At 39.2% G+C, this 72,089-nt stretch overlaps 5 protein-coding genes and 1 pseudogene across 5 annotated transcripts; 5 read left to right on the top strand and 1 right to left on the bottom strand.

Annotated features, from left to right (window-relative positions):
* Positions 1-407: 407 nt before the first annotated feature.
* On the top strand, positions 408-1,355 carry LOC145514988 (olfactory receptor 8J3-like). The gene has a single exon (XM_081514219.1). The coding sequence runs from the start codon at positions 408-410 to the stop codon at positions 1,353-1,355; it is 948 nt and encodes a 315-aa protein (XP_081370345.1).
* A 16,785-nt stretch (positions 1,356-18,140) lies between these two features.
* Positions 18,141-19,091, top strand: LOC145513759 (olfactory receptor 8U1-like). The gene is given in 1 exon segment (XM_081510737.1): positions 18,141-19,091. A coding segment is annotated over 1 exon segment (951 nt).
* Positions 19,092-30,361: 11,270 nt separating this feature from the next.
* On the top strand, positions 30,362-31,311 carry LOC145512149 (olfactory receptor 8U9-like). The gene is given in 2 exon segments (XM_081505759.1): positions 30,362-31,052; positions 31,055-31,311. Coding segments are annotated over 2 exon segments (948 nt in total).
* A 3,149-nt stretch (positions 31,312-34,460) lies between these two features.
* On the top strand, positions 34,461-35,061 carry LOC145513760 (olfactory receptor 5AL1-like). The gene is given in 2 exon segments (XM_081510738.1): positions 34,461-34,688; positions 34,690-35,061. Coding segments are annotated over 2 exon segments (600 nt in total).
* A 4,109-nt stretch (positions 35,062-39,170) lies between these two features.
* Positions 39,171-45,528, top strand: LOC145513761 (olfactory receptor 5AL1-like; annotated as a pseudogene).
* Positions 45,529-59,731: 14,203 nt separating this feature from the next.
* Positions 59,732-60,719, bottom strand: LOC145512099 (olfactory receptor 8U3-like). Its single transcript, XM_081505673.1, is given in 2 exon segments — positions 59,732-60,140; positions 60,142-60,719. Coding segments are annotated over 2 exon segments (987 nt in total).
* Positions 60,720-72,089: the final 11,370 nt, after the last annotated feature.

Consider the following 72,089-nt stretch of genomic DNA (forward strand, 5'->3'; position numbering starts at 1 on the left):
GCACCCCCTGGGAAGTTATAAACCATCAGCACGCTTGATTTCAGCAGAAGTAAGGGAACTGATGGGCTTCCTTGGTGGCTCAAATGGTAAAGAATCTGTCTGCAATGTGGGAGACTTGAACTTTATCCTTGGGTTAGGAAGATCCCCTGGAGAAGGGAACAGCTACCCACTCCAGTATCCTCACCTGGAGAATTCCATGGACTATAAAGTCCATGCGGTCCCAAAGAGTAGGACACGACTGAGTGACTTTCACTTTCTCAAGGGAACTGATATATTTTCAAAGTATGATTTTAGGAAATCTTACCTCAGAAATTGTCCTTGCCATATAACAACAGTCATAGAAAATACAATTTTTAAAAACTGTAACCACTTCTCCTTTCTTGCCAGATGACTTTCCAAAATCTTACATGGCTAATGGAAATATCACCCGAGTCACTGAGTTTATTCTCACAGGAGTCTCGGAACGTACAGAGCTCCAGATCCCACTCTTCTTTGTCTTCCTGGTCATCTATGGACTGACTGTGACAGGGAACCTAAGCATCATCACTCTCACCAGTGTAGACTCTCGGCTTCACACCCCCATGTATTTCTTCCTCAGGCACTTGGCCGTCATCAATCTTGGCAATTCAACTGTCATTGCTCCTAAAATGCTGATCAACTTTTTAGTAAAGAAACACACTACCTCCTACTATGAATGTGCCACCCAACTGGGAGGGTTCTTGGTTTTCATTGTAGCTGAGGTGCTCATGTTAGCTGTGATGGCCTATGACCGCTATGTGGCCATTTGTCACCCCCTGCTCTACATGGTGGTGGTGTCTCAGCGGGTCTGTCTTCTGCTAGTTTCTCTCACATACCTCTATAGCTTTTCCACAGCTATTGTGGCCTCAGCTTCTGTATTCTCTGTGACTTATTGCTCGTGCAATATCATCAATCATTTTTATTGTGATATCGCCCCTCTGCTAGCATTGTCCTGCTCTGATACTTCCTTTCCAGAAACATTTGTGTTTATATCTGCAGCTACAAATCTGGTGTTTTCCATAATCATAGTTCTTGTATCTTATTTCAACATTGTTTTGTCCATTCTCAAAATACGTTCATCAGAAGGAAGGAAAAAAGCCTTTTCCACCTGTGCGTCACATATGATAGCGGTATCTGTCTTCTATGGCACAATGATATTCATGTATGCACAGCCTCAAACTAACCATTCTATGGATACCGATAAAATGGCCTCTGTGTTTTATACGCTGGTGATTCCCATGCTGAACCCCATGATCTACAGCCTGAGGAACAAGGATGTGAAGGCTGCCTTAAAGAGATTTCTGACAAATTCATGCTGTTCTTTTAAGCTGATGTAATTTTAGAAATCTATAAATAAATAAAGAGTTAAAATAGACTGCCACTGTATCAGAAAGAGCAACAATTAGATGACTGATTAATAGGTATGCAGGATACTCTGGGAATCAAAAGGTGCTAGAATTTAGGATGTACTGATTTAAAAAATAATGTGAAGTTCTTGGATGTATCAATTTAATACAGAAACAAAGCATTATTCACTTACTTTCTGAAGGATTATGCAGATGTCTACATTGAAATAAATATTTTCAGGAGTCAGGAGAGATATGAGTTTGCAAGTTTTAGGTAAGTTAAAACAGAAACGGGAAAATTATGGCTGACAGAAGTAAGTGGATTTTTCTCGTTCTTTGGCTTTCTTTTACTTTCTGTGCATGTTTGCATGTAGTGGATCACTGCCTCTGGGATTGCAGATGGCCTAAATCCTTTTCATCACTAAGTAGCAAAATCAAACTGACAAATTTATTTGAAACAATCCTTAACTCTTTCTTAGTATCGTATGTAGGAAAAGCTACACATTCCTGATACATTTGTATTTTGAATGCTAACCAAAATGCAGTTGAACTTATTTTTATAGTAACGAATATAACTCATACAAACTTTTAATGAAGAACACAAGGCACCATCACTTATTACTTTCACTCTGAGTACTACTGTATAATAATCATCAGTTCAGTTCAGTCGCTCAGTTGTGTTGGACTCTTTGCGACCCCATGAATTGCAGCACGCCAGGCCTCCCTGTCCATCACCAACTCCCGGAGTCTACCCAAACCCATGTCCATCGAGTCAGTGATGCCATCCAACCATCTCATCCTCTGTCGTCCCCTTCTCCTCCTGCCCCCAATCCTACCCAGCATTAGGGCCTATAAGAGTTTTCTCTTCTCTTTACTCTAAGCACCAGTCTTCTGTAGTATGTGTAATAAATGTACTGTATTTTGATATTAGTGAGCATTCAATGAACCATATTTTTGAAAGTTCTTTACATCATTAAAGGAAAAATTTAATTGCTTTTGTATTTTTTTATTTCTGTTAGTTTTTGAGTGTACATCAAAATTTATGATACAACTTGCATATACGCAGGTGACCAGACTATATCTCAGATTTATCAAATGAGAATGGAGTTAACCAATATGATGGTAAACTAATGGAGTATTATTTATATAGTGCATGTAACCAAGCTGAGCATTTCCAGTAAAGAAGAGCAGTAAGCATTCTTTGAAACTAATTTACTAAAAATGTCTGTATTTCTAGACTAGCCATGTACCTGGTAAACAAATAGTATTCTTGAAAATATTTAGTTTCATTTGGATCCTGAAATAGTGAATATTAAAATGCTCAGTGTTTCAAGATAAAATATATCAGGTTTATTTTATTTTTTTAAAATTTCATGCTGTACAAACTAACAGTGCTATGAGTATAACTTCATTTGGAATGCAATCTTTCAATATATCTCTTTAATTTCAGAAGTTTCTTCATAACACCATTGGGTAAATATTTCCCAATTGTGTCTCTTTTATACCTCTCCTCTGTGGACTAGAATAAATTGGTTTTGTCAGATACTTTCATTTATCATTTGCCTTTAAAAAGATGTCTCACACACACACAAAAAAGAAATTGCACAGTGAATTTATTATATCTGTAAATGTGTGATACTACTATTAATATGATCATTGTAAACAAAAAAGTGTGATCTTATAAGAAAAGGCCATTTGCTATGGAAAATGAAAGAGAGTAGCTCCTAACTGGGCAATCAAAATTGATATTTTGGGATTTCCGCGGCAGACCCAGCTTCCCCCTCAGTCAGTCTCTCCCATCAGGAAGCTTCCATAAGCCTCTTATCCTTCTCCATCAGAGGGCAGACACACTGAAAACCACAACCATAGAAAACTAACCAATCTTATCACATGGACCACAGCCTTGTCTAAATCAATGAAACTATGAGCCAGGCCATGTAGGGCCACCCAAGATGGACAGGTTATTGTGGAGAGTTCTGACAAAATGTGGTCCACTGGAGAAGGGAATGGTGAACAACTTCAATATCCTTGCCTTGAAAACCTCATGAACAGTATGAAAAAGCAAAAATATAGGACACTGAAAGATGAGCTCCCCAGGTCAGTAGGTATCCAATATACTACTGGAGATCAGTGGAGAAATAACTCCAGAAAAATGAAGACGCGGAGCCAAAGCAAAAACGATATCCAGTTGTGGACATGACAGGTGATGGAAGCAAAGCATGATGCTGTAAAAAGCAATATTACATAGGAACCTAGAATGTTAGGTCCATTAATAAACGCAAATTGGAAGTGGTCAAACAGGAGATGGCAAGGGTGAATGTCTACATTTTAGGAATGAGTGAAGTAAAATGGACTGGAATGGGGGAATTTAACTCAGATGCCATTATATCTACTACTGTGGGCAAGAATCCCTTAGAAGAAATAGAGTAACCATCATAGTCAACAAAAGAGTCTAAAACGCAGTACCTAGATCCAATCTCAAAAACAACAGAACGATTTCTGTTCATTTCTAAGGCAAACCATTCAATACCACAGTGATGCAAGTCTATACCCTGACCAGTAATGCTGAAGAAGCTGAAGTTAAATGGTTCTATGAAGAGCTACAACACCTTTCAGAACAAACACCCAAAAAAGATATCCTTCTCATTATAGGGGATTGGAATGCAAAAGTAGGAAGTCAAGAAACACCTGGAATAACAGCAAATTTGGCCTTGGAGTACAGAATGAAGCAGAGTAAAAGGTAATAGAGTTTTTCCAAGAGAATGCACTGGTCATAGCAAACATCTTATTCCAGCAACAAAAGAGGATATTCTACACATGGACATCATCAGATGGCCACCACCAAAATCAGATTGATTATATTCTTTGCAGCCAAAGATGGGGAAGCTCTATACTGTCAGCAAAAACAAGACAGGGAGCTGACTGTGGCTCAGATCATGAACTGTTTATTGCCAAATTCAGATTTAAATTGAAAAAAATAAGGAAAACCAATATACCATTTAGGTATGACCTAAATCAAATCCCTTACAATTATACAGTGGAAGTGAGAAATAGATTTAAGGGACTAGATCTAATACAGAGTGTGCCTGATGAACTATGGATGGAGGTTGGTGACGTTGTAGACAGGGATCAAGATCATCCCCCCAAAAAGAAAAACAAACAAGCAAAATGGCTGTCTGAGGAGGCCTTACAAATAGCTGTGAAAAAAAGAGAAGCAAAAATCAAAGGAAAAAAGGAAAGATATACCCATTTGAATGCAGAGTTCCAAAGAATAGCAAGGAGAGATAAGAAAGCCGTCCTCAGTGATCAGTACAAAGACAAAGAGGAAAACAATAGAATGGGAAAGACTAGAGATCTCTTCAAGAAAATTAGAGATACCGAGGGAATTTTTCATGAAAAGATGGGCTCAATAAAGGACAGAAATGGTGTGAACCTAACAGAGAAAGAAGAAATTAAGAAGAGTTGGCAAGAATACACAGAAGAACTGTACCAAAAAGATGTTCACAACCCAGATTCATGATGGTGTGATCACTCACCTAGAGTCAGACATCCTGGAATGTGAAGTCAAATGGACCTTGGGAAGAATCACTATGAACAAAGCTAGTGGAGTTGATGGAATTCCAGTTGAGCTACTTCAAATCCTAAAAGATGATTTTAGGAAAGTGCTGCACTCAATATGCCAACAAATTTGGAAAACCCAGCAGTGGCCACAGGACTAGAAAACGTCAGTTTTCATTCCAGTCCCAAGGAAAGGCAATGCCAAAGAATGCTCAAACTCCTGCACAATAGCACTCATCTCACACAGTAGTGAAGTAATGCTCAAAATTCTCCAAGACAGGTTTCAGCATCCATGAACTTCCAGATGTGCAAACTGGTTTTAGAAAAGGCAGAGGAACCAGAGATCAAATTGCCAACATCCACTGAGTCAGCAAAAAAGCAAGATTTCCAGAAAAACATCACTTTCTGCTTTATTGACTGTGCCAAAGCCTTTGACTGTAATCACAATAAACTATGGAAAATTCTGAAAGAAATGGGAATACCAGACCACCTGACCTGTTTCTTGAGAAATCTGTTTGCAAGTCAGGTAGCAACAGTTAGAACTGGACATGGAATAGCAGGCTGATTCCAAATAGGAAAAGGAGTATGTCAAGGCTGTATGTTGTCACCCTGCTTATTTAACTTACATGCAGAGTACATCATGAGAAACGCTGGGCTAGATGAAGCATAAGCTAGAATCAAGATTGCCGGGAGAAATATCAATAACCTCAGATATGCAGATGACACCACCCTTATGGCAGAAAGTGAAGAAGAACTACAGAACCTCTTGATGAAAGTGAAAGAGGAGAATGAAAATGTTGGCTTAAAGCTCAACATTCAGAAAACTAAGATCACGGCATCTGGTCCCATCACTTCATGTCAAATAGATGGGAAAACAGTGTTAACAGTGACAGACTTTATCTTTTGGGGCTCCAAATCACTGCAGATGGTGACTGCAGTCATGAAATTAAAAGATGCTTGGAAGGAAAATTATGGCCAATCTAGACAACATATTGAAAAGCAGAGTCATTACTTTGCCAATGAAAGTCTATGTAGTTAAGGCTATGGTTTTCCCAGTAGTCATGTATGGATGTGAGATTTGGACTATAAATAAAGCTGAGCACCAAAGAACTGATGCTTCTGAACTCTGGTGTTGGAGAAGACCCTTGAGAGTCCCTTGGACTGCAAGGAGATCCAAACAGTCCATCCTAAAGGAGATCAGTCCTGGGTGTTCATTGCAAGGACTGATGCTGAAGCTGAAACTCCAATACTTTGGCCACCTGATGCGAAGAGCTGACTCATTTGAGAGGACCCTGATGTTGGGAAAGATTGAAGGGGGGAGGAGAAGGTGATGACAGAGGATGAGATGGTTGTATGGCATCACCGACTCAGTGGACGTGAGTTTTGGCAAACTGCGGGAGTTGGTGATGGACAATGAGGCCTGGTATGCTGCCATCCATGGAGTCACAAAAAGTCGGACACAACTGAGCGACTGAAGTGAACTGAACTGGCTGTCCAGTGGTTGAGACACTACACTTCCAATTCAGGGGATGCAAGTTCAATCCCTGGTTTGAGAATTAAATTCCTTGTTACACAGCACAGCCCCCCAGCACAGTACCCCCCCCCAAAAAAATTACTGATATTGTTTCAGGTGAAACAGTGTGATTTGAGAGGCAAAATTAGAAACAATGATAAAAAGGTCAGGTACCAATGTGACTACTGTAAGACAAAAGATCAAAAGAGAATGAAGTAGAGAGCACAGGTGGAGTGTATGAAGACGTTATGGTATAATATGCACTATATTATATACATCCACAACCTACAGAAGAAACATTGTATATATTCAGAGCCTAAACATTCTTAGGAGAAGGAAATGGCAACCTACTCCAGTATCCGTGTCTGGAGAAGCCCATGAGCAGAGGAGCCTGGTGGACCACAGCCCATGGCATCACGGGTTTGGACACGACTGAGCAAGTAGCACACACAAATATTTTTAAAGACTGTATGTAATTACAAAGATGCTGAGAGAAGAATAGAAGATGGCTGAGAAATAGGATGGGGAGACCACTCTCTCCTCTACAAATTTATCGAAAGAACATCTGAACGCTGAGCAAACTTCACAAAACTACTTCTGAACACTGGCAGAGGACGTCAGGCATCCACAAAGACAGCACATTATCTTCAAAAGGAGGTAGGAGAAATTATAAAAGATAAAAAGAGAGACAAAAGAGTTAGGGACGGAGACCTGTCCCAGGGAGGGAGTCGTAAAAGAGGAGAAATTTCCAAGCATCTGGAAACCCTCTCACCGGCGGGTTTGGGGGAAGATTTCGAGTCTCAGAGGGCAACATAACTGGGAGAAAAAATAAATAAAACCCACAGATTACGTGCCTAAGACAACTCCCAGCAAAGAACCCCAGACGCTCGCAGCCACCACCAGCAAGTGGAGGCTGAATGGGGAGGAACAGTCGGCACTGCTTAGGGTAAGGCCCTGAGGGCAATCTGAGGGAGCTAACGTGAGATAGTAACCTAAACTGTGGGACAGCCAGAGAGAGAGAACTATCCCACGAAAAGCTCAAATCTAAGGCACTGCCGGCCCGCTCACAGAACAAAGGACTGAGCGATACCAGAGGAAAGCTAGCCGGCTGCGGACCGCCCCATCCCCCGCCGGACACAGCAGGCAGGCGGGGCCAGCCAGAGCCGGAAAGGGGCAAACTCGGCCCCAGAGAGGGCACCCCTACCAATCTGCAAACAGGCTCCCAGTTTCTAAGCAAAGACTGCCTGAGATCCCGGAGGGTCGACAGCCCCCGGGAGGGTCGCAGCCAGAGACCAGCTCCCCAGAACCGACACAAAGCACACCGGAGCCGGGCGCACCCGTAAACTGAGACGGGGACCAGGGAGGTGATAAGCCGCACGGCCCCAACAGGGGAGAGTGCGCTCGCCGAACTCCTGGCTGCCTGAGATGCTCCGACCAGGAACGGCACAAACCATGGGCCCAACCGAGTCTGCGCCTTTGTGGAGTAACCGGGAGCCTGAACCTGAGCGGCTTAGACCTGGGAAGTGCACGCATCTCAGGGCCCACTCCCTGGCGGAGTAACCTGAAGCCTGAGCAGGGTAGACGGGGAAAGCACACATGCCGTGAGCGGGGCGAACCCAGTGCGGCCGAGACACTGCGAGCTCGCCACACACACGCCAGTGATATAGGTTTTCAGTGTTCCTCCCTCCCCACAGCACGACTGAACAAGTGAACCTAAAGAGACCACCTCCGCCCCTTTGTTGCAGGGCGGAAATTATATACTGAAGCGACCTCCAAACAGAAGCCAAATAAACAGAAGGAAGCACGTTGGAAGTGACAGGCCAACAGATTAAAATCCCTGTAGTTAACCCTGACTGCACTGAAAGGGGCCTATAGATCTTGAAAAGTATAAGCAGGAACAAAGATCTATCTGAAACTGAACAGACCCCACACTGCTCACAACAGCTCCAGAGAAAGTCCGGGATATATATTTTTACTATTATCATTTTTTTTTTAATTTTTTTCTTTTTCTTTCTTTTTTCTTTAAGTCCCCTATTACACCTTTAACTTTCATTTTCATAACCCACTATTACCTTGCCAAAAAAAAAACCAACCCTATTTTTAAAGCAAACTGCATACATATATCTTATACCTTTTGCGGTTTCTTTTTTTTTTTTTTTTTACTGTTTTTTTCCTGTTTTACTTTTTTTACTGTTTCTTTTTTTTTAATGTTTTTTTCTTTTTACACTGTTTCCTTTTTTCTTTTTTTATATTGTATGTTTTATAAGAGTCTAACCTCTACTCTAGATTTTTAATCTTTGTTTTACATATTTGATATCAATTTTGTACATTTAAGAACCCAATCTTTAGGACCCATTTTTACTCAGAAGTGTGATTACTGGCTTGATTACTCTCTCCCCCTATTGACGCTCTTTCTTCTCCCCCAGGGAACCTCTATCTCCCACCCTCCTCCTTCTCTTCTCAACCCAATTCTGTGAATCTCTGAGGGTGTTCTGGGTACCAGAGAACACTTTGGGAACAGAATACTGCCCAGATCTCTCTCTACCCTCCTGATTCCTCCCTTTCTACTCATGCTCACCTCTATTACCTTCCTCCCCCCTCTCTATGTATCTCTGTGAACCACTCTGAGGGTTCAAGACTGTGGAGAGCACAGAGGGAAGTGCTTACTGGCTAGACTGCTCTCTCCACATTTGAGTCCCCCTCTTCCCCTCCTGGTCACCTCAACCCCCCTCCCCCCCACTTCACCTCTCCATGTAACTCAGTGAACCTCTCTGGGTATCCCTCACAGTGGAAAATCTTTTCACCATTAACCTAAAAGTTTTATTATTGATGCTGTATGGATGGAAAAGTCTTGAGACTACTGCAAGAATAAGACTGATAGCCAGGGGAAACATTAATTAATAAGAGATCATCCAATTGCCTCCACATATACACTGAAACCAGCTCCACCCAGGAGCCAATAACTTCCAGAGCAAGACATACCACGCATATTCTCCAGCAACGCAGGAACATAGCCCTGAGCATCAATATACAGGCTGCCCAGAGGCACACCAAATCCATAAACATCTCAAAACTCAATACGGGACACTCCATTGCACTCTAGAGAGAAGAAATCCAGCTCCACCCACCAGAACACCGACACAAGCTCCCCCAACCAGGAAGCCTTGACAAGCCACCCGTCTAACCCCACCCACAGTGAGGAACCTCCACAATTAAGAGGAACCTCAGACTACCAGAATACAGAAAGGACACGCCTAACACAGCAATCTAAACAAGATGAAAAGGCAGATAAATACTCAGCAAGTAAAGGAAAATGAGAAATGCCCACCAAACCAAACAAAAGAGGAGGAGATAGGGAATCTATCTGAAAAAGAATTCAGAATAATGATAATAAAAATGATCCAAAATCTTGAAAGCAAAATGGAGTTACAAAGTTGCTGCTGATGGTGATTGCAGCCATGAAATTAAAAGGTGCTTACTCCTTGGAAGGAAGATTATGACCAACCTAGATAGCATATTTAAAAGTAGAGACATTACTTTGCCAACAAAAGTCCATCTAGTCAAGGCTATGGTTTTTCCAGTGGTCATGTATGGATGTGAGAATTGGACGGTGAAGAAAGCTGAGCGCCGCAGAATTGATGCTTTTGAACTGTGGTGTTGGGGAAGACTCTTGAGAGTCCCTTGGACTGCAAGGAGATCCAACCAATCCATCCTAAAGGAGATCAATCCTGAGTGTTCATTGGAAGACTGATGCTGAAGCTGAAACTCCAATACTTTGGCCACCTCATGCAAAGAGTTGACTCATTGGAAAAGACCCTAATGCCTGGAAGGATTGGGGGCGGGAGGAGAAGGGGACGACAGAGGATGAGATGGTTGGATGGCATCACTGACTCGATGGACATGGGTTTGGGTAGATTCCGGGAGTTGGTGATGGACAGAGAGGCCTGGCGTGCTGCAATTCATGGTGTCGCAAAGAGTCGGACATGAATGAGCGACTGAACTGAACTGAATTTACTTGTAAGAGCAACATACTACAAGGACATGTAGTATGGCACAAGAAGACTGTGTGGTGTTTCTGAATGGTGACTTGAGCATATTAGCCATTTGTCATACAGTAGCCAAGTCATTCCCAACTCTGCAACCCCATGGACTGAAGCATGCCAGGTTTTCCTGTCCTTCACAATCTCCCAGATTTTGCTCAAACTCATGTCCATCGAGTTGGTGATGCTTATCCAACCATCTCATCCTCTGTCATCCCATTCTCCTACTGCCTTCAGTCTTTCCCAGGATCAGAATCTTTATTACATTAACCATAGATGTAAGCAAAAAGTCAAAAACCAACATATCCCGACTTAGAAATCTTCCCTACAGCCTGGTAGCTTCTGTTATTCACTGGAGACTGATACCGTTCATCATGACTTATTTGTGACAATAGAGACAAACCACAAAGACCTTTAGCATACAAGAATAAGATTACCATCCATGAAAAAGCAAAGTTGAATCAATTCCTAGATGAAGAACAAATGTCATCACAATCCCTAAAATAGAAAGATATAAGAAAAGATAATTAAACATTTTATGTCATCTATTATGACCACATTTTGAGACAAAAAATCCATTTCTGTTTGTGAATTAATTTATGTGAATATAATTAAAAGAATTAACAAAAATGAGAATATTAATTTATGCTTGCTATAATTTTTGTGAAGTACACTGATAGTGTGTTAAGCAATCTATAGACACTGTGGTGGTGATTTAGTCACTAAGTCGTGTCCTACTGTTGTGACCCCATGGACTGTAGCCTGCCAGGCTCCTCTGTCCATGGGAATTCTCCAGGCAAGAATACTGGAGTGGGTTGCCATTTCTTTCTCCATCTATAGACATTATTTACTGCTAAATAGTTACATTAAATCCATTTTTTAAACTCAAAACAAATAGCATTTAATTTGAAAAATATTTTCAGATAAGATGACTATGACTTTGAGAAAAATATTTGTCAAAATATTCCAGCTAATAAATGATTAAAGTTGGGATTCAAAACAAAAATTTGATCAAAAGCTCACACTCCCAAGAACTAAACAAAATTGCATAGCATCAAGTCATGTTTAGTTTGTATTTTCATTACACAAAATTCAACTGCATTTAAATATTTATAGTAGATACAAAATTGATCATACAGGTTGTATAATGACTGGATAAACTGGGACTTAGCCACAAGATAAAAAAAAAAATCCCCTGCATTGAATTTGATGATGTTTTAACAGCTTAATTAAAGTATACAAATACAACATAAAATGCACCTATTGTGAGGAAATAAATAGTAAGTGAATTAGTAGCTTATTTTAGTAAATTTATAGTAATTGTGCAACCATATCATTATCTAGGCCCAGTTTCAAAGTTGCAAGTTTATAAAGTATATGTTTATAAAGAGTTGTGCATATACAGTCATGTTCTAGTTGTAAATATTTATTTTGTCACCTAATAAAGCTCCTTTGTGCCCATTTCCAGGTAATTTTCACTTTCATCCATATCCTCAGGCAGCTTGTGATCTATATTCTGTCTCATATATTTGCCATTTTAGGAATTTGCATTTAAATGTAGTCATACAATGTACAGACTTCTATGTCTGACTTCTTACACTAATAAAAGATTGTATGTTTTGTTCATGTTGTAGCATCTATTAGATATATTATTACTTTGTTTCTGAATAGCATAGTTGCTTACATGAATATGACATATTTTGTTTATTCATTTATCGATTGATAGACATTTGGATTATTCTATTTTTTGCTTATTATGAATATTGTTGCTATATATACTTATGTAACAGTCTCATGTTCATATTTTTATTTTTGTTGGATTGCTACTTTGGAGCAGAATTGCTAGGGTGATTGGAGAGTCTATGTTAAAGATTTTATAAAATACCAAAAAGTTTTCCAAGGTTTTTATTCTTACAGAAATATGAGGGTTCAGCTTCTTTGTACCTTAACACTTGCTATTGACAGTAATTTTGATTAGAGTCATTCTAGAAGGCTCATAGTGACACCGTGCTGGGGTTTTAATTTGATTTTCCTTAATGGCTGATGATTTTGAGCTTGATCTCACTGTTAAATCTGCAACGGACAGGCTAGTCTATCGGTTTTACCTACCAGTACTGTGACCACACATTATCTATAATTTTAGTGTTTCTAAGAAAAGTCATTGAGATCACATTTGCTTTGAAATTCATCTCTAGAAATGGATTTTTTCAAACTACACATCAAGTCAAATCAGCCCATATCCAGCAGCAAAGCTGTAGATTTTCATGATGCTTTCAAAGTGACATTTCTAAATAGCCAATAGATTTGATTTATTCAAAATATAATTTTATTTATTGTAGCCATATTTATAATTGATAGTGAAAACAACCAAGTATCCTTTAATAGGTGAATAGATAAACAAATTGTAATACATCCATACAATGGAATACTATTCAGAAATAAAGGGGATTGAGATATCAAGGTACAAGCAGAGACGGGACATTTGTTTAATTGTAGATCCACCTGTAAATTTAATTATTGAAATAAAACAGGCATTGTATATTCCTAGAATACTTCATATATCCAATATACAGTTTCTGCCTATACAATTCCTATCCTGATCATTACCTATAGAATATAATCAATCTGCTATTTTTAAGTATTTAATGCCTTCATTGGAAGGACCGATGCTGAAGCTGAAGCTCTAACACTTTGGCCACCTGGTGCGAAGAGCCAGCTCATTGGAAAAGTCCTGAATGCTGGGAAGATTGAAGGCAAGAGGAGCAGGGGACGACAGGGGATGAGATGGTTGGATGGCATCACTGACTCAACGGGCACGAGTTTGAGCAAACTCCGGGAGATGGTGAAGGACAGGGAAGACTAACATGAGGCAGTTCATGGAGTCACAAAGAGTTGAATACGATTGAGTGAATGTACAACACCTTAGATATTTCAGTGAAATTTTTAGCTGTAGATATGCAGTTCTTCAAAAACAGGGACTCGTGTTAATAAATCTTCAGTTAGCCTTAGCATGCCAGTAGAGCACAGACTGTAATTTTTCTGATTATCTCACTTACATTATGCTCTGAGGTAAATTCCTTTGGGACAGAGATACTGACAAAAGCATGCAGTTATCTGTTACCCAAACCATTAGGAGGAGAAATTGGCATGGCCTCTACTCAGGTAGTTTAGAAGAATGCATTTCAAAATGTTGAGCTATGACTCATAGATGTGTAATAGTTCACATGTCAAGATAAGAATCTTAAAAATTAAAGAGTATAATATAAACACACTAGGCTATAATAAAACAATTTGAAATACATTTTGTAACCTAACGATAATGCTTTATCTGTATTTACATTAGTTTTGGTGAAAGTATCAATAACATCCAGTTTTCAAGTGAACAATTAAAGAACTAGAAGGAAGTGAAGAGATAACTTAGTTTAGTGCCTTTTTAAATATATATTGTGGTTGTTAGTTGTTTGCTCACTAAGTGGTGAATGACTCTTTGTGACCTCATGGACTGCAGCATGCCACACACCCCTATCCTTCACTATCTCCTGGAGTTGGAGCAAATTCATGTCCACTGAGTTGGTGATGCTATCTAAACATCTCATCCTCTGTCATCCTCTTCTACTCCTGCTTTCAATCTTTCCCAGCATCAGAGTTTTTTTCCAACAAGTCAGTTCTTTACATCACATGGCCAAAATATCAGAGCTTTAGCTTCAGCATCAGTCCTTCTGATGAATATTCAGGGTTGATTTCCTTTAAGATTGACTGGTTCAACATATATATATGAATAAATTGAACTTCAAAATTTTCAAGTGAGTTTCCCAAGCTCATGTAGCTAATTAAAGACAGAACCAAGTCTAGAAGGTAAGGTTGAATAAGCATGATGTATGCATATGTCTAGAATTTGTAGAAATTATGCATGGACTTAACTAGTTGCTGAGTGCCTAAGCTTAACTAGAAGCTGAGCACTGAAGAATTGATGCTTTTGAACTGTGTTGTTAGAAAAGACTCTTGTTCCTTAGACTGCAAGAGGATCCAACCAGTCCATCCTAAAGGAAATAAGTCCTGAATATTCATTGGAAGGACTGATGTTGAAGCTGAAACTCCAATACTCTGGCTACCTGATGCAAAGAAATGACTCATTTGAAAAGACCCTGATGCTGGGAAAGATTGAAGGCGGGAGGAGAAGGGGACGACAGAGGATGAGATGGCTGGATGGTATCACCGACTCAATGGACATGAGTCTGAGTAAACTCTGAGAGTTGGGGGTGGACAGGGAGACCTGATGTGCTGCAGTCCATGGGGTCACAAAGAGTTGGACATGACTAAGCAACTGAACTGAACTGAACTAACTAGTTGCTTTTTTACATATTCTCTGCTTGAAACTTCCCTTGTCTTAAATCTTTCCATGTTAATTTTGACATGCATATCCAGGGAAATCTTCCCTTAACCTTCCCCTCCTCAAAGTCTTCTAGTTTTCAGGTCTCCTCTCATATATGTTGCTAGCGTACAGCACTGCACTCCACTAGGTTATTATACAGTAACTCACTATTCTGAATAGGCTTGATTGCTCTCTTCCTGTCTTTACTCCCTGATATCTGAACTCTGACTTATATTTGATGTCACCTCAAAACACAGAAAGATATTTAATAATATTGAGTCAGTAAAGATGTTTTAATGCATTCAAATTGCATGTTACTCTTATATATGTGTATATGTTTATTATTAAAAAATAAAAATTACAGCTTAGACTCTATGAGGAGATTTGCAAAAAGCAGGCATATGATTGACCACATTGCAATCTATATCAAAACTATGCTTTCTACTTTGGGAGGATTATATCAGATAAATGTCATCATTATGTGCTTAGAGATATCCTCCAAAATGAAGAATATAATTTAAGAGTAAGAGGAAGAAATGGTTAAATACAATTAGCATGATATGAGTCTCTATTTAATCCAGATAAGATTTAATTCCCCTTTACCCTGGTGGCTCAGTGGTAAAAGAATCGGCCTGCCAATGCAGGAGACCTGCATTTGATTGATCCCTTGTCAGGAAGTTCTTCTGGAGGAGGAAATGGCAATCCACTCCAGGATTCTTGCCTGGGAAATTCCATGAACAGAGGAGTCTGGCAGGCTACAGTCCATAGGGTTGCAAAGAGTCTGACACAACTGAGAGACTAACAATTCACCTAATATTTAGAAGAGATTTCACTGAAAAATAATTTTAAAAAAGTAACAAAACAAAAGCACAGAAAACAAGGCTGTCAAACATAAAGTATTGAAACTCTATCAATGAAAGAGTTATGGAAACACTTGGTTTTATAAATGGGAGAGAAATATGTCTGAACTGATTTTGCAACACAGATACGAAATATGTTAACTAAACTTGGTAAGCAACTTCAAAGAAGAGGTGATAATTAAACAGTCCTTAAAAGTAAATAGTTTTCCCTTTATATATTTTTCTTGTGGGGAAGTTTACTAGGAATGGCAAAGACAATGGAAGAGAAGCATGACAAGTCATGTTTTTATTGACAAAGAGACCAGGGGTCATCCCTTATTTGTTGGGAGAGTTGAATGGAATCAGAACAATTAAGACTATTCTGGGACAAGATTATGAAAGGTCACATGTGTTTTAAAATATAATTCACACCTTATTTTTGATATACAGCAAAATGATATCTATGTATAAATGTCAAAGTTTTGTGTTCTGGAAGTGGAGAAAGATGACTGAGAAGAAAAGAGATCAGAAAAATAAACAACATGTGAATAAAGCTTTTTTTTTTTCTTCTGGTCTAGTCTACTGTCTTTTCTTTCAGACTCTAAGTAGTATTTGGAAATTAATAATTCTCAACATATATTCTTGAATGAGGGAATTAGTGAACTGAAATAGGCTCCTAAAGAAGCAGCATTTAGACATAATCAAGACAAATGTTAAGGATAGGATGTGCACAGTCTTGGCTATAGATCAGAGTGGGAGGTGTAGCCTAGACCTGTTTATCGATAAGTTGCTTATCTGTGTTTGTGAAAATGGTGATGGTAGGGGATGGGCTAGATTATAGTTTTTGATATTGTGCTTTTAATGGCCTCTATATAATGAACTCAATTTTTAGAATCTTGGCTTGTATAATTTGGACAAAATAAAACAGAACAGATTACAGTACAACACAAAGGACCATGCAAGGTAAGCGACACTAGGCAATCAGAGTATTATTCTAGATGTATTTATTAGCTTTATGCCATCATATAAAAGGTAATTATTTCTGTGATTTGTAGTCAAAAAGTTTGAGTCTGAAAGCTAGTAGTCTAGAGAAGTGGCTTGTTCTGGGCAGTTTTATGAACAAAAACATTATTTTGTCTCTTTTTCTCTTTCTTTTTTTTAAAATTTACTCAAAAATTACATTTGCTTTTTAAAATGCAAATTACTTTCATTTCTTTTGATCATGTAAATTCCTGCCTTAGAGATAAAAATGTGCAATATTATAACAAAAAAAATCTGGAAATAGTTTGCTTCTTACAATAGAACTAATAAGATATACTATAGTGATAGCATAATAATAAGGTGTGGACTGAAGTCAGAAACACACAGATTTGAAACACTACTAATCATATTCAGAGCAGCTTGCTGATTTTGTTTGGGATGCTTGTTTTGATCTCCTCTTCCTCATATGCAGAGTGAGCATAATGATATGATTTTAGGTTTAAAGTTTTGGTAAAACAAATGAAGTAAATAAACTCCTCATTGTAGCTTCCATAGTTACCTATTTTCAGTATTTGCATTATTAACATAACTAAGAAGATAGCCTGTAATTGATAGTGACCTTTTAGTGATAAATTATTAAAGGAAAACAAAATGCAGAACTATGTTTCTGCCAGCCTTGGAATAATATGGAGTTCTGTCTGCACAGGTACAATGACAGATACATCAAAGACAAGTGCCACTGCAGAATATTTCCTTTATGCTATTAATGCTAACAGTTTCTCAATTAGAAAAAAAATGGCTATGGACTTCCAGTGGTTAAGACTTTGCCTTTCAGTGCAGGGGTATGGGTTCCCAGATGGCACTAGTGCCTGCCAATGCAGGAGACTCAAGAGAAGTAGGTTCTGTCCCTGGGTTGGGAAGATCCCCTGGAGGAGGAAATAGCAATCCCCTCCAGTGTTCTCACTGTTAGAATCACATGCATAGAGGAGACTGGCAGGCTACATACAGTCCACTGGATCACAAAGATTCGGACATGACTGAGAGTCTGAGCAATAACTGGATAAAATAAAATAGAACAGATTAATTAAGTAAGATATCACTTGACTCGAGGCCAGAAAAGATAAAAAATAAAAAAACATAAAGCAGAAGCAATACTGTAATGAATTCACCAAAGACTTTAAAGAATGGCTGAACATTTTAATAAGTCAGATTAAAGTTGCAGAGAGCTTAATGTTCAGAAACTTTCAACAGAAACCAGACTGTTCCACAGCTCCCTTCTTTGTATAAACAATGAATCCGGGACAAGAGAGCTATGCCTTTCCCACATTTATCTGTTTCTACTCTCCATCACATTCCCAGAATCCCTGTATGCTAACTATATGTTAGCATTAAATCTCCTTACAAGATATCAAAGCATAAAAATATCACTTATATAACGGCAACTTGAATTTAACTCTTTTTTTCTACTTCCTCATGCAGAAGTCTGGAAGAGATAAGGCACAGATCAACTGCACTCAGGTTAAGGAGTTTATTCTCGTGGGCCTCACAGATCAAGAGGAGTTGAAGATGCCCGTCTTTGTCCTGTTCTTATCCATCTACCTCTTCACAGTAGCAGGCAACCTGGGTCTGGGCCTAGTCATCAGAACAGATTCAAGACTCCACATGCCAATGTACTTCTTCCTTAGTAACCTGGCCTTTGCTAATTTCTGTTATGCTTCTATTGTTACAGCCCAAATGCTTGGAAATTTTTTGTACAAGCAAAATGTTATCTCTTTCAACTCATGTGCTACCCAGTTAGGCTGTTTCCTCACCTTCATGGTATCCAAGTGCTTACTACTGGCTTACATGGCCTATGATCAATACGTAGTCATTTGTAACCCTCTCCTCTATATGGCCTCAATGTCCTGAGGAATCTGTATTCAGCTCGTAGCTGTCCCCTACAGCTATGGCTTTTTGATGGGGCTGTTTCATACAATCTTCACTTTTCGTCTCTCCTATTGCCACTCGAATACCATCAACCATTTCTACTGCGATGACCTGCCTCTTCTCAGGCTCACTTGCTCAGATACATGTTCCAAACAGCTATGGATTTTGGCCCGTGCAGGTGTTACTTTCATCTCCTCTGTTCTGATTGTCTTTACCTCCTACATGTTTATTATTTCTACTATCCTGAGAATGCATTCAGCTGAGGGAAGATGCAAAGGCTTCTCCACATGTAGCTCCCACGTGCTTGCAGTCACCATATTCTATGGGACCCTCATCTTTATGTACTTACAGACAAGTTCTCAGCATTCTCTTGACACAGATAAGATGGCTTCTGTCTTCTATACAGTGATTATTCCTATGTTGAACCCTTTAATATACAGCCTCAGAAATAAAGATGTAAAAAATGCCCTGAAAAGAGTCATCACAGATAGAAACTAGGCTTCCGTGTTCATAAAAATTTTTTTTTTCAAATCTGGTTTTCTTTTATTATTTATTGATACTCTTATACATTTTTAAGGGGGGTGTGCCATGTGGCATATGGGATCTTAGTTCCCCACCAGGGATCAATCTCACCCCCTGCATTGGAAGCATGGAGTCTTTTTTTTTTTTTTTTTATAAATTTATTTATTTTAGTTGGGGGCTAATTACTTAAAAAATGTTCGAATAAATGAAAGTGGAATTTCTCTCATGATACCTTTTTTTTTAGTTGACTATGAAAAATTAGTCAAGTGACTTGAATTTATTTGGTGTTCAATAAAGATTTCTTCAAACTAAAATAAATTCATTCTCTGAATTCTTTATAATCAAACTTGACTTAAAAGTATAATTTATAGGTAGAAAGTACCATAGGAACTGATATGCCATTTCTCAAATTTTATATATATATATATATATACATATATATACACACATAAAAGTATATATAAATATATTTATATAGTTATAAAAATTCATTTCTTCTGATAGCAACATGGCTAGATACTGGCCAAAGGCAGACAAAACTAAGTTACCCTGAATATCTGGTTTAAAATTATCTGAATGCTTTAATAATGTATTTTAGAATACCCAGTTCAAAATTATTAGAATGCTTTAATAATCTATTTTAGAGTGATTTTGTAATATATTCCCAATTAAATGCCAAGAGACATCTGTAAATCAGTTATTTCAATCTGAATTTATTTTTCCCTCAGGGGCTATTTGACAATGTCTGGAAATATTATTGATTTTCACCATGACAAGGTGGTGTAAATGAGTAGCATTGCTATGTAGACAGTCAAGGGTGTGGATGTGTTAGTCGCTCAGTCATATCTGACTCTTTGTGACCCTATGGACCCCATGGAAGCCCTGCCAGGCTTCTCTGTCCATGGAATTCTCCAGGCAAGAATACTGAAGTGGATTGCCATATCCTTCTTCAAGGGTGTGGATGCTGCTACATAAACTGTAGTGTACATGTAAAGTTCCTCACACACACAAAAATAGTCCAGTCCAAAATGCTTAGTTTCACCGCTGAGAAAGCTTGCCCTCAACTGTTTCCAAAGAATTGTAGATTTCATCCTAGTCCGACTGATGGATAGTGTTACTAAAGCCTCCTACGTGTTTGGCCACTCAGTCGTGTCTAACCATCTATGGCTGCATGGACTTCTATTTCATAAATCTTGGGGTGACTGTGTCAGTTGTTCATGAATTTATAATTGCTAAATTTACTGTGTTTAATAATAACAATTATTATCACTAAAAGCCCCTGTTTGCTTACTGCAGCACTTCTTTTATTAAGGTCCTATTTTTCTATGGCTTTAATATAAAATTTCAGCTCTCTTGTGGTTACTATTTGAATGTAATCATTTTCAATTATTTTACCTTAAAATATTTATTTATTATTTTAATTTTGGCTGCACTGGGTCTTCATTGCTGCAAGCTGGTTTTCTCCAGTTGTGGGGAGTGGGGGCTACTCTCTAGTTACAGTGTACAGGCCTCTCACTGTGGTGGGTTCTCTTGTTACAGACTTTTGCTCTAGCATGCAGCATCAGTAGCTGTACTGCACAGATTTTGTTGCCTTGAGGCATATGGAATCTTCCTGGACCAGCGATTGACCCCATATCCCCTGCATTGGCAGGGGCAAAAACTGAGTAAAAATTGTGTCTCTTTTAGACAGCCAATGGTTGGATTTTGTCTTCTTTAAGTTACTGAATATATATGCCTTTTGATTGGTATATAATTAATACCTTTATGTTTAATGACATCTGGAGGGGTTGTTAGAACACATATTGCTGGATCAAACTCACAGTTTATGATTCAGTAGGTCTGATGCAGAGTTAAAAAAAATTTGAACTTTCAACAGTTACTTACAGTTACCAAGTGTTGAATGAGGTCACTTGGAGGATGTGACCTTTGGTTGACTCTTGAGCTGGACCTGGACACTCGGAGGGTCCTCACTATCAATCCCTGCCTCCATGCCTTTGGAGTGCACTTTTTCTGCCTGTTGCTTCCACAGCAGGAGCCATTGTCAAGGATGCAGCTTGGAGAGCCTAAGGTGCTGAAACCGGCTAGATGGTATGCATGAGTGAACCCATAAGTCTTTTTATATGAACTTTTAAAAGTCCAGGGGGCCTTTGAGGAGATTTACTCATTTTATAGCCACCCAAGCCAAGACTCATAGGTATATTCCCTTGCTATTTAAAATTGCCATTGACCAATATCGGATGATCTGCTTCTTTCTTTTGTTTCTCCCCGACCTCCATGTGTGCTTGTCTAGTTTCATATTTCACCGGGGAAACTCGCATGTTTGCAAACCAATACCAAGTTGTCTTGATGTTGCTTTTACAGGGCTCCACTTTGATAGCCATTACCTCAAGTGATCCCTTTACCGTATCTGTATTCAGCTTCTGGTGGATTTTCTCTCTTAAGAGTAAGTGCCTACATTTCTTTATTGGAGAACTGCATCAGGTTTCCTGAAGCTGTTATGCCTGTGGGCCAGGTAAGACAGAAGCAACTGGAAATTTACATCCCACAGGGCATAGCCCTTAGCCGATGATTGATATCAGAGAAGGCAATGGCACCCCACTCCGGTACTCTTGCCTGGGAAACCCCATGGACGGAGGAACCTGGTAGGCTGCAGCCCATGGGGTCGCGAAGAGTCGGACACGACTGAGCGACTTCACTTTCACTTTTCACTTTCATGCACTGGAGGAGGAAATGGCAACCCACTCCAGTGTTCTTGCCTGGAGAATCCCAGGGATGGAGGAGCCTGGTGGGCTGCCGTCTATGGGGTTGCACAGAGTCGGACACGACTGAAGCGACTTAGCAGTAGCAGCCGCAATGATTGATATGAGCACAGGAGTATACAGGTGGCCCTTGGACAATGCAGGTTTGAACTGCACAGGTCTACCTACACATGAATAATTTTCCATTAGTAAATATTACAGTATTACAAGGTCTGTGATTGTTTTAATCCAGTGAAGGGGAGGATCACTGATACAGAAGGCCAATTCTAAGTTATACACAGATTAATCCACACATTTATGGGTTACAGGTTGGTCAAGGGTTATCTGTATATATTCAAGCTCCTTTGTCCACTCAGAGCAACTTGAGCTACCTCTCTCCAGAACTCTTTCATGGAATCTAACCAAAATTTCTATCATGGAACTTTGATACTATATCCTTGTTTGGCTTACTTTCTTACCAGGTGCCACTTCCCATTCAATCCAATAGCTATTCTTGGGGGAAAAAAAAAAATCTTAAAAATCACATTTACAGCAATCATTGACTCAGTATCTCATTTTTGTGGAACCCAAATTAAGATGGTATTATAATTTTTTACAATATATTATTTGTGTAATTTTCCAGAAAGCAATGTCCTCTTGATAATAAATATATGTTGAAACACTAAAATTGTTTAACATTCATCAACTTTTCTCAGCCTGCTTAATATGAAGTACTTCTAGCACCTCTTCTTATCACAAAAAGGGCTCAGAAGTTTAAAAATAAAACTTTGAAAAAGTAAAAGTCTGAAGAATTATTTAGGCTATGTTGTCAAACCTAGTTTGCTGTTAGCCTTGAAATTCTGGGTCCTTTTACTTCTGGGCCTTCCCTGTTAACTAAGATGGTAAAGAATTTTTATGCAATGCAGGAGACACAGTTTTGATCCCTGGGTCAGGAAGATCCCCTGGAGTGGGAAACGGCCACCCACTCCAGTACTCTTGTCTGGAGAATCCCATGGATATTAGGAGCTTGGCAGGCTACAGTCCATAGGGTCTCAAAGAGTCAGACATGACTGAACGACTTCATTTTCTTTCTTTTCTTCTGGAAAAAGAAAGACAACTGAATGGATATGGATGTCAGGAGGCATGGATTTGACTTCTGTTGGAACCACTAACTTTATTTCCCCTTTAAAATGTGAGCTTTCTCATTGGTAAATGATGGGGTTATGTTAGATACATTTTTTTTTATAGAATTATTTTGGTCAGAGTTTTTATGCTAATAATAATAATAATAATATCAATGTGTGCGTGGGTGCTAAGTTGTGTCTGGTTTTTTGTGACCCCTTGGACTGTAGCCCACCAGGTTCCTCTGTCCTTGAGGTTCTCCAGGCAAGAATACGGGAGCGGGTTGCCATGCACTCCTCAAAGCGATCTTTCACACCCAGAGATCAAATCCTCATCTTTACATTCCCTTCATTGGCAGGTGGGTTCTTTATCACTAACACGACCTGGGAAGCCCCAGTAAACAATCAGTTCAGATCAGTCAGTCAGTCATGTCCAACTCTTTGCAACCCCGTGGACTGCAGCACGCCAGGCCTCCCTGTCCATCACCAACTCCCAGAGTTTACTCAAACTCATGTCCATTGAGTCGGTGATGCCATCCAACCATCTCATCCTCTGTCCCCTCTGTCCCCTTCACCTCCTGCCTTCAATCTTTCCCATCATCAGGGTCTTTTCCAATGAGTCAGTTCTTCACATCAGGTGACCAAAATATTGGAGTTTCACCTTCAGCATCAGTCCTACTAATGAATATTCAGGACTGATTTTCTTTAGGATTGACTGGCTGGATCTCCTTGCAGTCCAAGGGACTCTCAAGAGTCTTCTCCAACAGCACAGAATCATAATAAACAACAACAACAATAATAAAATAACAATAATATAACAATATATTATAAAATATAATACAACAATAATAACTAAAATTATTCTGTTAAAATGGGGTGGTAAAACCAAAGCTCTGACCATCTGTTTCTCTTAACATATTTTCCATAGATCTTCCTTCAGGTCACTCAGAAACAACTTGAGTCATTGCCAGAAGAGCAAGTTACTTTCATAGCACTCTCTGAAAGCTGTGACTAAATATGATCTATGACCCCATGTTCCTTGGTAGTTCTCTGATTTTCAATGTTTTATAAGCATCATAGAAATTCTATTTTGACAGGGGAATCTCACCAGTGCTAATTCTGACCTGTTCTTAAATCTTCTCCAATCCTTACAATATTAATGTCCAGTTGTTCTTCCAATTATAAATTTTCTTAAACGTTGTATCATCCATGAGGATGTAAATTCTACCAGGGCTTTTACTAGATTGAAAATTGCAAAATCTCAAATTTAAAAATAAACTTTATTTATTTATTTTTTTAAATTTTCCCCACAAGGCTTGTGGGATTTTAGTTTTATGAACAAGGACTGAACCCAGGTGCTCAGCAGTGAGAAGCCAGAGCCCTAACCACTGGGAAACCAGGGAATATCCCAGAGACCTTATTTCTTGAAAACTTTGAGACCAGGTGAGCAACACTGCTTGGAAAACAGTTGTGACTTTCAAACTGTTAAGTATAACTTTTCTTTAATAATCCTGTTAGGGAAAACAGGAAATTGTGAAAATTGCTGTGTGGGTCTGATTTAAAACGTGTTATTGAAATGAGGTTAACTTTATTGATGTGTTTGGGGATTCAAGATTTCCATGATCATTTGTCATAATTTTTGTCACAATCTATTCCACAAAGAAGTTTCCAAATAACTGTAGTAACACATTTATTTTATTATAGAGGCTCAATTCCCAAGTTTTAACAGATCAGTCTCTTGTGACAACTAAGAAAGGGATGTGAGATAAATGAGTCCCAGTGCTTTCTCAGGAAGATGGCATGAAATATTTTTTTCAGGTTCTCCTGGGCTTTCAAATGAAGATCTGGGGAGCAAAAAAAAAAAAAAAATCACAAATCTCCCAAACTGTCTCGTTTATATTCAGTTCCTTTTGTCCGTAATTTTACAGTGTCTAATCAAAGTGCTATTTTCTATAGTTACTCATGACAATAAATCCCCTGTCGTGAGAGTGACTATGTCATGCATTCATAATACAGCTAAATACATTTGTGTGCATTTCTAAATATACAGTTCTATGAATTTATGATAATTGTATACAGTCAAGTAACAACCCTCTAGGTAACATGCAAAACAGTTCCTTCACCTTAAAAATTCCCTTAATGTATCTCTTAGTCAAATACTCCCCCCTCCCCAAAACTTTGATCAACTGAACTGAACTCTTTCTCCTAAAGTTTAAGAAATGGAAAGATAAACCTTCCCCTGGGAAGAGTCTTTGATGACATATATATAAAACTAATATTGAAATAGCATTATAAAAACTCAGTCCTAACAAGCTGTGGTTAATAACTCCTCTTTATTGTCATTTGAATTCAATCTAATGTATTTGCATGCAGGGATTTATACAGAAGATTTCTACTTAGCTAATTTTCCAACATCCCTGTACCAAGTAGAAGTCAAGCCATTTTACAGTAAAACAGAAATGAAACCAGAACATTTTTTTCAACTGTATTATGTTTGTCATTTAAAGTAAAATTAAGTATGGCATAGCTACAGAATAATTATGTAATTTACTAAGGATAATTCATGCTAATTCATATAATCCTGATTGATGCTGACAAATCGTGATCATGTCAAGCTGTGAAATGCAAGGATTTGCTGCTTTTCCTGTTCACTGAATGACATATGTTAATGCATCATATACAAACAATGTTAGATACTAACACTGCCACTCCCCTGCAGCCATTATATTAAAACCCATAGTTATTGCTGGAAATTTATTTCATAGAAAACTACATGGTAAATTTTATATTCAGAAGCACTATACAAAGTAGACTAATCCCTCACTGTGTCCTCACAAATCATATGCAGGATAATCTGATTATCCATCATTAATCCAGAATCTTTAGGAATGCAAACTTTTCCTTGCTTTGGACATCACGGTTTGCATCATATATCTTACTGATCCTCTCATTTATGTCTTTTAGGTTCACTATGTGTAACTGAAGTTTTGTTTTTCACCTCCTTTCTATTCAAAATCTCTGGAATATATAATTAAAGTATCTGGTGCATCCTCAGTTAAATGCTGGACACCATAAATTACTGAGAAGGCAACAGAAATTGCACTATATTGGAAAAATAGAGATAATTCCATAATTCCTTTCTCCCTCATCACCCACTCCCACCAACCCAACAAAAACTTCTCCAGTGTAGAGAATTATTGTTTCCATAAACTTGCTGTCTTTGTCCATTCAAGCTACCATAGCAAAATACTATAAAAATCAGTGTTTTTTTAATAATAGAAAGTTATTTTCTCATAATTTTGGAAGCTGGTAAGTCAAAGATCAAGGTCCTGACCAATTTGGTTCTTTGTAGGAACTCTCTTCCTGGATTGTGTGTGGCTGCTATCTGACTGTGCTCACGTGGCCTCTCCTGTGTGTGTATGAGAGAGTGTGATGTTTGTGTGTGTTTATGTGTAAAGAGAGAGAAAGCAAGCTAGTGTCTCTCCTTATAAAGCCACTGATTCTATCATGAGGATTCCATTCTCAGTATTGCATGCAATGTTACCTCCCTAAGGACCATCCACAAATATCATCACACTGGGTTTGGGGCCTCGATGAATTTGGGGATGATACAATTCAGTTTATAGCAGACACATTGTTTCCAAACATATTTTAAAACCATCATCTATCTGTACACCCTTGTTGTAGACACAAAAGAGTAAAGAAAGCTCTCTGGGAGAGTGCTCTTTAAACTAGGTCACCAAGGAAATCAAGTAATGATGGACAGAGACAACCTAAAAAGTAAATTAACTCTTCACGAACGTTTCAAAGAATAGGACAATGATGTTCAGAAATAGATTCTTGGGGGAGTTATATATTTATTTCTTTGAAAGTGATGTAGTTAGAAAGTTCACAAGATAATTTTTTAATCTTTCTTCCAAGGATAGATTTAAATCCTTTTGTTGAACAACAACAACCACGTTAACAATTAAAACAACAAATGAATAAAAGCAATTCAAAAACTAAAAAAATCTTAGGGCAATAATATCATAGGCAGAACTGTAGGTCTGAAGTTCTTCAAAACGGATAATAATGCTAATTGATCTCCAGCCTGCCTTGGGATCCCTCTGGGGTGTGGTCTCTAAGCTTTCTGATTATTTTACTTGCATCATACTCTAAGTAAGAAAGATCCCTTGGGATATATCAGTGACAAAACCTTTCAGTTTGCTGTTGCCTAGACCTATTTGGAGAAGAAATAGGAGCACAATCTGCCCAGGTATAGTTTAGAAGAGTATATTTAAAAATGGTGATATAGATGAACAGTTTTAAAATGAATTAGAATAGAATACATTTTAGAATAAAATATTTTGGATGACATTTTGGAAACAAGAGAAAATAATATTCCCTCTAATCTTATTTCAGTTATGTAGACGTGGTATTATATAAAATGCACTTTTATTAGTTTGGAATGAAAAAAAAAATTGAAATCTCTGAGATAGAATCTATTCAAACATTTAGACAAGTTAGGCATTTAACTGATTAGATTGTAAACTATGTCAAAAGTCTCTTTTCCATTTTAGCAAATCTGGTCATTTTACCCAGAATTAGAGATGAGCACATTAAAATTAAATCATCATTGTGAACCTTAATATATTTGATACAAATAAAAGTATGAATTATGAATAGGGACATAAATTGAAATAGTATGACAAAAATTAATATTTAATTCATTATCACCAAGCACGTAGAAGGAGCTATATTAAGAAATGAATTAAAAATTCATGGCTCCCACCCATGCAGTTGACAATCTATCAAAAGAAGAAATATGGAAACAGATGGAAATCATAAATGATATGTAAATAAATGATGAATAAAACGTTTCCAGAACACAAAAATGAAAACTGGTAAGTAACAGAGGAACTGGAATTTAAAAGAAGTCTCTTTTTAGGAAAGATTGTGTTTTGATAGGCTTTGAAGAAAAAATAGGAGCTTTTCTTCCAACTGTTTAATTACCATTCACCTGGTAGAGATAAGCATTGGATAAAACACATATGAAGTAGGGAAAAATGGAAAGTCATACTGTAATTAAGGGTTGAAAAATAATTATTCTGTGTGTTGCCTGCAGCATAAGAGATGTGAGTGGAATATGAATATAAAATATCATGGGATAGATCATAAATGATAATATATAATATAAAATCAAATAAATTGTCAAATATATGTATGTGCTACATTTAAGATAAAATACAGTGGCATACTGAAGCACTTCTAACTGCTAAACAGTGAAGTCTTAGCTTTTGTCTTGGAAATAGTAAACCAAACTTCCAATCAAATACTAGCTTAATTATTTCAAAGTGGAATTCATCTATTTGTGGGACCACTAACTAGGCTTTTAAACACTCTGATGACTTACTTCATGCAATGATCAATACCATCAAAAATTATCTTCTTCCCATAGAAAGTTGTAGAAACATCCACGCATGCACACTTTAAAAATATTTTTGATTTTGATAAAATAGGCACCACTTTATTTTTTTTTTTTTTTTATTTTATTTTATTTATTTTTTTTTTTTATAAATTTATTTATTTTACTTGGGGGCTAATTACTTTACAATATTGTAATAGTTTTTGCCATACATTGACAAGAATCAGCCATGGGTTTACATGTGCACCACTTTAAATTAGGAAAATGAGGAACAAATTGAATTTTTGACCTGCTAAAGTTAATGTATTTTGAGGGTGACACAGCATTCAAATAAAGATCTCCCAGTTTCATTCAGGGTTCTTTCTGCTGTGCCGTGCTTGGCATAAATCTCAATGAAATGGCATTTTTCAACAGTTATCTCTTATTAGAAAATCAACTGTTCATTACTGAGACTCCATTGCACTTTTTTCTCATAGGTATAATAGAATAAGTGAAATCAAAGAGGAATTTTGCATTTACTCTATTTTTATTGGAGCATAATTTTTATTGATTTACAATATTGCAATTTCTGCCGTTATACATATACATATATTCAATCTTTTGTAGATTCTTTTCCATATAGGCCATTTTGGAGTATTGGGTAGACTACCCTGCATTATAAGGTAGGTCCTTGTTAGTTATCTAATAGTGAGTGAGCTCCTGCATCAGAAAAACGTAAGTTTGAAATGCCCTGTGCTATAGACCGGAGAAGGCAATGGCACACCACTCCAGTACTCTTGCCTGGAAAATCCCATGGACGGAGGAGCCTGGTAGGCTGCAGCCCATGGGGTCGCTGAGTCGGACATGACTGAGCGACTTCACTTTCACTTTTCCCTTTCATGCACTGGAGAAGGAAATGGCAACCCACTCCAGTATTCTTGCCTGGAGAATCCCAGGGACGGCGGAACCTGGTGGGCTGCCGTCTATGGGGTCGCACAGAGTCGGACACGACTGAAGCGACTTAGCAGCAGCAGCAGTGCTATAGACAGGCTATCTGAGCTTACTTCAGTTGCTTTGTCTCTCAGTGTCTCTTCCCTGTACATAAAATGGGCATATAAGAAGCAAAGTAGGACTTCCCTCATGGTCCAGTGGTTAAGAATCCACCTGCCAATGCAGGGGACATGGGTTTGATACCTGGTCCAGGAAGATCCCACGTGCCATGGGACAACTAAGCCCGTATGACACAACTACTGAGACTGTGCTCTGCAACAAGGAAAGCCAGCAGAATGAGAAGCCTGGGCACCACACAGCGGAGTTGCCCTGGTCACTGCAAGCTGAGGATGCCTGAGTGCACTGAGGAAGACCAGGACAGCCAAAAAAATATATATTATATATAAAAAAATAACAAACAGCCCATGAGGTAGCTATAGTCTTTCATAAAGTTGCCCATTTTCAGCATTTGCATTATTAACACATTTGTGAAGATTATGGAGAAATCCAAGGTGGCCTCCCTGCAATAAGTAGTGAGTATAGAATAGATGGCTAGAGAATGATGTTCATTGCTCTGTCAGCATTGCAGCAATGTGGAGTTTGTATCATATATGCAAGTCTGTCAGAGTGATGTCACTGCATGGGGTTCATTTTCTTTTATATTATTAATGTTAGAATATTTTTGATAAAAGCAATAGCTTTAATGTTTTCAAAAAATAATGTTAAATTTTAAATAACGTAAGAGCTTTGAGCAAAGAGCAATGTGGGCTGAATCCTATCTACAGCTGTTAATTTCATAAAATGCACTGGATTTGGGGGAGAGAAATAGGCCTGGCCTATAAAACATCTCCATTTGCTCTTTGTCCCATCGCCAGACTCAAGGATGCTAGCACTTTTACTGTTAGCATTTTCATGTTGATAATACCAATTGCTTTAAAGGATAATAAGACTTGAATTTAATTAAGTTGGATTTCATTATCCTCCCTTCATCCAGACATACTATACTGAAGACACATGATCCAGATAAATTGCACCCAGGTGACAGAATTTGTTCTTGTGGGCCTCACAGATCGTCAGGAGTTGAAGATGCCCCTCTTTGTCCTGTTCTTATCCATCTACTTCTTCACAGTAGCAGGCAACCTAGGTCTGATCCTAGTCATCAGAACAGATTCAAGACTCAACACAACAATGTACTTCTTTCTTAGTAACTTGGCTTTTGTTGATTTCTGTTATTCTTCTATCATTACACCCAAGATGCTGGGGAATTTCTTGTACAATACCTCTTTCAATGGGTGTGCTGCCCAGCTGGGCTGTTTCCTGGCCTTCATGACTGCTGAGTGTTTGCTACTGTCTTCCATGGCCTATGACCAGTATGTGGCCATTTGTAACTCTCTCCTCTATATGGTTGTAATATCCCCAGGCATCCGCATTCACCTTGTAGCTGCCCCCTATAGCTACAGCTTTCTGGTTGCCCTATTTCATACCATCCTCACCTTTCGCCTCTACTACTGCCATTCCAATATCATCAGTCATTTCTATTGTGATGATATGCCTTTTCTCAGGCTTACTTGCTCAGACACTCACCCCAGGCAGCTATGGAGTTTTGACCACTCTGGTCTCATGCTCATTTCCTCCTTTCTGGTTGTCTTTGTCTCCTACATGTACATTATTTCTGCCATCCTGAAGATGCGCTCTGCTGAAGGCAGATGCAAGCTTTTTCCACCTGTGGCTCCCACGTGCTGGTAGTCACCATGTTCTGTGGGACCCTCATCTTTATGAACTTACATCCAAGTTCTAATCATTCCCTTGACACAGATAAGTTAGCCTCTGTCTTCTATACAGTGTTCATTCCCATGCTGAATTCTTTAATCTACAACCTTAGGAATAAGGAGGTGAAAGATGCCCTGAAAAAAGTCATCATGAATAGAAATCAGGCTTCTATGTTCATGAAATTAAGAAAGTGACTTGAATGAATAAAAATGGAATTTTCTTCACAGTCTGATTTTTTTCTCTTAAGCTACAAAAATGTCTGTTCTTACTTCTGGGTTTCTACATGTCTGTTCATTGTATAAGTTTTCTGAAGATTTTCACTTAGAATGAGATTTCAGATATAAAAGTGTCCATTTGAATTTTTTGCCAATTGTCTCATTTTCAGATGAAATTATATTAAAAATAATTATTTGTTCCATAAGAATTCATACCAATTTTTTTTATTTCTCAAATGAATAATTGCATAACAAACCATTATCTGGATATGTAACTAGTTATAGGACAAAGGTTTCACCTTTCCACCACTTCAAAATCCCTGGTTCAGGATTCTCCAGTTCCATTAATCATATCCCATATGAAGAGCAAAGATGTACATTGTACTTCTTTCCCTGATTTGCTAGTATCTCGGAAAAATATAACATTATAAAACTGTTCCATAAATCAAGTGTACTTAATCAAAATAATTTTAAATTAATGAATGAATTAATAAAACTGCTCCATATTTATACATTTAACAAATTGTCTTTACTTATTTTTTTTCAGATTGTCTTTATTGAGAAGAAGAATAATACATCCTAAGTTTACCTGAGTCACTGATTTAACATGGCCTGGCATTTGGTCTGATCTCTGAAGACTAATTTTTAAGTGAACTGTTTTTTTTTAAGCCTATGAGACCTTGTTATATTTTTTCAGGGTATCTAAAAAAGGTATAACTCAATAATAGAATACCAGAGGTATCATATATTCTAAATGAATATACATAGAATAACTGAAACATCATAGATCATTTTCCAGTAGCAAGGATCCTATGCAGTTATACTGGGAAAATCTTAGGTAAGTTGGTCATTACTGGATAAGATATAGTTTATAATATGATGAACACACTAGGCAATGCAGCCTAGTTTGGAAAAGAACACATTCCTTGTAGTCAAAGGATGGAATTGAACTGTTTGTGGGCTTCCTGTAGCTTATCTGTCAATTAAATAAGGATAACATTACAAAATTTGGAGTCTTCTAAAATATTGAACACACAGAAATAATAAAATCATAAGCATTTGCATATCATCTCTCTTGCTAAAGACCTGAGTTCTAGTCACAACTATACTAAACTTGAGAGGCCAATTTATAAATGAAGATTAACATACACAACAGATAACTGTCATATAGATAGATAGACAGATATAGATATACAGGTATGGATATATAATTTCAGAAAAGTGTAATGATAATTTTAGTTTTCAATTTCACAGAAAATGGTTTTGAGCTTGTAATTTGTATATAATTTTAATATACATTAATGTATGTGTGTGTGTGTGTGCACTCAGGCACTCAGTTGTGTCTGACTCTTTGTGACCCAATGGACAGTAGCCCACCAGGCTGCTCTGTCCACGGAACTGTCCTGGCAAGAGTACTAGCGTGGGTTGTCATTTCCTACTCCAGTGAATCTTCCTGACCAAATAATCAAATCTGTATTTCCTGCATCTCCTGAATTGGCAGGCAGATTCTTTACCACTAGTGCCACCTGTAAAGTACATATATGTGTGTGTGTGTGTGTATGCCATTTGAATGTTTAATGAAACATAACTAGAGAAAGGAAACACAATATATATATTGGTGAATCATAGAGATACAGGGTTGACTTAATCCACAGTTCTCAAAAGTTTCTTTTTTTGTCTTTTCTTTAAACATATTTACCTACTATTTGAACATTTCATTGTTACATATCCTCAAAGCCTGTCATTAATGTCTTTGAATTCACACTGTCCTGTCTCGGCAAGATGGAGCTTTTACAATTACACAGCCCTTCAGTTAAAGAGCATAGATTCCTTGGTGTCTGAAAGCCCTAATCTGAATGCTAGGTCTGAACTTTGAGGAGTCAAAACATCTCAGACACTTAAGTATGCCTCCATCTCTTCAACAGTGTGAAGGTGAAACTAATAACAAATACTACATCTATTGTCATGAGATCAAGACTATAGATAAATTTCTTTTCTAAATGTCATTGTACCAAAAATAAAGTGATACTATGAATTTATTTGACTTAAACATAAATAACATGAGTATATAAGATGAATATAGCAATTTAATATTGCTAAGCTCAACATTAAATTAAGCTTTATGTTTAAATGTTTTGTTTATCATATGAACTGGAATTCTGAAAACTATGTTTTCACATTTCTTTGAAGTTTCTCATTTTTTTGTGAAAATTATGCTATAATTTTCTTTACATAACACTACAATAGAAAACATTGTCACAATCATAAAAAAAATCCAATATTTCTTTTCACTAAACATATTGGTTTAGATACACTTTCATACTTTTACATAACTATGTTTCACCCTTTCCTTCATTGCATTGACTAGCACATTAAGAATATTTAGTAAGAGTCATGATTGTCTTAATTCTAGTTGAAATGAAATCTTAATATATTACTCAATATATTCATGGCCATCTCTTTAACTATTGAAATATTTATCCTTCTATACTACTTACTATGTTGGATTTTTGTATGCATGATATCCTATATTTTAATTCAAAACATTCCATCTTCCTTAACAAACATCCTGACTACTGAGTGTGTTGGAATTTCTGCCTGCAGCAAATCCCTTCAAATCCAAAGCAAGCAGCACTGAAATCTGAGAATGGCCCACTGAACAGTGAGGATTTATCTTTCCAATATGGTCACCATAACATAAGCATGAGTGAAGTCCTTAATCCACAAAGTGAAAGATTATCTGCAATGGATGTTCTGGAGATAACAGTATGATATGCTTCTATACACAATTAGTGGCCAAACACAATAATTCAGAAGTAACTGAATTCATCCTCTTGGGACTCACAGACAGTCCTGAGCTTCAAGCCCTTCTTTCTGGGATCTTTACTTAATTAGTGTCATGGGTTGGATTAATTATGCTAATTTGTGTCAGTCCTCAGCTTCACACAGCTATGTATTATTTCCTTAGCCACCTAGCTTTTGTTGATTTTTGCTATACCTTCTTGGTCACTCTTAACACTTGGATGAACTTCCTCCGAGAAACTAAAAGAATATCCTTACCTGCTTGAGTCACTCAGTTGTTTTGCTTTATCATGTTTGTGGTTTGTGAATTTCATATGCTCTCAGTCATGGCTTATGACAGGTATGTGGCCATTTGTAATCCTTTACTCTATACCATTGTTGTGAACAAAAGGGTCTGTATTCAGATGGTGGTTAGCACATATCTATATAGTTTTTCTGTGGGACTCCTACAAGCAGTTCTTACATTCCACGTATCTTTCTGTCATTCAAACATAATAAATCACTTCTACTGTGATGATGTACCCTTGGTTGCCCTGGCCTGTCATGAAACCCATTACAAATATATCAAAAAAACTGTTATTGTTCACACTTGCTGAGTTCAATATATTTTTCTCTCTTTTTATCGTCCTTGTCTCCTATGTATTCATTCTATTTGCCATTCTAAGGACCAAATCAGCTGAAGGCAGAAAAAAGGCATTTTCTACTTGCGCTTCCCACTTGACTTCCATCACTATATTTTATGGTCCGATCATCTTCATGTATATACAACCAGAAACAAGCCATTCCCTGGATATCAATAAAATACCTTCTGTATTCTATATAGTGGTAATTCCTATGCTAAATCCTCTCATATACAGCCTGAGGAACAAGGATGTAAAAAATGCTTTGAAGAGAACTATGGCAAAAGTGTATTCTACTATAAAATAAGTGACCTATGTTCTAAATGAAAACCTTCATATTTAGGAGGCAAAAAAAAAAAATTAATAAACAAAAACAAATAGTTTTTCTGCATGATCATACCTTTAGTAACATGCTTTCTAACACTGCAATATTTAAAAAGTGAAAGTGATAGTGTTAATCTCAGTCCTGTCTGACTCTTTTCAACCCCATGGACTGTAGACCATCAGGCTCCTCTGCCCAAGGAATCCTCGGGGCAAGAATACCGGAGTGAGTTCCATTCCTTTCTCCAGTGGATCTTCCTGATACAGGGATGGAATCAGTCTCCCACATTGCCAGCAGATTCTTTACCGCCTGAGCCACCAAGGGAAAGTTAATATTAATACAGAAGATACACTTACTTTCTAATTTTATTTTTTTATTATTTTGTAAATTATAATTTCTGATAATGCTGAATATGCATTGGCAAGATTGGTATTGAAGCTGAAGTTCCAATATTTTGGTCAGCTGATGTGAAGAGCTGACTCACTGGAAAAGACCCTGATGTTTGTAAAGATTTAAGGCAGGAAGAGAAGGCTGAGAGGATGAGATGGTTGGATGGCATCATCGACTCAATGGATGTGAGTCTGAGCAAACTCCAGGAGGTATTGAAGGACAGGGAGGCCTGGTGAGCTGTAGTCTATGGGATCACAAAGAGTTGGACACGGTTAATGATTGAACTACAACAGCAATATTGAAAGATATAAGGTTGAAATAAATTCAGTTGCAAATAGTGGTTTAAATTTTGTTTTTTAGATCACTTAAAATCTCTCTTTTTTCCACAGTGGAATTTTGACTTGAATGCTTCAATTCGTAAATCTTACATGGCAAAAAATATATCATATCTTCTTTATATTATTAAAGCAACTTTCAATTATTAGAATGATATAAAATACACTCATGCACACACACATACACAAACACACACACACACACATACATAGAGTAAGAGGAATTTGAAAAGAACTGTTGATTCTGAAACTCTAACATGGACATTGATATCAACACTGACAGAAAATCTCACTTGAAAAGACTGAAACAGTAACTTGAATTTTAACAAGGGAAGCATGTCCTTCTGCACAGAGTAAGGTCTATAGATCCAATAATAAAGTTAATTTGCTGATTTTTACTGAAGTTCTTTGGTCTTTGAAGAATGTCCTTGTTTTGAGTAACATACGCTTATAACTATATGAAAACAATTACACTGAATATGTAAACTGCCTTGGAGAATATAGCTATTTTAACAAGACTAACGAGCACAATATGTCTTTCCATTTATTTTGTCTTTAATTTTATTCATGAATGTCATAGATTTCTGAGAAAAGCATCTTTTTGGAAGCTCTGAATTTATGTCAAAAAAAAGTTAAATAAGTCCTCTAGGATTTGTTATTTAATTTTAATTTAATGCTTTAGTTGAACAATATCTTTTAACACATTTCTTATTTTGATGTTCCAATTCATAATCCTTTGTAACTTTAAAAGGCTATAACTTCTTGCCAGTAGTACTTAAAAGCAATATATCTTTCCTTATGAAAATAAATAAAACAATTCAACCATCTTTCCTAAAGTTTAGTTTAACACAACTGCCTTTTGCTTTATAAGGGCTTATTACTAAGATTGTATTTTTCATTTGTTACAAACTATTACAAAACAATATACCATAGCTTTTTAGAAAACTTTAAATTGCAATTTTGTATAATATTTTTAAATGGCTGTATATTTGTTCATAACTTTATGATCAGCCTTAAAATTACAGCCACAGTAATGAATATACCAAGGTCTCTTCTCAAGTATTCAACTCTTTTAAGTTAGCAGGATAAGTATAGCTCTTTTAGGCACAATTTCATTACTTCATGTTTGGAGGTCAAGTATTTTGCAGGCATGACAGAGGCAAACCAACCTCTGTATGCACTGTATAATTTTTATTGTGCCTGAAGTGTCTCCTGGCCCAAGCAGAGAAGTCTTAAATCGTAGCCACCACCTGTCAGATTCCTGGTCATTTCCACAGACTCCACTGTGCCTGCATCACTATGTACTATGTGCTATGAACTCCTAAGACAGATCTTCCCAAGTATGTTTCAAGATATTATAGACTCATGGTGATGATCTATAAAAGGTAATTCAAAGCTGAAGTAAATTTTAAAAATGGTTTATGATACAGTCTCTTGCTTGAAGGCATAATTCCCATTAGTATAAAAGGAACGGACATGTTTACATTCTTCATTTATTGAGGTAACATCGGTTTAAAATATTATATAAGTTTCAAGTGTACAACATTATATTTCAACATCTGAATACACATAGTACAAGAAAAGGGAGATTTTATATACATATATATATGCTTGCATATGTGCTCGGTTGTTTTAGTCATGTCTCTTTCTGACCCTATGGACTCTAGCCCACCAGGCTCCTCTGTTCATGGGATTCTCCAGGCAAGAATACTGGCCTGGGTTGCCATTTCCTCCTCCAGAGGATCTTCCCAATGCAGGGATCGAATCCATGACTCCTGCATCTCCTGCATTGCAGGCATATTCTTTACCACTGGAATAGACACCTCTCTCCAGTATTCTTACCTGGAAAATTCCATGGACAAAGGAGCCTGGTGGATTACATTCCATGGGGTTGCAAAGAATTGGACACAACTAAGCATGCATACACACGTCACAAGATTCCAAAAAACAGGGTGAGGTCAATCTTCATATAAACCTCAAATATGTTTTTCAGGATCCAACCCAAGTCCCCCCCAAATTTCCCCAATTTGTAGTATATTTGAGAAAGGCAGATGCATTTTCACCTGAAATTTTTTCAGTGACCTTCCCTGTTGCCTCACGGCATTAATCCAGTACGTCAGGATATGTTAGATTTCAGGGACTTCACCTTAGCCCATTTGGAGAAAGTCTAAGACAGATTTATCAGCAACCACTACGTGCTTCTGGAGAAGGTGATGGCACCCCACTCCAGTGCTCTTGCCTTGAAAATCCCATGGACGGAGGAGCCTGGTAGGCTGCAGTGCATGGGGTCGCTACGAGTTGGACACGACTGAGCGACTTCACCTTCACTTTTTACTTTCATGCTTTGGAGGAGGAAATGGCAACCCACTCCAGTATTCTTGCCTGGATAATCCCAGGGACGGGGGATCTTGGTGGGCTGCTGTCTGTGGGGTCGCACAGAGTCGGACAGGACTGAAGCGACTTAGCAGCAGCAGCAGCACTACTTGCTTCCACTGTCTGTGGGCACAAATCTCTCTGTATGCAACTTTCCATGTGGCAGGCTAAACAGCTAGGCCACTGGCAACAGCCCAGGAACCAAAATACAATAATTAATACATAGCAAATTTGGGGGGGTTTTTCCAGGGAATTCAGAATGTCTCATTTAAAACAAGCTCCTGGCTAAGATTCCTGGACACCAGCGTCTCCTTGAGGATGAGTGGGCCCGTGGGCCTTCCCCCTCCCTAACCCTGCAGACAGGATGGCTCAGGAGGCTGGTCATGCTCAGGGCTTGTTGTTGGTTGTGGGCTCTGAGTATTGCCATTCCTCAGTCTGGGTGCCATCCCTTCCTCCCATGGGAGACCACAGTGGACCAGCGTGTGCTGGGCATGGCCTGGGATATTTCAGGTGACAAGCTGACAGACTCTGTGCTGAGACATGGTCAGACTGTTGTCCAGGCTAGCCTCGCAGGCTCCTGGTACAGGCTCCTGAGAGGCTCGTTGGTCGGGACGCTGTGCCCACTGGCCGTGTGTGCTCACCAGAGAGGCCTGGTGGAGCCCCGAGGGCACATCCTCTTGGGTGCCTTTGTCCAAACCTCAGTCAGCTCCCAACTCACATAATTTTGTTTCTCACTCTTCCTTGACTCTTTCCCTTTGTTTCATTACACAAATAATCTCACCCTATATCACAGAAAGATTCTTTCTTATTTGGGAAAGAAAAGGACAGATTTAAATACATGATTATAAAATTTATCTCTGATATCACAGGATGGGGAGCCTGATGAAAAAGAGAGGTGTGGAGAGCAGTATCTAACTGTCTTTTGCTTTTTACCAGCTGCAGCTTTCCAGCATCACCACTTTGTCTCTTTTTAGTCCAAAACTGGAGTAAGGAACCATGGCTCCATCTTTTGCAGAAGATTCGAACCATGTAAGTCTTTTCCTGCACATGGGAATCCTCACTCAGTCCCACTCACTCGTCACAATAAAAAAACCTCCAGCCCCATAACCACTACTGGTTCCTCCTAGCCATATTTTCAGATCAGATTGGGAGTTCACCCTCCTCTCCCTAGAAAGCCCCATTATGTGAACAAAACTCTTAATATCTTTTCTTCTTAGATGTGCAGTATCATCTGGCTGGCCATCAAAAGCAAGTTGTGGATGGAGAGGTCCATATATTTCTGTGAAATGTCAGTTGACCTATGATTTGTATGTTTTGTCTTCTAGATACTGAAGAGAAAGAAATGAATACTCTTAATCTTTGCTGCTGAACTGAAATGTCAATCATAATATTGATTTGAACATTAATCTCAGAAGGAAGGAATGAAAGCTACTTATTGGGAAATTTTTATCCACTGATTTCCAATAACTGCTACTAAATACAAGGCCCATAGATACAACATTTATTTTAAATAAATTCATAATTTTAATATAAAGCCAATGTGACAGACTTCAAAGCAAATAATCAAAGCAGACATAGCAACTAATGAAGTTGTTTTCCCAAAAGAGATCATTAAAATATTCCTTTACTCTAGATTCTTTAACTAAACATAGCTGAAAAAGTGATCTACCATTTCAAGGGAAATAATCTTCAGCAAAAGATGGAGCCAGTTACTAAACATTAAATAATTATGTTCATGTATGTATAGTTATATTGTTTTCAATGTTTGTTAAAAAGAATGTAGTACAAAAAGAAATCTCTCTGAGGGACTACATACATAAAATACAAAGTTGTCTCATAAATACCCAGGTAATTTTAAATGTTACTGGCCTCACAAAGATTCCTTTCAGGTACGCTGAACTATTTAGGGATTTGTTGTTGAACTGAATGATGACATATTGAGTATTGAAAGGTATCAGGTAGTAGAAAAATGTGCTCTATCCCCCTTTATGGGGAAAGAATTTGGACTTACAAAAATATAACTTTATCCACTTAATCATTTAGAGATAATTATTGACCATCTTCTGTATACTAGGTACAGTTGGGGGTAAAGATTAAATTGAATATGAAATAGAAATATTACTGCTTGCCAAAAGGAGTTCAAGCTCAGAATGTGTTATAGCCATAATAGTTGTCTTCAATATAGTGTGGTGAATATTATGAAGGAATCAGTGGCTTGCAAGAATGTATATATAAGGAAGACTTTAACTCCCTTGAAATCCTCTAAGAGAGATTCAATAGAGTAGAGAAAATTAAGCAGAAGGAAAATCAGGCAAATAAAAAGAATGATGGCAGGGAAAAAGTGTTCTAGGCAGAGAATAAAGGATGTATAAAATTCTGTCTCATATTTACATATATACAGAAATTTGGAATACTTGTGACATAGAAACTAAAATGTTTCAGGAGATGCCTAATCTGAGATTAAGAAATGAAGTTTTCAAGGGCTATGTTAGCTGTGAGAAAGAACTTGAAATTTATCCAAACGGCAACAGGAAGACACTGAAGGATTCCATCAGGACAAAATAAGAGTAAAGTTTCTGTAAAATTTCATATAAACTGAAAATTGAGGAACAGAAAAAAATAAGACAGATTGGAGGCAAGACTAAAAGTTAGGTTTCATTTGCAAAAAAAAAACAACCCAAAAAACCCCCCAAAAACAAAGCATCATTGTCCTTGGACCAATAAAGCAATATATATAACCAGATTTGAAAATTGTGTGAGGTGTGAGGGATAAAATTGTTAGTGTCATTGTTTAGTTGCTCAGTCATGTTCGACTTGTTGGAATACCCCACCTGTAGCCCACCAGGCTCCTTTGTCCATGGGAAGTCCCAGGCAAGAATACTAGAGTGGGTTGTTATTTTCTCCTCCAGGGGATCTTCCCAACACAGGGATTGAGCACGCATCCACTGTGTCTCCTGCATTGACAGGCAGATTCTTTATCAGTAGTAGGGGGGCAAATTGAACATTGGCATGAGGATCAGTAAAGCATAGTAAAAGAAATTGCTCTCTGATTTGGAGAGCAAATGGATAGTGACACTGTTCATTGCAACTCTTTGTGACCCCATGGACTAGAGTCAACCAGGCTCCTCTGTCCATGGAATTCTCCAGGCAAAAATACTGTAGTGGGTTTCCATTTCTTCCTCCAGGGGATCTTTCCAACCCAGGGATTGAACCTGTGTCTCTTTTGTCTCCTGCATTGACAGGCAGATTCTTTATCACTAACGCCATCTGGGAAGACCGTTCATTGCGCTAGAATATATATATTCCAAGTCTTGAGTTTTTGGTCCCATGTGCAGAAAGATCAAGTTCTTTTCTGTGTGTAATACTTTGATAAATATCTAAATGGCAATTTCTGAGAGATATTTAGATATATAAAGCTGGGGCAGAAAGAGGTAGTTGGAAAATAATTTATTAATATATTTGTTCGTAATCAGCATATAGATGCCTATTGAGCACATAGGATTGGATAATTGATCAAGAAGGTGCCAAAATGAGAGGAAGGAGCTTTGGAGAGAACATGAAGAACATGCCATCTAAAGCATAATAATAAGAACAGACTCCAAGGTTGAGAATGAAAATGAACAAATAAACTCAAAAGACTGCTTTGCTTCAGAACCCAAACTTGTATTCAACAGAGTTCAGTGCTACAGTGCTGCCAAAAAATACAGGTTTTATTGGATTTGAAAATAGGGACGTTGATAATAAACATGCTCAGGGAATTTTTGTTTGTTTGTTTTAATGAGAAAGACAGGTGGATTACACCTTGTTAAATTATAAATGCAGCTTACAGGATGGCACTAGTGGTAAAATAGTCTGCCTGTCAATGTAGGAGACATAAGAGATGCAGGTTACATATCTGAGTTGTGAAGATCCCTTGGAGTATGAAATGGTAACCCACTCCAATATCTTTGCCTGGAAAATTCCATGGACAGAGGACCCTTGTGGGCTACAATCTGTTGGATCACAAAGAGCCACTCTAATGGCAGAAAGTGCTTCTTGATGAGGGTGAAGGAGGAGAGTGAAGAAGCTGGCTTAAAACTAAACATTCAAAAAACTAAGATCATGGCATCCAGTCCCATCATTTCATGGCAAACAGAAGAGGAAAAAGTGGAAACAGTGACAAATTTTACTTTCTTGGACTCCAAAATCACTGCAGATGGTGACTGCAGCCTTGAAATTAAAAGATGCTTGCTTCTTGGAAGAAAAGCTATGGCACATCTAGGCAGCATATTAAAAAGCAGAGACATTACTTCGCCAACAAAGGTCTGTATAGTCAAAGCTTTCATTTTTCCAGTAGTCTTGTATGGATGTGAGAGTTGGACCATAAAGAAGGCTGAGCAATGAAGAATTGATGCTTTCAAATTGTTGTGCTGGAGAAGACTCTTGAGAGTCCCTTGGACTGCAAGGAGATCAAGCGAGTCAATCCTAAAGGAGATCAACCCTGAATATTCACTGGAAGGACTTATACTGAAGTTGAAGGTGCAATACTTAGGCAATCTGATGTGAAGAGCAGCCTCACTGATAAAAACCCTGATGCTGGGAAAGACTGAAGACAGGAGGAGCAGAGGGTGAGACAGGATGAGATGTTTGGATGGCATCAATGACTCAAAGGACATGAATTTGAGAAAACTGTGGGAGATAGTGAAGGACAGGGGTGCCTGGTATGTTGCAGTTCATGGGGTCACAAAGATTCAGACACAACTTAACAACTGAAAATAGTTATAAATATATTTGAGAAGTTGGGGACAGATAACTGTTCCAATAAGTTTGGTTGAAAATTGGTGATGGGAATGGAAAGAGAAAGGAGTAACCAAGATAAGTTTTCAAGGGGATGTCAATCCAAATTTAACATGGGAGGAGATTTTATATTTATTTTATCATGTTTTTTACTGTGTTGAAAATCTATAAAGTGTATGTGAAGTAACCTGAGATAATACAGTGATAAAGGAAAATCATATCAACTTATGCTCTGCCCTGTTAAGAAAGGATGGGAACAAATTCAATTGTACCAGTTTTTGAGCACTGAGAAGCCACCTTGGGTTTATATAAAGCTCCTGTGAAATGAAGCTCTTTTAAATGCTGTCCAAATGCTATTCACTTGGCACCATTTGATACTTCAAGATAGAGCTTAAAAACATATATCTTAATTACTTAAAAACATTTTACAATCTGGAAAATTGTTCACTGGTGTGTATTTTCCCAAAAGATAGCCGGAAAATTTCACAATGCCATTTTCCTAAATATCAATATTATGTATGTATTGAAAAAATAGAATATGAAGAAAAACAAAATGAAGAAACTTTTAATATTATACCAAACTAGTTCCCTAAAGATACATGCTGTTAGTATTTTAATTTTTGACTTACACTTTCCATGCTTGATTTTGCTAATTTTTACTCTTCTGAACCTATAGAAAGAACATCCTGTTCTTTCTATATGTTCAACTTCTGGTGTCGAGACCAGCTCGACAAGTAGGGTTTCTGAAAGTGCGATACAGCAAGAGAATGAGAAATGAGACATAAGAATTCAGAGAAAAGCGGGGATCAGGGGACCAACACCGCTCCAAGGTGAAGGTGCTGAAACTGAATCCAAGCCAGCTTTATTATACTTTCAGCCATGAATGAAAGAATATGCAGGGAGTTAAACTATAACTCATGTGGCCTTCAGGGCCAAAGAACTAAACGATCATTAACCATTGAGTAATTAGGAAACAGTAATCAATAACAAATCAGTAACTAAGACTAATATTCTTGTCTATAGATTTTCCACCAGATACATAAAACATGTGACTCTGAGACACCAGTTGAGAAACAGTCTGGGGTCGGTTTTCCGACCCCAGGGTTATATCTTGTTTTCAAGATTATGAACTGTTCCCTCTGGACTTGTTCCAAGTGTCTCATGCCTTAGAGCATCCAGTTTATTGATAATTATAAATTTATTTTGTGGCCCTTGCCGGGGCCTGCTTTTCTTTTATTCTTCCTGTCTCCTACAATATTCTTATGAAGTGATAAAATGACAGTTTTGTGAAAGAAATTTACAACTTAAGAAATTATGTTAATGTATTTGCTATCAAAGCCACTTTATATCTTGAATGCTTATTTTTTCTTTAAAGAAAAGTACAACACAGGCTTTGCTATTGTATTGATTATGAAATTTTAATTGACATTCTCCCTTTCTTCTTTTCCAGCTTCCTAGTGGAATTTACACCTGGACCAAATGTTTTTTTACAGTAAATTCTAAAGTAAATCTACACATAATTCAGAGTCCTTATCAAGATTCTATTTTAACTGAATTTAGCATAACATCCTGGAGAGTCAGGGATACCTTCTCACACTTAATCATTCCTTACAGAGTCAAGATTATTCAGAGTGTGTGATCTGGTGGAATTTACTGTAGAGTTGTTTATTTCATGGCAGAAAGCAATCATTCAGCAGTTACTGAGTTCATCCTCTTGGGCCTCACAGATAACCCAGAGCTTCAGCTCATTTTCTTTTGTGTTTTATTGTTGATCTACTTGATTACTGCCTTGGGTAATCTGGTTTGATTGTGCAATACAAGTGAGTCCTCAACTTCACACACCCATGTATTTTTCCCTCTGTCATCTGGCTTTTGTGGATTTTTATGGTTCCTCCACTATTACACCAAACACGCTTGTAAACACTTTTCGTGAAATTTAAAATTGTGTCACTTTATGCATGTGCCGCTCAAGTGTGTTGTTTTATCATATTTTCAGTTTGGGAAATATTAATGCTGTCTGTCATGGCTTATGATCGGTATGTGGCCATATGCCACCCGTATCCAAATGGTCACTAGCTCTCATAATTATGGATTCCTAGTGGGATTCATACAAACAGTGGCTACATTCCGCATGGCTTTCTGTGGCCCTAATGTGATCAACCAGTTCTACTGTGATGATGTTCCCTTGATCACTCTGGCCTGCTCTGGTACACGAGTCAAAGAGCTGATATTACTAGCCTTTGCAGGATTCAATGTCTTCTGTTCTCTTCTCATTGCACTCATATCCTATGTGTTCATAGTCTTTGCCATCATAAGGATCCATTCTGCTGTAGGGAGACAGAAAGCCTTTTCTACCTGTGCCTCTCACCTGTTTTCTATTACTATGTATTGAGGGACCCTCAGTTTTATGTACCTGCAGCCCAAGGCAAGCCACTCACTAGATAAAGACAAATTTGCCTCAGTTTTCTATACTGTGGTGATTCTTAGGCTAAACCTATTGATCTACAGGTTGAGGAATTGGGAGGTAAAAAATGCCTTGAGAAAAATTACTGAAAAGATGTATTTGAATAAAAAATAAGAATTGTGTTGTTACTAAAGATATGCTGGGAATAGATTTAAATCATTTCAGTCTCTCAGTTGTGTCCGACTCTTTGCAACCACATGAACCGCAGCACACCAGGCCTCCCTGTCCATCACTAACTCCCGGAATCGACCCAAACCCATGTCCACTGAGTCAGTGATGCCATTCAACCAGCTCATCCTCTGTCATCCCCTTCTCCTCCTGCCCTCAATCTTTCCCAGCATCAGGGTCTTTTCAAATGAGTCAACTTTTTGCATCAGGTGGCCAAAGAATTGGAGTTTCAGCTTCAACATCAGTCCTTCCAATGAATATTCAGTACTGATTTCATTTAGGATGGACTGGTTGGATCTCCTTGCAGTCCAAGGAACTCTCAAGAGTCTTATCCAACATCACAGTTCAAGCATCAATTCTTTGGCGCTCAGCTTTCTTTATAGTCCAACTCGCACATCCAAACATGACTACTGGAAAAACTATAACCTTGACTAGATGGACCTTTGTTGACAAAGTAATGTCTCTGCTTTTCAATATGCTCTCTAGGTTGGTCATAACTTTCCTTCCAAGGAGTAAGTGTCTTAATTTTATGGCTGCAGTCACCATCTGCAGTGATTTTGGAGCTCAGAAAAATAAAGTCAGCAACTGATTCCATAGTTTCCCCATCTATTTGCCATGAAGTGATGGGACCAGATGCCATGATCTTAGTTTTCTGAGCATTGAGCTTTAAGCCAACTTTTTCACTCTCCTCTTTCACCTTCATCAAGAGGCTCTTTAGTTCTTCTTCACTTTCTGCCATAAGGGTGGTGTCATCTGCATATCTGAGGTTATTGATATTTCTCCCTGCAATCTTGATTCCAGCTTGTGTTTCTTCCAGCCCAGCGTTTCTCATGATGTACTCTGCAAATAAGTTAAATAAGCAGGGTGACAATATACAGCCTTGACGTACTCCTTTTCCTATTTAGAACCAGTCTGTTGTTCCATGTCCAGCTCTAACTGTTGCTTCCTGACCTGCATACAGATTTCTCAAGAGACAGGTCAGATGGCCTGGTATTCCCATCTCTTTCAGAATTTTCCACAGCTTTTTGTGATCCACACAGTCAAAGGCTTTGGCATAGTCAATAAAGCAGAAATAGATGTTTTTCTGGAACTCTCTTGCTTTTTCCATGATCCAGTGGATATTGGCAATTTGATCTTTGGTTCCTCTGCTTTTTCTAAAAACAACTTGAACATCTGGAAGTTCACAGTTCAGGTATTGCTGAAGCATGGCATGGAGAATTTTGAGCATTGCTTTACTAGCATGTGAGGTGAGTGCAATTGTACGGTAGTATGAGCATTCTTTGGCATTGCCTTTCTTTGGGATTGGAACGAAAACTGACCTTTTTCAGTCCTGTGGCCACTGCTGAGTTTTCCAGATTTGCTGCCATATTGAGTGCAGCACTTTCACAGCATCATCTTTCAGGATTTGAAATAGTTCAACTGAAATTCCATCACCTCCACTAGCTTTGTTCATAGTGATGCTTACTAAGGCCCGCTTGACTTCACATTCCCGGATGTCTGCCTCTAGGTGAGTGATCACACCATCGTGATTACCTGGGTCATGAAGATCTTTTTTGTATAGTTCTTCTGTGTATTTTTGCCACCTCTTCTTAATATCTTCTGGTTCTGTTAGGTCCACATCATTTCTGTCCTTTATCGAGCCCATCTTTGCATGAAATGTTCCCTTGGTATCTCCTATTTTCTTGAAGAGATCTCTAGTCTTTCCCAATCTGTTGTTTTCCTGTATTTCTTGCGTTGATCACTGAGGAAGGCTTTCTTATCTCTCCTTGCTATTCTTTGAAACTCTGCGTTCAGATGGGAATATCTTTCCATTTCTCCTTTGCTTTTCGCTTCTCTTCTCTTCCCAGCTATCTGTAAGGCCTCCTCAGACAGCCATTTTGCTTTTTTGCATTTCTTTTCCATGGGGATTTTCCTGATCCCTGTCTCCTGTACAATGTCACGAACCTCTGTCCATAGTTCATCAGGCACTCTGTCTATCAGATCTAGTCCCTTAAATCTATTTGTCACTTCCACTGTATACTCATAAGGGATTTGATTTAGGTCATACCTGAATGGTCAAGCGGTTTTCCCTACTTTGTTCAATTCAAGTCTGAATTTGGCAATAAGGAGTTCATGGTCTGAGCCGCAGTCTGCTCCCAGTCTTGTTTTTGCTGACTGTATAGAGCTTCTCCTTCTTTGGCTGCAAAGAATCTAATCAATCTAATTTCAGTGTTGACCATCTGGTGATGTCCACGTGTAGAGTCTTCTCTTGTGTTGTTGGAAGAGGGTGTTTGCTATGACCATTGTGTTCTCTTGGCAAAACTCTATTAGCCTTGCCCTGCTTCATTCTGTACTCCAAGGCCAAATTTGCCTGTTATGCCAGGTGTTTCCTGACTTCCTACTTTTGCATTCCAGTCCCCTATAATGAAAAGGACATCTTTTGGGGGTGTTAGTTCTAAAAGGTCTTGTAAGTCTTCACAGAACCATTCAACTTCAACTTCTTCGGCGTTACTGGTCAGGGCATAGACTTGGATTACCGTGATACTGAATGGTTTGCCTTGGAAATGAACAGAGATCATTCTGTCGTTTTTGAGATTGCATCCAATTACTGCATTTCGGATTCTTTTGTTGACCATGATGGCTACTCCATTTCTTCTAAGGGATTCCTGCCCACAGTAGTAGACATAATTGTCATCTGAGTTGAATTCACCCATTCCAGTCCATCTTAGTTCGCTGAGTCCCAGAATGTCGACGTTTACTCTTGCCATCTCCTGTTTGACCACTTCCAATTTGCCTTGATTCATGGACCTAACATTCCAGTTTCCTATGCAATATTGATCTTTACAGCATCGGACTTTGCTTCTATCACCAGTCACATCCACAGCTGGGTATTGTTTTTTCTTTGGCTCCATCTCATCATTCTTTCTGGAATTATTTCTCCACTGATCTCCAGTAGCATATTAGGCACCTACTGACCTGGGGATTTCCTCTTTCAGTGTCCTATCTTTTTGCCTTTTCATACTGTTCATGGGGTTCTCAAGGCAAGAATACTGAAGTGGTTTGACATGCCCTTCTCCAGTGGACCACATTCTGTTAGACCTCTCCACCATGACCCGTCCGTCTTGGGTGGGCCCAGATGGCATGGCTTAGTTTCATTGAGTTAGACAAGGCTGGGGTCCGTGTGATCAGATTGGCTAGTTTTCTGTGATTATGGTTTCAGTGTGTGTGCCCTCTGATGACCTTTTGCAATACCTACGGTCTTACTTAGGTTTCCTCTTACCTTGGACGTAGGGTATCTCTTCACACCTTGGCTTTAAAGCAAGACTGGTGCCCAATTTCTGGAATCTTTAGGACAGACTTTTTTCTCTCCATCTACACCATCCACTGACTTTAGAGCAGCTGGGGGTGGGGGTGAGGTGGATGGGAACGGGGTGGGGGAGGTGGGGAGGGTGTGATTTCTTTCTCATAAAACCCATAGAAGCACCATGTTCTCTGTCAAACCTGATTTAAGAATTTAAAATGAGAATTCATTCAACTCACAAGGTTCTAAAGATACCTCATGGCAACATATATGGGTTCCTTACAAATTAAGTGCAGAAGAGGAAATAATTCCCTTGTACAATATACCTCAAGGCTTCCCTATTGTCTCAAGGGTGAATAATTCAATTGCCAATGCAGGAGACTCAGGTTTGATCTCTGTTTGGGGAGATCCCTGGAGAAGGAAATGACAACCCACTCCAGTATTCTAACCTGGAAAATGCTATGGACAGAGGAGCCTGGTGGGCTAGAATCCATAGGGTCACAAAAAAGTCAGACATGACTTAGCAACTAAACAACAACAACATTACAAGCCTTAAACTGTATTTTACACAATGACTGTAACTACCAAAATCACCTTCTAAAATGGTAAAATGATAATAGTAAATCAGTAATTTAATTTTTATGAACTGTCAAAATAATAAAAGAACTTAGAATCACTAAGTTTTAAATTTCATGTCATGATCCTATAAGGGTAATTGAATAAATTACATCGTAGCCTAAGATTATTTCTATCTGAACATATAAGAATTTATTCATTTTTAAAATATAATTTCTTATAAACCACGTTTTCCAATTATATTTAAAAATCTGATAATGACACATTTAAGTATAGATAACCTATAATTAGGTTTCCCAGCTGGCTCAGTGATAAAGGATCTGCCTGCCAATGCCAGGGACCTGAGTTCGATCTCTGGGTCAGGAAGAACCCTGGGAGAAAGAAGTGTCAACCCACTCCAGTATTCTTGCCTGGAAAATCCCATGGACAGAGGAAACTGGTAGGCTACAGTCCATGGGGTTACAAAGAATCTGATGAAACTTAGCAAACTAAATAACAATAACACAATGATCTATAATTAGGGCTTTCCAGGTGACTCTAGTGGTAAAGATTCTGCCTGCAGTGCAGGAAACACAGGAGAGGCAAATCCAAGCCCTGGGTTGGAAAGATCCCCTGGAGTAGGAAATGGCAGCCCACTCCAGAATTCTTCCCTGGAGAATCCAATGGACTGAGAAGCCTGGTAGGGTACAGTCCAAAGTGTTGCAAATAATTGGACACGACTGAGAAACTAAGGGTGCAATCTATAATATCCTTTAGTCGTGATGTTATAGCCACGCATTTTGGGAAACAAGCTCACTCAGAAGGATGATGCAGATACTGAAGTGCAGTTTATTACACCGGCAGGCCCAAGGCAGAGTCTCCTCTTAGCCAAGGACCCTGACCAGCATTTGTGAAAATCTTTTATACCCCATGTGTACGTGTCTGAACCCACCACCCCAATTTCCTTGTGACTTACATAAACAAAGGAAAGGTAAATACAATCACAGTAACCCCATCATTCATGTGTTATGTGTTCAAACAATCAATTATCAATAAGCCCGAGGTGACAGAAAAAATTTATGACCTGTCCGGCGGTAGGGGGATTAGTGTATGTTTTCTCTTAGGCAGTGAGTAACCTGGATACAATCTTCAAGATTCCCCTGTCCGGAGGGGGTCTTATCCTTCTATTGTCATTTCCACAGGCACTAAGCACAGAGTTCAGAGTCCATTAGAGAGGTGGCCGAACATGATCAGCACGGACCGGCCTAAGATGGAGTCCAGGCCCCATGAATTCCTTCTTCATTCCACCCTCTTGATGTTTCTAGTTTTGTAACGAGCATCATTTATTGAGATATGTTGTACTTTAGCCCTCTGGCCACCCACATGAGAGAACGCTATCAACCTCTGGGTTGCAAAGTTCACAAGACATTGTAAGAAGCAGGGCCCACAAAGCAGTATGATTAGAACTATTATGACAACAGTAACAATAGTTTTCCACCAATCTCCCTTTATCCAGGACAGGACCGAAGTCTAAAAGGGAATATTTTCATCAGACATGGCTTTCACTTGATTTTGCTTATCTTCCAAGGCAGTAGATATATTTTTAGACAGGTCAGGGATGTATATACAACATTTGACTTTAATTATGGCACAAGTTCCTCCCTGGGCGGTTGTGAGTATGTCTAATGCCATCTTATTTTGAATTATTGCCTTCCTCATTTGAATTTGTTCTTCGTTCAAGGCTTGAATGGCTTTTGTATTGTCTAAGAGGGCCTGTTTAGTGAAATTAGTTAAGGCCTCCACCTTAATCATGATATCCGTTGTCCCTACAGAGGGTACAAACAAGACAGCAAGATAGTCATACCATTGGAACACAGATCTTGTCCATCTTGCATGCAGATAGGGCAGGTTTACTGGAGGTTGGTGTAGGCTATGCTTAATATTGCCATGGGCGAAAGCAAATCTTAGTGTGCAGCGCCCTACCCTGCCAACTGGTAACCATGGCCATAAGTTAAGCCCACAGAACCACTGGGTCCCATTGGGGGCTACCCAACCGATTTCAGCATTATGTTTTTAGTCAGAACCGGGCCACTGAACTGACTGATTGGGGTAATAGGTAACTTCTATGATTTGTTTACATTGTTTAGGAGACAAATAACCCATCTATTTTAACTTTTTGGGGTCTAGGTGGCAGTCTCCAAATCTAACTTTGTGTTCTTTTTGTTTCCAGCAAACAGTAGCGGGAGCAATCAACTGTCTTTTTTCAGGAGTCATCCAGAAATATTTATCCCAGACCTGGTAGTATTGCTCAAGGTACCGGGAGGCCTGTCCCCTTTTTGTAAGGGAGCCCTTTTTTTTTTTTACTTTTTATATATGAGGTATAAGCTCTTGTTACCTCCATAAGACTAGTGTTTATATTAAATGTAACCCCATGTCCCTGGCCCATTGATGGCTTTTTTTCTTTACACCAGGAGAGCAAAGAAAGGTTATGATTGGTGAGACAAAGGAAAGTTCCCTTTTGTTGTTCCAAGAAGGAGCACATTGGTATAAAGTCTCCATAACGAAGTGGCGGCACCCACCAGAGGAGTCCGTCTATAACTGACAGGAGCATAGCCCCACATACCCAACAGTCGGAGGAGTTGTGGAAGTCCACGTAGGAATGTGCCCATGAGATGAAGACGTTGTCTTGTGCAGGAACAGTGGTCAGGTTCAGAACTGCGTTGGTGAGGCCGAGTAGCAGGAGTCGTTTACCCAGCTCCATCCTAGAGAGGGCTCATCTGGGACCTCGTTTTTTTTTTTTTCTTTGGAATGATCTTGGTTTCCTGTGGGTCGGTGGGGTCCTTTAGGGTGGTCCACTCAGCGTCTTCCGAGTCAGCGTGGTATGCCTTCTTTACTTTGGTGTGATGGATCCAAGGAGCAATGCTTGCAACTTTTAACTGTGGTAGGGGAGGTTAAAACAACAGTGTAAGGATCTTTCTATCGGGGGCGCCAGTGAGTCATGTTTTCAGTCTTTTACCCATATCTGGTCCCCTGGTATAAACTCATGCATCTGCTCCCCCAAGGGGAATGGTATTCTTTTTTGCACAAACTTAGTTACTTGATTAATTACCTTACCTAGTTGTTCCATCTGTTGTGATATCCCGTCTCCCCTTATTTGGAGTATATTTGTTGTTACCTGTCTTATTATGGGAGGAGGCCTCCCATACACAATTTTGTAGGGAGAGTAGCCATGGGACCGTGGGGTCGTCTTGAGTTTGATCAAGGCCATGGGAAGTAAATCTACCCAGGAACAGTCAGTTTTTATAATCCATTTAGAAAGTGCCTCCTTTAGTGTCCAGTTAGTTCGTTCTACCATTTCGGAGCTTTGAGGCTGGTAGGCGGTGTGTAACTGTAATTTTATATTCATGGCTTTGCTTACTTGTATCGGATCTGATATGAAGTCTGGGCTGTTATTTGATCCTGTGCTGGTGGGGAATCCAAATCGGGGAACTATTTCCCTAAGTAGGCTCCGAGCTACTTTTGATGCTTTTTCAGTTCTGGTGGGGAAGGCCTCCACCCATCCCGAGAATGTACATACCAGGACCAACAGGTAGCAAAAATGGCGATATGGTTTTATCTCAGTGAAGTCCACTTCCAGATGTTTAAAAGGAAGAGTACCTTTTAATTGGATACCTGGAGGTTTTGGTCTACACCTTGGAGCGGCGTTAATCTGAGAGCAGGCGTTGCAACTTTGAGATTCGATTCTACATAGCGAGGAGAGGCGAGGAACCAGAAAATACCTTCGGATCAATTCCTCTAATTTGTCATGTCCCAGGTGAGACATGCGGTGAGCTTGGCTCACCAGAGAGGGGGCCATCTTTTCAGGCACTAGTAGCTTACCATCCGGTAGTTTCCACCATCTTTTTTTTTTTGTCTTGGTGGCTCCCTCTGCTTCAGCTAGTTGGTTTTGAGCCTTAGTGTATGTTGGGGTGTCTAGGGCCAGCTCGGGTAGCTCAGCTAGGACAAAAGTTTTCATGCGGATTTCCCCGGATTCCTTTTTGTCCTCAGCTGCTCATCTGGCGGTCTCGTCAGCCAGCCTATTCCCTCGAGCCTGTGCGGTGTCTTCTTTTTGGTGCCCACGTCAGTGCATGATTGCTACCTCCATGGGGCTCCAGACAGCATCTAGCAGAGTCAGGATCTCCTCCTTATTTTTAATGTCCTTTCCATTGGCTGTTAGAAGGCCTCTCTCCCGGTATAGCACCCCATGTACGTGGAGAGTAGCAAAAGCATACTGGGAGTCGGTGTAGACGTTCACCTTTTTACCCTTTGACAATTGCAGTGCCCGGACTAAGGCCCATAATTTAGCTCGTTGGGCTGACCAGTGTTGTGGTAAGGAGCCGGCCTCGATAACAGTCTTTTTTGTGACTACAGCATAGCCTGACATTCACTGCCCTAGCTTTACCAGGCTGGTGCCATCAGTATACAGAGTCCAGTCAGGATTTGAAATTGGCCTGTCTCGGAGGTCTGGACGGCTAGCATAGACCTCCTCTAAGACTTCCTTGCAATCGTGAGTGGGTCCACCTTCTCCTGTTGGGAAAAGTGTTGCCGGGTTTAAATCCTGGCAAGGCTCGATATGGAGGTTGGGGTTTTTACATAGCAGTCCTTGGTATTGAATAATCCGGGAATTGGACAGCCATTTGTGGGGATCTCCTCGAAGGAGGGTGTTGACTTCATGTGGGACCTTTACGGTCAGGTCCTGGTCGAAAGTTAATTTTGTGGCTTCATGTACCAGTAAGGCAACTGCGGCTACTGCCCGCAGACAGCTAGGCCAGCCGGTGGCAACGTTATCAAGCCATTTTGAAAGGGAAGCTATTGGCCTGTCCCACGTTCCCAAGGTTTGAGTCAAAACCCCCATGGCTGTTTTATCTTTCTCAGTCACATATAAGGTGAATGGTTTGGTGAGGTCTGGCAATCCCAAGGCAGGGGCGGAGGTGATTGCTAGTCTTAGCTCCTCAAAAGCTTTTTGTTGTTTTTCAGTCTCACTTACTGGATTTTTTTCAGGCCCTGTCAGAAGCTCAAATAGGGGTTGGGCTATTTGAGAATACCTTGGAATCCAAATCTTGCAGAATCTAGCGGCCCCTAGGAACTCTCTGACTTGTCGCCGAGTCTTAGGAGAAGGGAGTCTCAGAATTACCTTTTTTCTAGATTGATCTAGCAACCTTGTGCCTTTCCTTAAGACAAACCCCAAATACCTTACCTCTTCTTTTCAGATTTGTGCCTTTTTCTTCGACACTCGGTATCCTGCTTTTGCCAGCAGTTGGAGGAGCACCTGGGTCCCTTCCCAGCATTCTTCCCAGGTCTCAGCGGCTAGCAACAGGTCGTCCACATATTGCAGGAGCCAACATCCATACCTCTCAGGCTGGAAAGGTTCCAGGTCTGAAGCCAAGGCTTTTCTAAAGATGCTTGGAGCATTTTTGAATCCTTGCGGGAGGCGGGTCCAAGTGAGCTGCTGCTTATTGCCTCCGATTGGGTCCTCTCATTCAAAGGCAAAGATGGGTTGCAATGCAGGTGCTAGGTGTATACAGAAAAAGGCATCTTTGAGGTCCAAGCAAGTATAGAACCTTGTCTTAGGTGGGAGGAGACTAAGTAAGGTATAGGGGTTTGGGACAGTCGGGTGTAGAGTCACAGTGCCCTGATTGACCAGTCTGAGATCTTGTACAGACCTATAGTCTTGTCCTCCTTCCTTCTTTACCAGTAAGATGGGTGTGTTTCAGGCTGATTGACATTCCACCAGGATGCCTGCTTGCTTTAGCCTATTGATATGAGGCAGAATCCCGATTTGGGCTTCTAAGAGTATTGGGTATTGACGCTTTTTCACCGGGGTGGCGCCAGGTTTGAGTTCTATTATTACAGGGGCTTGGTGTCTGGCTAGCCCAGGGGGGTTATCTTTGGCCCAGACCTCAGGGAACAGCTAAGTTAACCTTCTCTCCAACCCTGTTGCCTGGTCTTGTTTATTTCCAGGGGGCTCATGTGGCCTCCATTCGTCTTGAGGGGGCACAGAGAGGGAGAGTAAGTAGGTTGTTGTGCCCACTCGAAAAGTGGGTCTCTCTTCAGGAGAGAAAGTCACTTGTGCTCCCAGCTTGGAGAGCAAGTCTCTCCCCAGCAGGGTTACTGGGCACTCAGGGATATAGAGGAACTCATGAGTCACTTGGTGACCCCCCATCTGACATTTCCTGGGCTGGCAAAACGACTTAACCATTTCTTCTCCCGAAACCCCGGTTACGGCGGCGGTCCTTTTAGGCAGTGGTGCCACGGGTTTAGTTACCACGGACAATTCCGCCCCGGTGTCCACCATAAAGTCAATATCTCGGTCCTCAATTTTTAAAGTTACCATGGGCTCTTGGGGACTTGATGTCTTTGAGCCCTGGCATCCCTATTCAGTCTCTATGTTAGTGAGTTTTGCAACCGGGAGGGGTTTATTTTCCCTTCTTCCTTTTGGGCACTCATTCTTCCAATGACCGAACCCACGGCATTGGGCGCATTGATTTGGCTGTAATGGAGCCTGTGGCCTCCATTGGGACCGGTTGGAGGGCTGTCCTGACCTCGAAGCCAGAGGGGTTTTTTTTGTTTTGGCAGCGGAAAAGTCTTCGGAAGACCTTCCAAGCGCAGCAGCCAGCATTGCAAACCTCTCATTTGTTCTCCTCTGCTCGTCTTTATACCTTTTCTCATATTTCTTTTTTATTTTTGTGTCCCTATTCCAGAACACCTTATCCGCTATTTCAATCAGCTGAGAGCTAGACATGGATATGACCCCCCCCCTGGTCTTTTGAAGCTTTCGTTTCGTGTCAGGACATGCTTGCGAGATAAATGCTGAATTGATAACAATCTGGGAGCCCGTAGCTTTTGGATCTATGAGTGTATAGAGTCTATAGGCCTCACAAAGTCTCTAGTAAAATTCAGAAGGTGACTCGTTTTCCTTCTGAACTACTCTGGCCGGTTTAGACATGTCCATCGGCTTTCGGGCTCCCCTTCTAAGTCCTTGTATAATCGCCGTTCGGTATCTGTCTAACTGAATTTTTCCCTCCTCTGTATTGTAGTCCCAATTAGGTCTGTCAGTGGGGAAGACTTGCTCTATCCACCTCTCTGGGTTAGCAGTGCCCTCAGGGATCATCTCTTGTAACCATTTTTTTGCCTCAGTGTTGATCCTATATCTCTCTTCTGTACTGAAGAGAGATGCTAGTAATTGCATTATATCGTCCCAGGTTGGTCGATGAGTGCGGAAAATAGTCTCCATCAGTCTAGTCATGCCCTGGGGTTCCACCGAGTAAGAAGGGGTGTGTTTTTGCCAGTTCAGTATATCAGTTGATGAAAAGGGTTGATAGTAATAGGTTACAGGAGCTTGGTGATAATTGCCGTCCTCCCCTATCATTGGGGGTTGCTGAACTTCTCTCAGGGGCATCTGCAAGGGTATTCTTCCCTCTGGCTCTTTGGCAGAACGGAGCCTATGTTTAATTCCAATGGTTCCTCCCCCTTGTCTGGGAGTACTTACCGGGAGTGGAGGGTAGAGTTTAGGGAACGTAGAGGCAGCATCTGGGGTGGTAGAGTCCGGTGGACTCATTGTCCCTCCAGCTGAGGCTGGAGCTTGCCGAGTGGGCCGCTCTTCAACCTGTGGGGCTGTTGGGAACGCTGAGGAGTCTGGGAGGCTTACCGGTCTCAGACTGGTTCCTTCGGTTGGGCCTCCAGCAGCCGCGGTGATACTAGTTGGTGGGACCATCATCCAATATGGCGGTGGGGGAAGTTCATCTCTTTCAGGGTCTTGTAAAATTTCCTCCTTGTCCTTGGTTACCTTTTGGGCCATCAAGATTTTTCCTTTCCTGCAATGAGCATAAAAACGGGCCCATTTGGGAGGGTCTTGGGCTATTCCCAGCCAAGAGTCTATGTACGGGAACTGATCGGGGTGTCCGGGCTTTCCCGTAACTATAGCATAGATTGCCTTCATGAGATTTAAGTCCATAGTTCCCTCTGGTGGCCAGCCAACTCCCATGGAAGGCCATTCGACTTCAAAAAGGGTACGGAGCCGGCCGGGTGTCATTTTCTTCCCATAGTCTCCATCGAACCCTTTTTAAAAATTCTTAATCATATTCTCCAATACAGTGGCCTTAGATCCGCTTCCTCACATTTTCTTACCTCTGGATTTCCCTGTCCCAGGGCCTTCCCGAGAAGCCGATCTAACTGTTTCCACTGGTAGGGGAGATGATGGGTCACACAGCAGATGGGTACCTCCTGGGGGAGGGCAGAATATGAGCACACGGAATTCAATATCTCCTTCTTAAAACCTTGTGGCAACCATTCGGCACGTTCCCTAAGACAGCGTGGACACACCTCCTAGCTGGCTTTCTTAAACCCTAAGTTCCCTGTCTTTATCCCTGGCACGACCATCGACCCGAGTGCCGAGTGGCTATTGTCACCAACCTAAACCAGTTTCCTATGTGTCTCCCTTCTGGTCCCTCCCAGGGGAGTGATCAGGCCCCCTCTTCCACCCTATCAGGGGAGTTCCTCCCTACCTGAGCGCTCAGTTCCCTTGCTGCCGTTCACTACCTGCCAAAGTGAAGAAACCGGGCGTTGAAAGGCCGAGTTCTTCCAGAGGGGTGAGGCACCTTCCCCCCTCTAGGAGATTCAAGCTACAAAGCCTTGGGGTGGCCTCAAACGAGACCTGTCTCCTCAAAGTGAGGAGTTTTCCGGCCCATGCACCAAATGTTATAGCCACGCGTTCCGGGAAACAATCTCACTCAGAAGGACGATGCAGATAGTGAAGTGCAGTTTATTATACCGGTGGGCCCAAGGCAGAGTCTCCTCTTAGCCAAGGACCCCGACCAGCATTTGTGAAAATCTTTTATACGCCATGTGTATGTGTCTGAACCCACCAATACACCATGTGTACGTGTCTGAACCCACCACCCCAATTTCCTTGTGACTTACATAAACAAAGGAAAGGTAAATACAATCACAATAACCCCATCATTCATGTGTTATGTGTTCAAACAATCAATTATCAATAAGCCCAGGGTGACAGAAAAAATTTATGACCTGTCCGGCGGTAGGGGGATTAGTGTATGTTTTCATTTAGGTGATGAGTAACCTGGATACAATCTTCAAGATTCCCCTGTCCGGAGGGGGTCTTATCCTTCTATTGTCGTTTCCACAGGCACTAAGCACAGAGTTCAGAGTCCATTAGAGAGGTGGCCGAACATGATCAGCACGAACCGGCCTAAGATGGAGTCCAGGCCCCATAAATTCCTTCTTCAGTGACATCCAAAGTGTTAAGAAAACAAACTTCAAATAGACTTGAATTTGAACTTAGAATATTCTTATTATTAGTTATGTGACTTTAGATAATTTATAAATTATTGAGACCTAGAAGTGAAATCTTACACTCTAATAGATTTGATATATAGGATTAAGTGGAACTAGGTGATTAAAATGCTGGAAGGTAGTAGAAATCTAACTAAGCTTTGTATTTCTTATTTAAGACTGATAAACGTTTGACAACTTAACTAATTGATTTTTAGTTACACGTAAAAGCATTTATATAACAACACATAGAATTTATGGGCTTCCAAGGGGGTGCTAGTGGTAAATAATCTGCCTGCCGGAGATATATGAGATGCAGGCTTGATTTCTGGGTCAGGAAGATCCCCTGGAGGGCATGGCAATCCACTCCAGTATTCTTGCCCAATAAATTCCATGAACAGAGGAGCCTGACAGGCTGTAGTCCATGGAGTCACAAAGAGTCGAACATGACTGAAGTGACTTAGCATGCATAGCACTTACTATAACAGGATATTGTTCTAAGCCTTTCATAAACATTAACCTGTTTAACCTTCAAAACCAATCAATTATTCGGTTCCCATTATTTTGTAAAGTTGGAAAGAGAGTCATGCAGAGTTCAGGTCAATTGTCCCAAGTTTCACAGCTAATAAAAGAAGATAGAATTCAAACTCAGGCAGTCTTGGTTCTAGAGTCCTGAGTTCTAAGAAAAAGATGCTGCTACCTTTGTTTGGGATACATGTATATGTGTTTGGGTGTGTATTTTTGTTTGTATTTGAAGATGATTTCATGGTCTTTAAATGCTACTATGTCCTGAGCAGGACTCAGAATCAAACTGACTTTCCAGAATTGACCTGGGTCCTTGTAGTAATTATCAGGATCTGTTGAAGTAATAATCACATTTTCAGTTTACTAGTAAAGAAATTACAAGCAATGTCAAAAGGGGAAAGACTGACTTATTTTTCTTCTTCTATTTACTACAATATTATTATTATTATTTTCTTAATTTTATATCTTTAAAGTTTCACAACCTTTTCCCAAGACTTTTTTGGAGGCATCTTTCACCTCTTTGTTTCTTAGACTATAGATGAGTGGGTTCAACATGGGGATCACCACTGTGTAAAACACAGATGCCGTTTTGTCTGTGTCCAGGGAGTAGTTTGACTTGGGTTGCAGGTACATAAAGATCAGCGTGCCATAAAAAATAGTAACAGCGTAATAGTAATAGTAATAGTAATAGTAATAGTAATAGTAATAGTAAACCATGTGGGAACCACAGATAGTAATGGCCTTGCGTCACCCCTGGGTAGAGCAGATCCTTAGGATGGTGGTGATGTTGAAGAAGTAGGAGGTGAGGACAATGGAAGACAAACAGATCATATCAAAACCAGCAAAGGCAAAGATCAGAATTTCCTTCGTGTGTGTCGGAGCATGACAGAGCCAAGAGAAGGAGGTCATCACAGTAGAAGTGGTTAATAACATTGGGGCCACAGTAAGTTAGACGGAAGGTGATGATGGTGTGGAACAGGGCAACCCGAAAGCTGTATACATATGGAACGGCCACTAATCGAATGCAGACTCTTTTTGACATCAGGGTGGGATAATGCAGGGGACTACAGGTGGCTACATAGTGATCATAGGCCATGGAAGCTAAGAGGAAAGACTCCGTGATCCTGAAGGTGAGAAAACAGCCCAGTTGCATTGCACAAGCATAGAAAGCAATAGTATTGTGTTCCACAACAAAGTTAACCATCATCTTTGGTGTGATAGCAGAGGAGTAACAAAGATCAACAAAGGCCAAATGACTGAGAAAATAGTACATAGGCGTGTGGAGTCAAGCATCAATTCTGATCAAGGTTATCAAGCCCAGGTTGCCCAGCACCGTGACCAGATAGATGATCAAAAACACCATGAAGCAGGGGACCTGAAGCCCTGGCCGGTCTGTAATTTCTTTGAGAATGAATTCAGTGACAAAAGTAAAATTCACTTCAGCCATTTAATCTGATGGATTTGGCAGAGTTAGTTGTGAGTTGAAGAATAAAAATGACACTTTCTACGGCCTCTGCCAGTGCATCTTCTATCTGTGAGTCACACCATCTTGTGGGCAAAAGGTAGCTGCAGCTCTCCAACGGCATGCCATTCTTGCCCCAGGGAAAGGAGTCTATTACTCTCAGAGTAGTCTGCTTAAGCCTTACTTTGCTTTACAAAGAAGCAGTACTTCTTTGCTTTGTGATGTAGAAAATATGGGAAGATGCTGATTAAAAATTAAATAGTATCTGAAAGAAAGCACTTGAGACAACTAATAGTAATATTCCAGTGTTTTTGGTGCCACCAAGGTTTTGATGTCCATCTATATGTTACAGGGAATAACTTACTCCATGTTGGATATATTTCTTTTTTTTAACCTTTGTTTCCTGTTGTGTTTGTTTACTGAAAGAATACTGTTCATACATGTTGGTCTACCTCGGAAAACCCTACCCCTCTGCCTGAATGTTAAACCAAAGTGCATTTGTTCAGGAGCCTGTCCACTTGGGGATGGCTACAGGAGGGAAGAAACATATCCTCTGCCCAAGGCTTGTCATTCCAGGAGATAATTGCAGAATTAATGGCCTTTTAAATTTACTTCTTCATCCTCCCCTCATCTCTGTTCTGTAAAAGAACCTGTCATCCAGACCCCGATTAGATGATTATTTTGAGACATCAGTCTTCTATCTTCCTGGTCTGCTGGCTTTCAGAATAAAGTCAATATTCCTTGCTTCAACACCTAAACTCACAGTTCATTGGCTTGCCTTGCAGTAAGCAGGTGAGCTTGGATTCAGTAACAAATGTGACAGTTAAAAATACCTGATAGATAAATGAAAGTACACTTATATTTCCCTGCTTTTCAATTTTGTGTAAGTCCCCAAAGCTTTAAAATATAAAAATGATCTAGCATGACTTAGTTACTTACTTTTATAAAATAAGTACTTGATGCTATGCAAGTTAAAAGGAAATTAATCAGATCTATGGGAAAATATCATTCTGTTTGTATAAGAATTAAAGAGACTTAGGATTATTTTCCTGGAGAAGGCAATGGCAACCCACTCCAGTACTCTTGCCTGGAAAATCCCATGGAAGGAGGAGCCTGGTAGGCTGCAGTCCATGGGGTCGCCAGGAGTCGGACACGACTGAGCGACTTCACTTTCAATTTTCACTTTCAGCATTGGAGAAGGCAATGGCAACCACTCCAGTATTCTTGCCTGGAGAATCCCAGGGATGGGGGAGCCTGGTGGGCTGCCGTCTATGGGGTCGCACAGAGTCAGACATGACTGAGAGACTTAGCAGCAGCAGGATTATTTTCCAATTCAAAAATTTGCCACATTTTGTAGTTTGTTTTTGAGAGATAACACAAATGAAGTAGTATGTTAGATAATTTGTTATATACTATGCATAGATAAATAATTTTTCCCATAAACGAGTGTCAATATATTTCAGGGGCTTAATATATCCAAAGTACTTAACTTCAGTTGTAAACAAAGTTTTGTGGAAATATGTATAGGAGTTCGTCACGAATGCTTCAGAACAATTACTTGTATTTCTGACAGCTCTGAAGAAATAAGACTAGTTTCTCCAAATCCAATGTTAGACTATTTGGATTTTATTTTTGATCATGTCTTTATTTCCCACATAGTGGAACCATGGAATAATAACAACAACAAAAAAGGAGCCTCAAGATGTTACTGTGTATAACTCCTTCATATTTCAAATTTTATTCATTAATACTATTATTATTTATCTGTTGAAGTTGAAGGCTGTCCTTATTAGATACTCTACCTAGTCAAAACATTGATTCACTTGTGGTATAGTTTCTTGCTAACACTCTCTGATGAAATTTCTTTCCCATCATATCTGAGTAGCAATGGAAAGAATCCAGGCTTAGAGCTATGGTCACAGAGAGTAGGGACTCCCCTGGTGGCTCAGCAGTAAAAAAATACGCCTGCCAGTGCAGGAGATGCAGGTGCAATTCCTATGTTGGGAACATCCCCTAGAAAAGGAAATGGAAACCCACTCCTGTGTTCTTGCCTGGGAAGTCCCATGGACAGAGGAGTTTGGTGGGCTACAGCCCATGGGGTTGCAAAGGGTTGGAAATGACTTAGCAACTAAACAGCAACAGCAACAGAGAGAGATGATACAGTGTGGGTGTAACTGGGTTTGATTGACTGCAGAGCCCATATCCCTAATCCACCAAGCCATGCTGCCCAGTGTGTAACAATACTGGCAGATAATGTCCATTTTGCTCTAGTATGAACCTAATGTTGAGAGAAGTCAAACATGAAAACTGTAGTTGAGCCAAATTTCAGGAGATCAAACTTCTAAAAAGTTTTCTAAAAGTATTTGAAGTACAAGTAGATATCTTGTAGAAAGGACTGAAATGCAGAGAGTATGGAAGTAAGAAATGCAGTTAAGATGTTAGAGATATTATGATTCCATTTAATACCACAGTTCATAAAGGAGAAAGATTTCTAGTGGAAAGCTGTTTCCAGGTGGACGGTTGACTATTCACTCTACAAACTTCACATGACTCACCTGCTTAGCCATGATTCTCTCTCTGAATGTAATCATTCCAAAGTCGGCTGGGTGGTTTACTAGTTCCTAGATCCCTCTGAGTCTAAATTTGCACCTCTTGAAATATCCAAAAGATATGATATCTCCTTCTCTGTTTCTCTCAAAGTATGATGAGCTGAACAAATTATACTGGGGGTTTGAAAAAAAGTATAATTATCTATATTCCTGAAAGAACTATACTTCAAGTATACCTATCAGACAATTTCCACAGAAGCAAAAGTAGGCTGTATTAAGGACAGCAATGTAAAAAGACCATAGACTTTCATTCATTTAAGTAAGAAGCCGAGTTTTGTGAAAGGATAAGACGAGCATTTAAATTCTGAGTAAAGTATGAATGTCCATATTCTTTTTAGATCTCAGCTTCCTCAATTGTAAAATCAACTAAAACATGTTTTATGTTTTAATGAATATTGAATGTATTAATGTATGTAAAGGCTCAGTAAACTCTATGATAAATAGTGAATACTCAAAAGATATTTGCTTTAAAAAGGGAAGTAAATCAGAACATAAAAAAATAAATAAATAAACATACTTACTCCAAAAAGCTATCTGAAAAACGGAACCACTTCAACACAGTGTCAGACTCTATCTTGGTGAATCTGCACAGTAAAGGAAACATTATCATTAATGGTGAAATCCAGACTTTTTTCCCACAAATTTCAAACTAGAAAATCAACTTTAAACCAATTTCAAAATATGTGTGTGCATGAAAATGGTACTCACAGCAGTAGACTGACTTCCTGAAAAAGCTCTCCACTGCTTCCAATTTCTCCTAACCTTTGTCTTTCCACCCAGTTTTCTCCCACAGCACTGACACCAGTCCTTTCTAGCTTGTATGATTATTATATGATCGATAAACACAATAAGCTTTTGTCAAGTCTTAATTAGATTTCTCTGAAATTTGAAAATGTTGTGCATTATCTCACTTCTTGTCATTTATGATACCATGATTTCCTTTTCTTTTTTCTGTTATTTTTCATTTATTCATTTTGGTCTTCATTGCAGTGTGTGAGTCGCTCATTCCAGCAGCTGTGCTCGTCATGGAGCACGGGCTCTGGGAACACGGGCTTCAGAAGTGTGTGAGTCTGTGGTGCACAGGCTCAGTTTCTCCGCAACATGTGGGATCTTTCCAGACCAGAGATGGAGCCCGTGTCCCCTGCACACAATAAGATATTGTTAACTATAGACAAAGTGCTGTACAGGAGATCTCTAGAGCTACTCATCTTGTATAATTGATACTTTCCTTTGCTAAACAACTCTTATTGACCCCTCTTTCCAGATCCTGGCAACCACCATTCAACCATTTCTTTGAAGGGCTATTTTAGATACATTATATAAGTGGAATAATGAGCAATTTATCCTACTCTAACTGGCTTATTTTACTTATAATATCCTCCAGGCTCATTTATGTTGTCACATGTGGCAGAATTTCTTTTTAAGGCTGATATTCCGATGTATGTATATGCCACATTTTCTTTTTTTCTAATTTTTTTTTATTAAAGGATAGTTGACATTAATTTCTTCTGCAGGGCAAAGTGATTCATATCTGTGTGTGTGTGTGTGTGTGTGTGTGTGTGTGTGTGTGTATTATGCCTGGAAGGCTACAGTTCATGGGGTCACAATGAGGTGGACATGACTGAGTGACTGACCGTGCATTATATATATATAATTTTTTTTCTTCATGTTCATTTCTATTATCACAAAATATTGAATATAGTTCTCTGTGCTATACATTGGGACCTTGTTGTTTATCCTTTCTATATGTCCTTATAATTAAAATATATACAATAGAATGCCAGAGTCCAGCTCCAGCTGGTCCAGGGGTTCCTTCAGGAAGGACGGCATCGGCGATGCGAAATGAGAAGACACAGTGAATCTTAGCGTCTCCAAGTGTCTCCTGACTTTATTGTTTTCAAGACAGCTTTTATATTTTTAGTGGTACATAGAAACAAATGTAAAGTATAGAGTCATACCAAGTCAGCTTAATGGGTCGGCAGTTTTGACCATTATCAAAACCGTTTGCATTTCTTAGTTACAAAAAGTTTCATTTTGTTTACATCATCTTCTGGCCCCGGGGGCCTGCCAACACCCCAGGACTCTCCATTGACAGGGGTCAACCAGCCAGAACACTCCTGCATCAGGCACAGCAGGAAAGAATTCATCAACAGAAAGCCTCAAGGCAAAACCTGTCTTCGGTAATCCATCTTACGCCCAGAGCCCAAGGGAAAAGAATGTGGTCCCATAAGGTCATGGTACAGCAAGCTGAAGCAATGTAGCGCAAAGGTCAGTTCTTAGCAAAAATCACCAGCTAAATTAACAATTGTCTTATTATTTGTATTAAAGCTAAACTTTTATTTATATAAATCTCTAACTATTATGCTTTCATTATATAGGCTAAATACATTAAGAGCAAAAACATAGTGAGTAAATATAGACTAAGTAACAGTTTCATAAAGCAATATTTCTTATATTCCTAATAAGCCTTCTTTCCTACGAAGGGTTCTGTGACCATTGGGGCTTTCTGTGCGGAGGCTCTCAATGCTGTTTTATTGTTAAGGAGCAGTCATGCACACTAGCTCCAAAGGCACAGGCACACTTGTTAAACAGACTAAAATGCTAGCAAGGGGAGTTTAGATTAAAATACTCTATATCCTAGATAATCTAATAGGGTGCCACCGTTCGGGGGCCTTGTCGATCAAGGTTTCAGATTGATTTATTTTGGGAAAAGATCAGGAAAGACCTTCTGCCTAAGTCACAGAAAATAAGAAGAGGTTTATTATAGCAAACATCAGAAAGATAGATATCATCTTTAAGGTGAGCACTGAAGCAGCCTTCCAAGATTCCCTGAGGCCTGAGTTGCTCTGCTCGTCAGGTCTTCTCCTCATGACTCTGTCATGGGTGGGATCTCGTGAGCTGGCTCCCGGCAATAGAATACTACTACTGAGTCATAAAGAAAAAATGAAATAATGCCATTTGCAGCAACATGAATGGACCTACAGATGAACTGAGACACTGAACAACAAGAGGTATGGATGGAACATATCTGACAATGAACAGACATGTTATTAAAGCTGGCAGTTTTTATGGAGGAAATTACTGTATCAAATCTTGTAATTTTGTATAGGTTTGAAAATTTCCATAGTAAAAAACCTGATTATATGATAATTAGTTTTTATAGTAAAAAGATAAAAATCATTGAAAGTCTGTAAGTAGTTGTTTCAGCTTGTGGTTTGAAATACTAATGCATCTTTATTAAAACTATTATCATACAGGTCAGCAAATCTCCCCACAAAGGAAAAAAATATATATATATATATATCTTCAAACTGTCCCTTACAGTTGTTACCTCTGAATGTGATAGAAAAAATGGAATTCAAACTGAAAATAATACATATTATAGATGATGTGTGTGTACTTCAAAAACAAGAGCATGCAGAGATGTACTTTCATAGTTTATTGCTCTCTGGTTTATGTTGGTGTGGTAAGGGATTCTACAGTGGGATTCTTATTTGAGGAAAGAAAAATAATTTATTTGGTTGAGATATTTAAAACAATTTGATGATATACATATGTATATATGTAAGTATGTATTTGTCTATCTATCATCTGTCTATTATACTACTACTACAAATGACACAAGTATCCAAGAATTTTGTTAGACATTCTGAAAGGGACATAATAATAGTACATTCTTGAGAATTTTAGATTGCGTTAATTTTGAAATATATAGCCATTCTGCAGTTAAACCTTGATTCTTGATACTAGCTGATTTAATCAGCTGTGACTTGAGACACATTATTTAAATTAGCTGAGTTCTCTTATCTAAAATATGGGAATATTTTTCCTGCATCACTGTGTTTTGTAAGGAATAATAATATAAAGTATGTAGATCTTTTTAGTACCTTGCTTGGCACATAATTAGGACCCAATAAATCTTAGTCACAGTTATCATCATTGCTATCATTCTACTTGCAATTATTACAGCAGCATCAATTTGCAGTTTGCAAATTCATTTATTGTCCATTAAAGGTTTACTCATCAAAAGTGTCTGGTGTTATAAGTAGTATTTTTCTTTCTTAATTGGGACTCTGTTTATGACTCTCCCAGGTGTGTGGGGGGAGGTAATTGATGCGCTTGAGTCAAACTTACATCCTGCTCTAATCTTCCCACTGCAGTCTGCAGTTTGATCTCCCAAAGGAAAATGCTTCAAGGCTGAGGACAGAATCATCCCTGAAGAATCAGATGATTACTTCAGCACACTCAAACTGCACCCCATATTCATTAATCCTGAGTTGAAACTTTGTTTGTTGAAATTGGTTTCTGTTAATACATCCCCAAGAAAAAGCGGAGAAACATCATTTTAATAAGTCTCCTTGAAACTGATTAAAAGGCAAATCTACTTTTCGAAATTACAGTAGGGAATTCTGTTTGCAGGGAAGAGTTTTGTAATAAGACCCAGAGAGACAGTTTCATCACTGACACTTAAGCACACTCTGACTTCAGTTTCTCTTTACTTAATGATCAGCAATTATTCAATTAAAATAGACAAGTAAAGAATAGTAGCTACAAAAAAATTATATTTTTCTTAGTTTTCCCAGATATTCTGAATTTTTGCAACTTGACTAGATATAGAAATATTAACCTAATTTCTTTCATATTATATATTATGGGCAAGCAATAGGCACTTGGAAACTTGTAAATTTTGTGGAGAGACACTTCATATTCACTAATACCAAATAATTTGGTAGTAGAATCACTGATTAATTTTTTTCAAATTCAGTGCTGCTACTATTTTTTTTTCATAATTCAGATTTTTACCATATGAGGGAAGGTCCTGCTAGAATCCATTAAAGAATACCAATGGGTTTGATACTTCCCTGAATTAAAAAAAAATCTTAAAGAGTCAGGTAGGTAAAAGCCAACTCAGATGGACATAGGATTGACATAGCAAATGTAAAATATATATACTACCAATGTAAGATGCCATATACCATGTGTGCATAGTTTGGATTAGGTGATAGTGTGTGAGCTGCAATAATTAGACAAAGTTTTGGTTTCTTCCTAACTCTAGAATAGAAATTATGAACCAAAATATGATTAAAATTCTCATACTTATGGTTTGATAATTTTTAGAAATTAGATAGGGCGCAAAAATCTCATCATGATGAAAACAAGATAATGAAGATATCAAATGAAGTCCAGTCAGTGCCAGTGCTCAGTGTCCAGTTGTGTCCAACTCTTTGTTGCTGCATAAATTGTAACCTGCCAAGCTCCTCTGTCCATGGACTTTTCCAAGCAAGAATACTGGAGTAGGTTACCATTTCTTAATCCAGGGAATCTTCCCAGCTCAGGGATTGAACCTGCATCCGTTGAGTCTCCTGCACTGGCAGGCAGATTCTTTATCATTACCTGGGAAGCCCTCAAATCAACTTACTCTGTGAAAACAAATACAAAACTTGCTTCAAGGAGTAAGTCAAATTTTCAGCTTAAAAGTATCAGAGAAGTAATTGTGTATGTGTGTATGTTTAATACCAGCGTCTCCTACATTGCAGGCAGAGTCTTTACCATCTGAGCTACCAGGGAAGCCCAAATAAAAGTTAAAAGAATACAAATGAAGGTATATGTAGAGAATTATTCATGAATAGCCGTATCCTCCTTTGTAGTTAAATAAGAAATATTGAAACTAGGTATATTAGGAATTAAGTACCAAAAACTGGGTAAAGAAAATAAAAAGCCTTATGTAACTTGATTTAGGAATTAAACAAAAACAACAAAAAAGAAAACATAACTAAATGGAGTCATTTTTAGCCACTTTATCTGTAGTTCCTGACACAATTGGGGACTTTATAAGTTATTGTTGAGCAATAAATGAATTTCTCAAAAAATTTGGCAGTTTGACTCCCAACAATATCAATCTCATTATTTTCAAAGGATATTTCCTCTTTTATGTTTATTTATTTATTTAATTATTAGTAAAATTTAAACATACATACAATTTACTAAAGATTTAATGCTTCCCTGGTGACTCAGTGATAAAGAATCTGCCTGCCAATGAAGGAGACACGAGTTCAATCCCTGGGTCAGGAAGAACTTCTGTGGAAGGAAATGGCAACCCACTCCATATTCTTATTTGGAAAATCCCATGAACACAGGAGCCTAGTGGGTTACAATCCTCGGGGTTGCAAAAGAGTTGGGAATTGCATAGCAACTAAACAACAACAATGATTTAATAGGCATAAAAGAAAAATATCATTTTTAAAGAATGAGCTTGGCAAGTTAAAAAAATATATATATATATAATTATTAATATTAGTGCAGAAAAAAAATAAGCTCTTACAGCTCTGTTTGGAATCTTTACTGAGCCTCCAGTTCGTGTCAACAAATACATATAAAGAGGCTAATAAGAGACCAAAACTTCTTCCCACATGCTAAATAGCAGAGAAGACAAAGAAACAACCAACTAAAAGTTTGGTATAATGATAAATGATATTGGGGAAGAAAAGTAAGTTAAAGAAGAGAAGTAGCGTACTAGTAATTAATGTTGATGTGGCATTTATGATAATATAGACATGATTCTAGATCTTTTACACAATTTACATCCTCTATATTTACATAGTTTACACACAAATTTAATCCTCAAAGCCACAACAGAAGCAGTTACCTTGTCCATTTTTGTTTCAAAGATGTTGAAAACAAAACACACGGTGTTATGTGAAGAAGTATTGTCATGGCACACCAGCAAAGCCAGAATGTGGGCCTAGATAATCTAACTTTAATGTTCTCACATTTCACACTGTGAATGTGTCCAGGGGTGAAAAATTGAGATTGCAAAGAAAGGTATCCTAAGCAGAGGGAACAAATGCAAACATGGGGTCTCCCATGTGTCTCCAGTGGTAAAGAACAAGTTTGCCAATGCAGGAGATGTAAGAGACATGGATTTGATCCCTGGGTTGGGAAGATCCCGCTGAAGGAGGGTATGACAGCCCACTCCAGTATTCTAGCCTGGATTATCCAATGGATAGAGGAGCCTAAAACACACACATGCAAGCTGGCATACCCCAAAATATTAAATATAGATAGATAGATAGATAGATAGATATAGATAGATAGATAGATAGATAGATAGATAGATAGACAGAAAGAAGGGAATGAGGGAGTGGAAGAATTAAGATAAATGTAGTCAGAAAGCCATAAACAGCCTAATTATTCCCAGTTCTGTTGACCACTGTAAAAGTTTTGAAGTGATGTGGATGAACCAGAGCCTGTTACACAGAGTGAAGTAAGTTAGAAAAAGAAAAATAAATATCATAGTTCAGTTCAGTTGCTCAGTCGTGTCCGACTCTTTGCGACTCCATGAATTGCAGCACGCCAGGCCTCTCTGTCCATTACCAACTCCCGGAATCTACCCAAACCCATGTCCATTGAGTCGGTTATGCCATCCAACCATCTCATCCTCTGTCGTCCCCTTCTCCTCCCGCCCCCAACCCTACCCAGCATTAGGGTCTTTTCCAATGAGTCAACCCTTTGCATGAGGTGGCCAAAGTATTGGAGTTTCAGCTTCAACATCAGAACTTCCAATGAACACCCAGAATTGATCTCTTTTAGGATGGATTGCTTGGATCTCCTTGCAGTCCAAGGGACTCTCAAGAGTCTTCTCCAACACCACAGTTCAAAAGCATCAATTCTTCGGCCCTCAGCTTTCTTCACCGTCCAACTCTCACATCCATACATGACCACTGGAAAAACCATAGCCTTGACTAGACGGAATTTTGTTGGCAAAGCAATGTCTCTGCTTTTAAATACGCTACCTATGTTGGCCATAACCTTCCTTCCAAGGAGTAAGGGTCTTTTAATTTTATGTCTGAAATCACCATCAGCAGTGATTCTGGAGCCTAAAAAAATAAAGTCTGACACTGTTTCCACAGTTTCCCCAGCTATTTCCCATGAAGTGATGGGACCAGATGCCATGATCTTAGTTTTCTGAACGTTGAGCTTTAAGCCAACTATTTCACTCTCCTCTTTCACTTTCATCAAGAGGCTCTTTAGTTCTTCTTCACTTTCTGCCATAAGGGTGGGGTCATCCGCATATCTGAGGTTATTGATATTTCTCCCAGCAATCTTGATTCCAGCTTGTGTTTGTTCCAGCCCAGCGTTTCTCATGATGTACTCTGCATATAAGTTAAATAAGCAGGGTGACAATATACAGCCTTGATGTACTCCTTTTCTTATTTGGAACTAGTCTGTTGTTCCATGTCTAGCTCTAACTGTTGCTTCCTGACCTGCATACAGGTTTCTCAAGAGACAGGTCAGATGGTCTGGTATTCCCATCTCTTTCAGAATTTTCCACAGTTTATTGTGATCCACACAGTCAAAGGCTTTGGCATAGTCAATAAAGCAGAAATAGATGATTTTCTGGAACTCTCTTGCTTTTTCGATGATCCAGCGGATATTGACAATTTGATCTCTGGTTCCTCTGCCTTTTCTAAAACCAGCTTGAACATCTGGAAGTTCACGGTTCACGTATTGCTGAAGCCTGGCTTGGAGAATTTTGAGCATTACTTTACTAGCATGTGAGATGAGTGCAATTGTGCGGCAGTTTGAGCATTCTTTGGCATTGCTTTTCTTTAGGATTGGAACGAAAGCTGACCTCTTCCAGTCTTGTGGCCACTGCCGAGTTTTCCAAATTTGCTGGCATATCGAGTGCAGCACTTTCACAGCATCACCTTTGAGGATTTGAAATAGCTCAACTGGAATCCCATCA

This window comes from Giraffa tippelskirchi, chromosome 7, assembly GCF_054371585.1.
Source record: "Giraffa tippelskirchi isolate mGirTip1 chromosome 7, T2T-mGirTip1v1.2.pri, whole genome shotgun sequence".
In the NCBI taxonomy this organism is placed as follows: domain Eukaryota; kingdom Metazoa; phylum Chordata; class Mammalia; order Artiodactyla; family Giraffidae; genus Giraffa; species Giraffa tippelskirchi.

Excerpts from the sequence above, each read along its gene's own strand:
- LOC145514988 (XM_081514219.1), top strand. The coding sequence starts at position 408 with ATGGCTAATGGAAATATCACCCGAGTCACTGAGTTTATTCTCACAGGA.